Below are 72,089 nucleotides of genomic sequence, written 5' to 3' on the forward strand. Positions count from 1 at the left end.
CGTTCATCCTCCTCATGGTAAACTCTACCATCTTCATTATAATCAAACTCATATGCACTATGACAAAGTTCACCATCCTCACAGATTTCATCTTCGGAAGCGTGCTCTCTCTCTTCAACCTCGTCCTCGAATTCGCCTTCACAATAATCATGCTCAACATTTCTTACTAGCTCATTCTTGGATTGGTTCTCCTCTTCATCAATCTCCTCTTCTTCATGGTTGTATTCAAATTCATTTCCATCTTCATCCACGATCCGTCTTTTCCCATGACCTTTCATTTCCTCCCACTCCTCTCCATAACTCGAACCGACTAATTCACGTGCCAAGTCGTCCGACTCAAAAGACATGCTACAACCCCACAACATCTCTCCCATCACCATAGCCATCAATCTCTACACATAAACTAATTTCATCTTTCTCCTTAAAGAGATTAATAAGCCCACACTCCTTCTCCCCCTCTTGAATACAAATATCCTTAATGTCCTTAAGCATACATATGTGGCTATGCCTAAGGGGCATTTCATCAAACACTTGGGGAGTACCCTTCTCAACATGGGTTTCCTCAAAATTACCACACACAAATTCAACATTCCCCATGTTCTCATGTATAAGCATCCCTTCCTCCTCATCCACACATAGATTTAAATCCTCATCAACAATTTCATTAACAATAAATCCACAATGAGAACCTAAATCTACTTCAACATCACAAACAACCAAACCATCACTAATAGTAGCCATACCCACAACTTCCACATCAAGAATTGAAAGCTTTGGATTTACCTCCTCATTGTGCAATATGGGACAGATTTGGGATGAATCTTTAGGAGGTGAAATAGTGGTTTCCCAATCTCTTTACCATTGGGCTCGACGTTGTCGTCTCCGGCTATTTCGGGTTCCCCTTTGGAGCCTCTCCATCTCTTCTTTCTCCAAGTTCTATCTTGTCTTTCTTATCATCTCAACATACTAGAGCCTCATCTCCATTGTCTCGGCTTCAAGATGTTCTTTTAAGGTTTGTGAATAACTCGGTTGAATCATTGTCGAAAGAAGTCTCCGTTCAAGGAAAACGATCGGCTCTGATACCAACTGATACAGATTAATTTCGGAATGTGTTAGTTTTAATCGTAAACTAACAAAGATGTTCTTCTCTAGCTAAACTAGAAGGAGTGAATCCCAATTTCATGGACTAAATCCATAGGAATAATAAAATCCCCATTGTTGAAGGTAGAACCTTAACAAAGCTTCACAAAGAAGTTGATAATTTGATTGATAAAAGTTAAAGATTACAATAGAAAGAGATGTATTTATATCATCTCAAAAACCCTAATTGCCAAATTACATAAATGGCAAATTACATAACTAAGTAAAACATAAAGATAAGGGGTAAATGGGTTAATTATAAAGGGGTGGCATGGATGGTAAATAGGGAGTGGCATGGTTGTAATAAGGGTGTGGCAAAGGTGTAAATAAGGAGTGGCAGGATTGTAAATAAGGAGGAAGCTGGAGTAAGGAGCAAGTTCCTTAAGCTGAGGGCACGCGGGGCGTGCCTAATTCCACGCGGGGCGTGGGTTGGCTGTTGAGCTGTTCTCCGGATCAGTACCCCATCTACGCGGAGCGTGCCCAAATCTACGCGGAGCATGCCCAAATCTACGCGGAGCGTAGGCTTTTAAACTGAAGGCACGGGGGGCGTGCCTAATTCTATGCGGGGCGTGCCTTGGCTGCTGAACTCTTCTCTGGATCATTTCTTCTTACACGCGGAGCGTGTTTTAACTCTATGCGGAGCGTGCCCGATCCAAGCCCTGCGTAGATGACCTCCTGGACTTCTCTTTGGATCAAACCCTCAAGTACGCGGAGCGTGTAATAACCTACACGGAGCGTGCCCCACATGTTGTGTGGCACAGTTTGGCCTCCTTGCTCGCTTATTGCTCGTGCTAGATTCTTCCTCCGACTTCCCTCGTCCGGACCCGATCCTAGGGAAAGATGCCCCGCATCAGATAGTCAGATTAGTTCATACATATTCAAGTGAAAACAAAATCTCTAATGTTAATAATACTTGCAAATAAAAAGAGGAAGATCTACCTAACTCAGCAACACCCACACTAGATTCACGAAGTATATTCCCAGCTGCAAGAGAAGAAATAAAATCTTATAATTCAATTTAAAGGTAAGAGAAAGACCACATGTAACATTAATTTTGACTGCAAATTTAGTGTAGGCCTAACTGTTGGTCCCTAATAAGGCGGATTAGTTCTAAAGGGGTGTGAATAGAACTATTGAGTAATTTACACTTTTAAAAACTTTTTTTACTCGAGTGAATAAAACACAAAGGGTAATGTTCAGTATCAGAGGCAACTTCAGTCTATTGAGCTTTTCAGCACTTCAGTCTACTAAGATTGCTTTAGCTTCTGATAATTCTCACTCAGGGTAACTCTCTTATTTGAGGCTCTAAAGAGATTATGGAATATGATGTTTAAGTTCTTCACATAATATTCAAAGAGATAAGATGTGAGATAAATATCAGAGCATGCAATATTCAGTAGAAGTAAAAAGGAGAAGCAAGGAAAGAAATGACTCAGTAGATTTATGCTAGTTCGTCCTCGTGCCTACGTCTAGTCCTCAGAATACCTTCTTCTCATCTTTAATTTCCTTCTGAAATCTTTCAGATGTAGAGAACAAACCTTTTATAAGATATCCTAATTCTGAATGAAATACCTTCCTTCACCCAGTATTTAAGTAATATCACTTTTTATTGTGACTAATGAGTTGCAATAAAAGATATAATTCCTTCAGATAAGAAATATGTTTGAACTAATCTCTCTCTAATCAATTATATAGATATGAACTTTGAGTTGTGTATTGCACCTATTTCAAGCTTTTTGCACTTGTGAAATTTGCTACTTGTCTTTTTTCTTGAGCTTGGATTTTATAGGCAGAGATTCAAACTAGCTATTTGAACTGAGAAGATGGCCGTTGAAAAGAATTTTTTTGTCTCCTCTTGAGCTTCTGGTGATTCTGTCTATTTTGCTGAATGAGGAAACTAGTTGTTTCTGCCTTCAGAAGATCGTTGAGAGCCTCAACCAATGATTCCGCAGTCTGCAGGATGAGCATTTCTATTTTGATATTAATTGACAGAGATAGGTAAATGACAGAGTTGTCTGATCTATGCGTTTATCCAGAATGGGAAGCTGTTGGAGAAGACGATGTTATTTTTTTCTTTTGGCTTCTCGACTGGGCTTGCTTCTGCTTCTGGACTTGGGTTGCTTCTGACAAGGCCTTTAATTCGATAAGGGCCCTTTTTCTCTAGAAGTAGCCTAATATGCCTTTGTACAATTTTTAATACTCAAATAAAATTATTAGTATATAACGACATATATTAATTCTGAATTTTAATTAATTGAGGGGATCTAATTCCTTAATTGTAATTTTTTTCATAATTAAAAAATGGGTAAATTACACCCATGGCCACTGAACTTTATCTATTTTCACATTACGGCCACTTAATTTCATTTCTTCCTGGTATGTCCACTGAACTTTACACTTTTTAACACCGGTGACCACTCAATTTTAACTAACTTCTCAAAATGACCGTTAACAATCATTAACGACCTCAAAATGAAAATATTCAAGAATTAAAGTTGGTCAGAACGACATTTACCATGAAACCACATTTTTTGGAGCTTTCTGTCTCTAAAAATTCACTTTCTCTCTCCTAACCAAACAACACCTAAATAACCTCAAAACGAAAATTTTCAAGAATTAAAGTTCCTTAGAATATCATTAACGCTTTGGATTTTTTATTTTTAGCCGTCAATGGTCGTTTTGAGGCATTAAGTGGCCACCGATGTTAAAAAGTGTGAAGTTCAATGGCCATACCGGGAAGAAATGAAGTTCAGTGGCTATAACGTGAAAATGGATAAAGTTCAGTGGCCATGGGTGTAATTTACCCATAAAAAAAATTCATCAAAACTGGGTTTCAACACTAGTGAACTAAGAAAATAAAAATACCAAACATAAATAAATATGATAAAATATAAAAAAAACGCGACACATGATCAATATATCAAATAAATGTGAACCTCTTATTGGCACTATATACATCCTTCTTCTAGTAGCTCAACAACTTTAGCAAGAGTAAATTTGATGATTATTATAACACAGTTCAGGAAAAGCTCAATTAAAGAATAATAAAACCCTAGTGGATCGAGAAAGAGAATAAATAGAGCTTATAATTTCTATTTTTCGAATTTCATGTATAAGCTTCCATGCCTATAGAGCAAGGCATGAGAGGGATGTGAGAGTTAAAATGAGAGCTCTAGAAGGAGGAGGATTAGATATGGCATCTAAATGTTTGAGAGAAAACCTAATTTACTCTATAGAAAAAATTAGGTTTTTATTTTGGTATTTATATGGCGTTTGATCGCGTTATAAATTTGGGAAATTTTTGCTCCCCCGTGAAAAGTATAAAATTTTCTGCTTTTTTGTTTCCAATCAACAATGACAATGCTAATATAAATAGTGTGTCATCTGATAATGATGATTTTGGATTAAAATCAGGTTTTTATGGGATGGCAGACGTGTGTCATTGTAAATCTACATGCAACTTGAGGTTCTTTGCATTTAAGCTTTCAGAAAACAGAATTTAAAATACTGTCGCAAAAAACAATTAGATACAACAACAACAACAACAACAACAACAAAGCCTTAGTCCCGAAATGATTCGGGGTCGGCTAACATGAACCATCATATAAAACCGTGAAATCAAGTCGTGTCAGCGACACAAATTCGCTCCCTCCACTCCGTCCTATCCATTACCATATTTTCCTCAATTCCCAGTAAACTCATATCACTCTCGATCACCCTCCTCCAAGTTTGCTTAGGTCTTCCCCTACCCCTCACCACTACATCCCTTTGCCACTCTTCGGTTCTCCTAACCGGCGCATCAAGCGCTCTACGTCTCACATGGCCAAACCACCTTAGTCAGTTTTCTCTCATTTTATTCTCAATAGATGTGACCCCTAATTTTATCCTAATTATTTCATTACTCACCCTATCCTTTCTCGTATGACAACACATCCATCTCAATATACGCATCTCCACCACCGACATCTTATGGATGTGGCAGTGTTTCACTGCCTAACACTCCGTACCATATAACAATGCTGGTCTAATTACCGTCCGGTAGAATTTTTCCTTCAATCTATTAGGCATGCCGGGGTCACAAAGGAAACCCGTGGCACTCTTGCACTTCGACCAACCAGCTTTAATCCTATGAGCAACATCTCCATCTACTTCTCCATCCGTTTGGATAATAGATCCTAAATACCGGAAGCAATCTGAGGCCTGAACAACTCTCCCATCTAGGGTGATTGTCCCTGCCTCCCTACTCCTATGGCCACTAAACTTACACTCCAAATATTCTGTCTTACTTCGGCTCAACTTAAAGCCTCTAGATTCTAAAGTTTGTCTCCATAGTTCCAACGTCCTCTCCACTCCTTCTTTCGTCTCATCAACCAACACAATATCATCTGCAAACAGCATGCACCATGGTATACCATCTTGAAGTGAACTTGTTAGTTCATCCATAATGATGGCAAAAAGAAATGGGCTTAGTGTGGAACCTTGATGCACTCCAATCGTAATAGGGAACTCTTCAGTCTTCCCAACAGTAGTATGTACACTCGTGCATGCTCCCTCATACATGTCCTTTATGATGTCAATATATTTCCACGAAATGCCTTTCCTTATCAAGGCCCACCAAAGTACTTCCCTTGGTACCTTATCATATGCTTTCTCCAACTCAATGAAAACCATATGCAAGTCTTTCTTCTTATTGCAAAAAACAATTAGATGACAGGAAAAAAATGTTCGTGATATATCTTGTGTCATATGAAAGGGAAAATGATGTAGTGATTAAATGCAGTATAATATAATTCTTCATCAACTATATCCTTAAATAAATCGTAACTATAGAAACTATTGAGTTACATATGCAGAGACGTTTGGTTTACTTGTTCAGGTAGAATTAATTATGTATAGATAAGTTAAGTGAAATCTACATTTCATCTCCTAACCTTGTCACCTTTCAAGTATTTCAAGTTCAACCTCCACAAGAGGCAATGGATATATTTCTCATCTGTCGAGAGTGATGAATGCTCAATCTATCATTAATTACCCTACAATTACTTCATATGATATCCAATCTCTTCCCAAGGCACACCCGGTGTGTTGGATCATGCTAGATAATAGAGTCAAAACATCACACCCAATAATTCGGAATCATATTAATGATTGTTTGAGTATAACGATTAGTTATACATACTAATACCAATGCGATAAGACAAGTGACACTAGATAGATACATCCATCCTGTTATCTAAAGCTGAATCCCAATCCTAATGAACTCATTCATTGGATCCACGTAACTGCCTAGATATCCTTATATCTAAAGCTTGTGAAATCAGCTTTCTGTTCAGGAACAGAAGACATTGTTAGACTTGGTATTATGTCAATCTCATAACATAATATTTGAATTAGGTTCATTTAAGTTTATCACTTAATTAGAATCATAAAGTATAGCCTCATTTCATCTTGTATGAACATTTTATGATTACTGTTATAAACTAAGGATTATTTCTATCTAACAGTTTAGTTATGATAAAAAATAATATGTGATAACTTGTGGAAAAATCCTTGATCGGAGCACTTCCATGTGAGGCGCCGTTGGGATTGGCCGGGGACACTCCGATGCCAAAGTCAGTAATATTTCTGAGAATAAACTGTAAGCACAAAAGTAGAGAATCAGTAAGTGTACCTTTGATCCTAGGAAGCTGGGGTATTTATATATGTTTTTGTAACCTTCAGCATTAATGGGGAAGCAGGTGAAGAATCATGTCATTACTCATCTTTAATTGCTATCAATTCTCCATTAATCCCAGCATTTAGCATTGAAACCCTCAGAGTTGAGGTATTCGAACAGTCAAAGTCTTTATTCCCCTTTAATGGATATTAATTGCCATTTAATTGTATTTATTCCCATTCATGGATGGTAATAAAGGCGCATTTTGGTATTCATAGATCCGTCAAGGCGTATGTACACTCTCCTTGAGAGCTATGGCGGGTCTCCGCTACTCGTTCTCATCGGGCGTATCTCGTTATGGCGTATCTCGCCATGGTCCACGTGGTATGGCATAATGCTAGAAACTCCTTCCTTTTCTCCATTATTTGCATATTCACCCCTGCATTAATCCTGCATTAATTGTCATTAAATATCTCTTTTAGAAGGAATAATGGTTTTCCATTATTTCTATTAATTTTCCCTTATTCCTTATTCAAGAATAATTTGGGTTGTTATCAGAAGCCCCCCCTAAAGGTATAAAAAGCTCTTTAGGGCTGTCTAAATGGTGTTTTATTTTTCTATATTGGAGGAAAGTGGACCCGCCCTAGATGGGAGATCACTTTGTCCTATCTTTAAGGAAAGTGGACTCGCCCTAGATTGGATCATATATAGATATGATGCACTTTTAGGGATTTTTTCTTCTTCGTGGATAGGTGGCCAACCGTATCCATTGTTAGCCTCTAGGGGATTCTTGAGAGTTATATTTCCTTTAGAAAGGAATAACCTGCCCTTGATGGGACCATTTGTTCCTACCGCATAGGATTATGATTCGCCTTAGGGACTTCTTTTCTTCAGTTCTGCCATATTGAGGAGAATGACCCGCACTTAGGGATCAGTAAGAATGATCAGCCATTTAGGGACTTTTGTGCATTTTGTGGAGGCGAGACTTTGTTATTTCTATGATGAAGATGAGGATTCATTACTTTGATGAAAACGAGACTTCATTGTTTGGATAAAGATGAGACTTTATTAATTGGATGAAGACGAGGCTTTATTGATTGGATGAAGACGAGGCTTCATGAATTGGATGAAGACGAGGCTTTATTGATTGGATGAAGACGAGGCTTCATTGATTGGATGAAGACGAGGCTTCATTAATTGGATGAAGACGATGCTTCATGAATTGGATGAAGATGAGGCTTCATTAATTGGATGAAGACGAGGCTTCATGAATTGAAAGAAGACGAGGCTTCATTGTTTAGAGATGAAGACGAGGCTTCATTACTTGGATGAACCCTTTGCTTTCCAGAAATATTTTTACTAATGCATTATATCTTTTAGCAAGTAATTTTCTAGAATCTGGTTTAGGATTTCTCTGATTGTTTAGGGTAGGTGGCCAGCCGTACCCCAATGTGTGAACCTTTGTGAAGGTTTAGAAGCTTTTATTCTTGGTGAGGAAGTTAAGCTGCCTTAGGCGATCGATTTGCTTCCTATCTTTGAGGTGAATCGATCCGCCGCCAGGTCTTGAGACTCTTCTTTGGGAAGAGTATTTGAGAGTGTAAAGTTTTCACGTCTGAGAAATGTTTTAACTCTGTCTCTGACGATAATCAATTGTTTCCTATCTTTGAGGTAGATCGATCCACCGCTGAGATTATTGTCCGATTGTTTGTAAAACTTAAGTACAATTGTTTTAATCCTTATGGTCGCCATTTACTTTTACGTTTGCGTAAGTAAATATATAAGTTTGTAGGATTTAATATGGAGTAGGTGGCCAGCCATACTCCGTTGTGCGAACCTTTGTGAAGGTTTGAAGCTGTTCTATTCCTTTTAGAGGAAGTAAAGCTGCCTAGGGAATCAACTTGCTACCTATCTTTGAGGTGAAGCGATCCGCCCGTAGGACTTGTGAACCCTTCTTTGGGAAGGGAGTGAGAGAGTGTAAAGTCCTTGCGTCCAAGGAATGTTTTAACTCTTTCTCGAATGGTGATCATCTAAAGATGGATCCGCCCATGAGAGTGTTCTCCTATCTTTGAGGAGAAAGTTGAGGGTGTAATGATCTCATGTTTGAGACGATTTTATCCCGCTTTTGATGGTGGTCAATCCTTTTCCTGTCTGTGAGGAGAGAGTTGAGCTCATTTGAAAGCTCTTGAGGGTCTGTGCTTCTTATCTTTATGGAAAGGGGATCCGCCCGTGATGGGATCAATTGTCCTATCTTTGAGGTAATTGATCCACCTGTGGAACTTTTCATTCGCCAGCCACTGGGCGTATATCAGCACTAAAAGCTAGGCAAATGAATATAAGAAGTATGGCGAGAAAGAATAAATTATAAAATATAGGATACTATAACAGTTTAATGCATATATAAGAATACGTAAAAATACTGATTTTTAGGCCTATGGTTCCGTCTTTTCTGAGCAACTAGAACCGCATCCTCAATGATGTTTAACTTATGAGTAATCACATCTGGGCTTACTCCTGTGGGGATCTCATTCTCCTATGTAAATACGCTTTCAGACTCAATGAGAACTTTTTTAACATCCTCTTTGATCTCAAGTTTTAATCCTTTGGCGATCCGCACCCACTTTCCATCAGCAATAAGGAGCATTTCTATGTCGCCCAAAGCTGTAGTGACAAGTTAATATTTCTCACCTTCGTCCTCTTTGGATTGTGGGCGGATTGATAGTGACGCCGAGTATAAGTCTCTTTAGCCACCTTTTGGTTCCCGCTAATCATTACTCCTCCTTTGCTGGTGGGAATGTACATTGTCAGACGACGGATGGAAATTAGGGCTGCAACCTCTGGCCCTTGGTCACTCCAATGATGTCAACAATGGTTGTTTCTATTTGGATCGGATCAACCTTTAGTTTGGCGAATGCACCTTTGGTGATGACATTGCGAGAACTGCCCGTGTCTTTACTCGCTTTATTTTATCTCCCATCCTTGAATCTCCATTGTTACTACCAATGCATCTGCATGTGGAGAGATTACTGGACCTGTTTCTGCAAAAGGAGCAATGGAGGGATGTTTTATCCAGAGCGGATATTTTTGCTTTTTCCACGGGTGGCTGATACACTGGTCCATCTGCTATGACATTAATGACACTTTTGAATTTATTTTTGGGATCTGTCTTCTACTTGTCATCTTATTATTTGTTATTCTGGACAAAGCTATCTAGTTTGCCAGCTGCCAGCAAGCTTCAGTGTGGTGGCCAACCTGTAGTACGCTTTGGCGTTTCTTCCAACGGTTACATGCTCCCCTCCTTTGGGTTCGGGATATGTAATGTCCCGCTTATATTGATTCTTCTCTTTTATATTGTAGCAAGTTGGAAGCTTTAATCGTTTTTTCCGCCTCGTACCCCATGATCCGTGCTGTGAATGGCGAATTCCTATTAACTGGATGGCGTATCTTTCTGAATTATTCTCTTGTCTATCCAGAGCGGCATGTACTCGCCTTTCAATCTTATCATCCATGTGTTCAATGTTGAATCGTGATGGTGAAGCCGACTCTTGATCTTGATCTCGATCATGTTGAGGTTATGCTTGGAGCTATGGTTTAACGCGGATGGATGTTGTCACAACCGTGGGAGCCGTTTTATCTAGCTTCGAATATCTTGTCTCCGCATCCTTCAACATTTTGCTAACATAATAGATGGAGAACTGCTGACCTTTTTCTTCTTGAATAACCACGGTGCACATAGCTTTATCCATGACAGATTGATACAAATGCAGGTCTCCCCTTCAGATTGGTCTGCTCATCAAGGGTGGTTCTGCTAGGAATTGTTTTATACCTTGATATGCTTGTTGACAATCTTTCTAGTATGATGATCCGCCCGTTCAACCTCTGGATCTTTCTCACCCATAGTGGGGCTTTCATTTAAGCGCTCTTTTCACCTTTTTCCTCGCATGGCTTTTATTTAGGCGCTCTTTTCACCTTTTTTTGCTAATGACATAGTTAAGGAATTTTTCTGAAGTGACTCTGCATATACACTTCTTTGGATTAAGCTTTATTTTTCATATCAGTGTTTGCACTGGTTGTAGTATTAGCAACTCCCTTGTACCTGTGGGTTAGCACTGAAAGAACTCCAGAAGTGGGGCATACTTTGTCCATTATTAAAAGATTGTGGTAAGGCATAAAAGCTATATTCACTTACCTTGGGGATCAATGGCTTGATCCATGGAACATACTTCATAGCAAAAGAATGTTTGCATTGGCCTTATTGGAAAATATCATGTATGATGCAATGTCTCTTTATGGAATTTTTAATTCATCTTGGAATCAACTTAATAATTCCTTCACGTTGGTCACTGCCTCTAGAATGAACTTAGTCAAAGGATAAGACCGAGTAAATATTATATGTCAAACAAATTCATAATAGAATTTTAATCGTGCTTGTTTTAGTAATAATATCACGTATAACGGTCATAACCATAAAGATTGCTACTGCACATGAATATCATAATGAATTCTTAATAAATAACCATAATGAGAATGGTTTAAGAATAATGTCCTTTTGTATTTCAATGCGCATTAATATCCAAGATAGCATATTTATTTTAAACGTCATAAAAGTTATGACATTCTATATTGGGTAAGATATCTTACATAGTTGCTATTTACTTGCAATTAATATTGTGCATCCGTACATTAATGGCATTCAGAGATCATTAAAGCCTCATTTGAATGAGGTGTAATTAAAGAAATGTAAGTGATGATTTAATAATATAGGTATATATAAAATTACTCCTAAATCATTTCATTTGTACGAATAAAATAAAATACAAAGGGTAATTTTGGAAGAAAAATACATGTACCATGATTCTCCTCCAATTTGGGGTGTAAGGAAAATTGCTCAAAATTCATCATCACCTACCTTCATATACTATCATCCAAACAATCTCTAAGGAACTGTCATGTATATCCTAAGAATTTTGCATAAATTAATGTTCTGATCCGAAACTGACACTTGCACTATTTTGTAGTTAGCTCAGGGTATGAAAGTTTCGTTTATCCAATTTGGTAATTCATCAGTCCATAATGGCTTTAATAGTTAGGGACAATTACACGATAATCACAAATAGATTCAATATGTTCAATTCTCTTACGTTGGTAAAAGAAATTCTAACAATGTCAGATAAATAGTTTTTATTATGAATAAACACATCCTTGTAAAAAATGGGATGAAATAACTGTTTGACAAAACAATATTCAAAAATATGAATTTCTGATATTAAAAGTACTATATAGGAGAAAAGCCATATATAGATGGTGAATTGTACAAGGAAAAATCAAATATGATTTTTTTTTGTAATTTCTTCTAATAGTTATATGCATGTTCATCCAAAAGACCGACCATATCTAAATCATATGTAATTACATGAGCCATTTTATGATATTTTAATATTAAATGACAAAATCACATTGAATGGATGATTTTTTTTGTAAATCCCAAGATTACGGGTCTTATACATGCGTTTGTACTAATTCAATGATAATATCATATTACACTTATCATGCATAAAAATATGAGGGCATAGTAAGCATGTAAGATTTAATGAAAGATTTGTGTCTATGACTTCATCTTTTACAGTTTATTAGATTTATCATAATAATATGTAATGATATTCATAGCACTTTATAAGAGTGAGGGATCTCAATTTTCTTTAATTAAAAATGGAATAAGAAAGAGGAGGAAACTTATCTTTTTCATCATAAAATTCCAGATTTAATGTGGAAAACTCTTTCCCACCAATATATGGAGAACTGTATCTTTGGATAGATTTGTTGTACTGATTGAGCCAAAGTTTGAGATTGTGATTTCTATTCTATTGACTCCATTGTTTTGTTCTTTGTGAAACTCTATACAATCAAGATTTTGTGATCTTCTGTTTGTTAGAGATCCACGTTCACCGCACCAATTGATAACTTGTGGAAAAATCCTTGATCGGAGCACTTCCCTGTGAGGCGCCGTTGGGATCGGCCGGGGACACTCCGATGCCAAAGTCAGTAATATTTCTGAGAATAAACTGTAAACACAAAAGTAGAGAATCAGTAAGTGTACCTTTGATCCTAGGAAGCTGAGGTATTTATATAGGTTTTTGTAACCTTCAGCATTAATGGGGAAGCAGGTGAAGAGTCATGTCATTACTCATCTTTAATTGCTATCAATTCTCCATTAATCCCAGCATTTAGCATTGAAACCCTCAGAGTTGAGGTATTCGAACAGTCAAGTCTTTATTCCCCTTTAATGGATATTAATTGCCATTTAATTGTATTTATTCACATTCATGGATGGTAATAAAGGCGCCTTTTGGTATTCATAGATCCGTCAAGGCGTATGTACACTCTCCTTGAGAGCTATGGCGGGTCTCCGCTACTCGTTCTCATTGGGCGTATCTCGTTATGGCGTATCTCGCCATGGTCCACGTGGTATGGCATAATGCTAGAAACTCCTTCCTTTTCTCCATTATTTGCATATTCACCCCTGCATTAATCCTGCAATAATTGTCATTAAATATCTCTTTTAGAAGGAATAATGGTTTGCCATTATTTCTATTAATTTTCCCTTATTCCTTATTCAAGAATAATTTGGGTTGTTATCAATATGGTTATATATATATATATATATATATATATATATATATATATATATAGCAACTACTCTATCAAATAACTCAATAATGAACAATTCATTTATCAATAAATTATGTGCTAAAATAATTGTTTATATAACACTACACTAATTACAAGTTCATTCGCAGGGCGTCAAACGCCTTATGTGGTACTTGAAAAACATGAAGATCCATGGCCACACCGATGCTAATTGGGTCGGTGACAGCTATGGTCGCTAGTCCACTAATGCATATGCGATCTACCTTGGGCAGAATCTGAACTTTTGGAGTTTAAAGAATCAAAAGTCAATTGCAAATTACGGCGGTTGAAAATCGTGCATTAGCTAGTGATTGGATGACTTTACATTCTATTTCGAAAAATTAGTGTCCTTAACTTCACCTTTATTATTACTGTGTGACAATTTATTTGTCATCTATCTCACTGTTAATCCGATTTTTCATCAACAGATTAAACACATTGAAATTCATTTCTATTTTGGTCTTGATCAAGTGAGTAATAGTCTTTTGCATGTTCAATATGCACTTATTCTTAATGTTATTCATCATTATAGCCGAAGAGGGTGAAACATTAAACTGCAATAATGTCCTTTTTCATGAGAGGCAATTTAAAATTAGAAAGCAATATATAGAATATAAGTTAATTCATTACTTGTGCGTAAATTAAAAAGAGAATCTTTGATTAAAGAGCAGTTCTGTTCTGTTTGTTCTGGAACCACAACACAACACAAATCATCTACAAAAATCTTGAAGAAACGTATAAAGATAGAAGTGATTGATTATGACGCATGCAGAGTGAAGACAAAATCCAATATTTGAAAAGTAATTTTTTAAAATATCAAACTGATAAATATGTACGTATGCATGGAGAAGCATCATTTATTTTATTTTTCTATATACAAGCTTGATTTATGACCACACACACAGCTTTTATGGTAAAAAAAAAAAAAAAAATGGAGTTAATCTGATGAGCGTCTATCTCGGTGCACATGAGCTCAGATCCAATGGACAGCGAAGACTCTGCTCAATGTCACCAGGAATCCCATTTGTTTAATCTCTTCATTAATTTTAGAATCCAGGGCATTCTTAGAACCATATCAATGACTTAATTTTTAGACTCCAAGAAAGATATATAGTATATGTATATATTGATCTTCTTAATTAATTGGACCCTATATATATAATAATATTCTTTTTGCTATTTGTTTTCAAGAATATTAATATTTGACACAGTGCTCCCTCCCTCCCTCCCTCCCTGTTTAATGATATAACGTCTAAGATATTTAATAAAATGATACTCAGTAGTATTATATATTTGGTCGGTGAAGGACACAATTTATGGATACAATGCCTCTAACCGTCGTATTTTTTAAACTATGAATAAACACAGGAGAGGACCAACTTGTATACTACAGTATCATTTAACAAAAGTTAAATAACTAAACAAAGGTGCGTGCGTCTTAGTAATGGTATCCTAAGTTAACAGTTCAAATTCATTCACATGGAAGTAATAACTCCCACCAAATATTTTAATTACAATTGCAATCTCATTTCTATTGAGGGCGAGCCTTGGCGCAACGGTAAACGTTGTTGTCGTGTGACCAAAAGGTCACGGGTTCGAGTCTTAAGTATAATTAAAAACATATTCTAAACACACTAAGTTTAAATGCTTTGATTTATTCTACTAATGTGTTTGTTCAATGTTAAGTTAAATTGTTTATAAGACACAAAGATTAAAAGGCCCAAAGCCCAATACGGAAGTCAAAACCCAAGTCAAACAGTTTAAGGCAACTCGGCCCGCGTATGTCAAAACGCTGTCGTAATATACAAAACGCAGCTCAGCGGAAGAAGGATCTAGAAGACCTTCGTTGAGCAACTTCGGGACGAAGCTGCTGAGTTGATTCGACAAAGAGTACAAGACAGCAGCTGGCAAGGAACAACTTTCAGACAAAGTGTTTCCACTTTGGGTAAAGTTCAGACGACACAGTATGCTGTCTAGTTGACCTTACCATAAATGGAGAGACATTCTGCCGAGCTGACCAAAAGCTGACCGAGGACAGAAGATACTCAAATCTGATTGGCCGAGAGCTCTGAGCAAGTCAGGATGACAACGACAGGAAGCCGTTTCCCTCCAACGGTTATTTCGAAATTCGAAATGACCGATGCCTCAGACGTCTCTATAAATAGAGCCCTTCAGTTGCTTCATTCAACACAGAACTTGATCAAGCCATTACGCTGACCAAATTTCTACGCAAAGTTCTGCAAGAAAAAGCAAAGCAATCTTACACTAAATTTCATATCTTTTGTGGATAAGTCTAGAGTGATTATTCAATCATCTAAGATGTCTTAGCAATCATTGTTTAGGACAAACACTTATCATTTCTAGAGATTAGAAAGGAGAGGTTGAGTACTCGGTTATAGTACTCAGCGGGAGATTAGAATTGAGTAGAGGTATAGAGGAAGGTACTCTTGTTATACTCAGTTGCTAAGATTGTAAAAGGTTTGATGCTCTACCGTTAAAGAGCTCAGTAGAGAATTCGAAATCTCGGAACGTGTTCCGGGGACAGGACGTAGGCTTGGAGGCCGAACCTAGATAAATCTGCTGAGTAACATATTTCTAACCTTAAACTCCTTTATATATTTATTGCTTGCTTAAACAAAAACTGACCAAGTAAAGAGGTCAAGCTGAGTTGTGCGCATTGAATATCCGAGCTCAGGAATAGACTCTAAGTGCTATCTCCTGACTCAAGTAAATAAACTGACCTAGTCATCAGCTGACTAAGCCAGTATCTTACTATTCACTCAGCGCCGCTGTTAAAACCTTTTTCTCACGAAAAAGACGTCTGCCCTAACTTAAAATTTTTAAATAGTTCCTAACCCCCCCTTGGAACTATACTTGTAACGTTATAAGGGACCAACAAGTGGTATCAGAGCTTAAAAGCTCACTGTAAAAGGTTTAAAAACCTTGAGCTGATCCCCACTATGGGCGAAAACAGTACTCGGTTTCTCCCAGGAAACCAAACAACTCAGATCTTACCTGAGGGGCTGTCCATTACTCGGCCTCCCCTATTCTTCGGGTCTAACTATACCTTCTGGAAGAATAGGATGAAAAATTTCATTCAGGCTACAAATATGAGTGCCTGACTATCCATAGTCCAAGGTCCATTTGTACCTGTCGAAGTTGTGGCTGGCCAAACAGTTGTTAAAGCTAAGGCCAAATGGACAAAGGATGATCTCAAGAAGCTACAAAATCATGCTTCGGCTATAAATATGCTTCACTGTGCGCTCGATGCTGCAGAATATAATAAAATCTCAGGTTGTGAGTCGGCAAAAGAGATCTGGAAGAAGCTGGAGGTCACCTACGAAGGAACCAATAAAGTAAAGGAGTCCAAGGTGAACCAGCAGATGAGACTGTACGAGCTGTTCGAAATGAACAATGATGAGGGAATATCTGACATGAATGCAAGGTTTACCAACATCATCAATGAGCTCAAGAGACTTGGGAAGATCTTCACTGAGGAAGAACAAGTCAAAAAGATACTCAGGAGTCTTCCTAAAGACTGGCAAGCAAAGAAGACCGATGTTGAGGAAGCTCAGGACTTAACCACCTACAAATATGACGAACTCATCGAATCACTGCTGACCCATGAGATATCGATGAAAAACTTCGAGGTGAAGGAAAAGTCTGAAGACAAGAAGCAGAAGTCTCTTGTCATGAAAGCTGACTCCACTGATAGGAGCTCAACAGATGATGAAGAGATGGCTATGTTCACAAGAAAGATGAAAAGGCTATTTAGGAAGAATGACAAATATTCTAAGAAGCCTTACAGAAAGTTTGATAAGTATAAAGCTGAGTCCAGCGACAGCAAATACAAGAAAGACAACTCAAAGCCCATTACATGCTTTGAATGTCATCAAACTGGCCATATCAAGTCAAGCTGCCCCACGCTGAGGAAAGATAAGAAGAACGAAAAAAAGGCAATGGTGGCAACACGGAGCGACAGTGATGAGTCTTCATCAACAGAAGCTGAGGCCACCGAGTCAGCAAAGATATGCTTCATGGCTGACAAACTTGCTGAGCCGTGCGTCTCTGAGCATGATGACCCCTCCATTGCATCTGACGATGAGGAGCAATCAAATGAGGTAATATCACTTTCCCAGCTCAGAAACGAAATGGGTAATGCCCTGAGTGACCTCTATACACTTGTCAAAAAGTGTAATAAGAAAATTAGAGCACTCAGCAGGCGCTGTGACGAGGTTGAAGAGGTCAAGCTAAGTGACCTCAGATACCTTCTTCAGGAAAACTCAACTTTGCATGATAACATGGAGATCATACATAAGTCTGTCTCTGAAGTCCAATCAGATTCAAAGAAACTAAGAAAGGACGTCACAAATATCCAGAACCAACTAAAGGTTCAAAACAAAAGAAATATTCCTCTGAATGCTCAGTACCGAAGTACTAGCCAGCAGAGATGGAATCCCTAGCGGAATGTCCAGTGTGACTTCTGTGGGAAGAAAGGACACACCACAAAGGTGTGCTGGCACGCTCAGCACTGTGGTGCTAACCAGTCGGTGAAAAATCCTAAACGGAAGGTCAGCTGTGACTTCTGTGGAAAGAATGGCCATACAGTCCATGTATGCCGCCATAAAATAAAATATGATGCTTTACCTGTTGAACCTAACAAGCAAGGACCCAAAAAGAATTGGGTACCTAAAAGTAACTAGTTACAATGCAGGTAAGCCTGAGATGTGCTGAGAAGTCAAAGATATGGTATATTGACAGCGCATGCTCAAGGCACATGACTGGTGATGAAACTCAGTTCATCACGTTTGAGCGTAAACGAGGAGGAAGCGTAAGTTTTGGAGACAACAAAAAGGGTAAGATAGTAGGGTCAGGAACCATCGGAGGTAATCCTACTATTGAGTCAGTCTCCCTACTCAGCGGACTCAAATATAACTTACTCAGCGTAGCTCAGCTATGTGACAATGGGAGAAAAGTTATATTTGATGCTACTGGATGTAAAATATACGAGGGAAAAACAAATGAGTTAATTTTAACTTCCCCTCGGATTGATAATGTCTTTATGCTAGACTTAGAGAAAAAGTTTTCAAAAACTGTATGCTTAGTTTCAAAGGAAGAAAATTCCTGGCTATGGCACAGGAGACTTGGTCATGTAAGCATGGACCTCCTGGCCAAATTAGCAAGAAAGCAATTGGTTGAGGGACTGCCTGAACTTAGATTTGAAAAAGATCAATTATGCCACGCTTGCCAAGCTGGAAAACAAACCAAACAATCTTTTCATAGCAAAAACATTGTCTCAACTAAGCGTCCGTTAGAATTACTACACTTGGATCTCTTCGGTCCAGTCCAGCCGCTGAGTCTGGGTGGAAGAAGATTTTCCTTGGTCATTGTAGATGACTTCTCTCGGTACACTTGGGTCATCTTGCTGAGTAGCAAGGATGAGACCTTTGAGACATTTTCAAATTTGGTTAGAAAACTTGAAAATGACAAAGACCTAAAATTGGCTCACATCCGAAGTGATAATGGTGGAGAATTCAAAAACCAACAGTTTGTTGAATTCTGTGAAGCCATCGGCATTGACCATAACTTTTCTGCTCCTAGGACGCCTCAACAAAATGGGGTTGTTGAAAGGATGAATAGAACCTTGGTTGAAATAGCCAGGACAATGCTGAGTGAGCATAGGCTTCCAAAGTACTTTTGGAGAGAAGTTGTTAACACATCGTGCTATATTCTTAATAGGGCTCTCGTTAGACCTATACTAAAGAAAACCCCCTACGAACTTTGGAAAGGACGAAAGCCCAACATTGGATACTTTCGTGCCTTTGGCTGTAAATGTTTTATTTTAAACACCAAAGATAGCCTAGCTAAGTTTGACTCAAAAGCTGATGAAGCTATCTTTTTAGGCTACTCAACAAACAGCAAAGCATACAGAGTTTTCAATAAAAGAACTCAAGTTTTAGAAGAGTCAGTACATGTTGAGTTCGACGAAACTAACCCTGCAGGAAGATATCTGCCGCTGACCGAGGATGATCCACACTCAGTACCCGCTGATCAAGATACAGCCGCTGAGTCATTACCTCAAGGGCTGACCAAAGGTAAAAGTGATCCAAATATTGTTTTCACTGACCAGTCTTCACCTGCAGAGATTGTTGAAACACAGACAGCACAAGACATCAATCTACCCAAAGAGATAAGGATTCCAAGAGGGCACTCAGAGAGTGCAATCATTGATGCCGCTGAGAATACCCTGATGACAAGAAACCAACTCAGGAGGTACCTCAGCAATGTAGCCTTCGTCTCAGTTCAGGAACCTAAGAACTTCGCTGATGCTGAGGAAGATGAATTCTGGATTAGCGCAATGCAAGAGGAACTTGACCAATTCAGAAGAAACGATGTATGGGAGCTAGTGCCACATCCAAGGAGTCAGAAGACCATTGGAACAAGATGGGTCTTCCGCAACAAGCTGGATGAGCAAGGAAACGTAGTCAGGAACAAAGCAAGGCTTGTAGCTCAGGGCTACAGTCAGCAAGAAGGTATTGACTATGGTGAGACCTTTGCCCCAGTGGCAAGGCTAGAGGCTATTAGGATTTTATGTGCATATGCATCTTACATGAATTTTAAACTGTTTCAAATGGATGTTAAGAGTGCATTCCTTAATGGAGTTATAAACGAGGAAGTTTATGTTAATCAACCTCCAGGGTTTGAGGATCCTAAATTCCCAAACCACGTTTATAAACTCAAAAAGGCTCTGTACGGCCTCAATCAAGCACCACGTGCTTGGTATGAGAGGCTGACCAGTTTCCTACTGACTAGAAACTATGTCAGGGGCAAAGCTGATACAACCTTATTCATTAAGAGAAAGGGTAAAGATACACTGCTGGCTCAAATATATGTTGATGATATTATTTTCGGTGCTACTAATGAGTCAATGTGCAAGGAATTTAGCAAGCAAATGCAGACTGAGTTTGAAATGTCTATGATGGGAGAACTCAACTTCTTCCTTGGACTTCAAATCAAACAAGGAAAGAATGACATCTTCATCAGTCAAGCTAAATATGCCAATGAGATATTGAAGAAATATGATCTTGAAAATTGCAAGCCAATATCCACTCCTATGGGCACTGACACTGTCCTCTGCGCTGACGAGAATGGTAAGTCAGTAGACAGCAAATTGTATCGAGGTATGATAGGCTCTCTACTTTACCTAACAGCAAGTAGACCGGACATTCAGTTCTTAGTATGCTACTGTGCTAGATATCAATCTAACCCTAAGTAATCTCATTACATGGCTGTAAAAAGAATCCTTAGATATTTGCAAAGCTCAGTGAACGCAGGTTTATGGTATCCCAACACTCATGGCTTTACACTCGTTGGATACACTGACGCTGACTATGGTCGAGACAAGCTAGAACGGAAAAGCACCTCTAGAGGATGTCATTTCTTAGGAAGCTGTCTTGTATCCTGGTTCAGCAAGAAGCAGGCGTCAGTAGCCTTGTCTACCACTGAAGCTGAGTACATTGCTGTTGGTCACTGTGTTGCTCAAGTCCTATGGATTAAGCAACAGCTTGAAGACTATGGTGTTCAAACAAAGACAATTGAGGTCAAATGCGATAACAAAAGTGCAATTGATCTATCAAAGAACCCAATTCAACACAGAAGAATGAAGCATGTCAGCATAAGACATCACTTCATTAGAGACCATGTACTCAAGGGTGAGATAAAGCTGACCTACGTACCAACAGATGAGTAGCTTGCGGATATCTTCACAAAGCCACTGGCTCATGAACAGTTCATCATATTGAGAGAAGCCATTGGTATGTTTAATCCTCTTCAGTAAATTCCTGTTATAAAATGAAAATTTATGCTGAGTGAAGTACTATGCTGAATGACTTATGCAAATGCATGCTGAGTGATTTTTACGCTGAGTACTTAACGCAAAATACATATCGATACTGAGCAAATATGCACATCGAGTAGTAATCTCAAACTGAGAAATCATCCTTTTATATACTACTGACCACTCAGAATATAAAACGCTTAGTATTCTAAACGCTGAGTGTTAGATCCGTTGAATTAAATGCAAAAGCACGCGAATAGCCACCTAGGATGACGTATGCGCCGAATGTGTCATAAAAGCCAGGATCTTTGTCGGTTGACAATACCAAGGCAAAACTGACACATGGATTCGATAAGATCCACTCTTCACCGCTATAAATAATGGGTAAATCCCCATTTTTATTTTCTTTACACTTATCGAATTTTCTTTGGCAAAGCATTCTCTCTCTCAAAACTCTCAAAGCTTTCCAATCTGTTTCTAAAACTATAACTAGAGTTTCCGTTAACATCTCCGGTGCCGGTCACCCTAAGACCAGCACTGATGAACCCTCCAGGCAAATTACTGTGCCTGAAACCACCAAGGTCACTACGCCGAGCAAAGGCAAAACTGGGCAAGCTACCTCCTCCAAAGGAAAACCGACCAAAATCAGAACCTATTACAAGGTATTTGATAACATTAGCGAATGGAAAGTAGACTTCTCACGATGGGTTTCTGAGGCCTTCGTGACATCCGAACAACCCTTCTGCGAATGGATATCGAAGAATGGCTAGACAGAGCTGTTCTCCATTAGAGACCACACCTATCCTGACCTAGTAAGGGAGTTCTACCACAATCTCCTAGTCGCTGACGATAACCAGGACTACTTAACAACAGTGGTAAGGGAGAAAACGATTTTCATCAATCCCACCTATTTAGCGAATTTGCTAAAATTGAAAAATGAGGGAGAAAAACTGAGAAGAACTGGAGATCAGGATGACACTAACTACGAAGTCAACTTTTGCAAGCCCTCTGGTCATTCTGGAGAAATCTCAAGTTCATCCATCGGTCAGCACCAAAAGATGGCTCATTACTTGCTGACCTACTTTATTTACCCAAAGATAAACTACACCAGCTCAGCGACAAATTTCGAGCAATGCTTTATATGGCATATGCTGACATACACGCCTATCAACATGCCAGTATTCTTGATTGCTGGGTTTCTAAGAAGCACTGGAACTCTCAGGCTGGGCTCGCTCATCATCAGGATCCTCATTGATCATCAAATGGACCTAAATGATGAAGTTAAAGCTAGAGTATCTGAAATAACAGCTGCTTCGCTGAGGGCTTTGAAGTTCAATCAGCCACTAAAGAAAGGAAAAGTTGCTGCTGAACAACAAGCTGAGGAAACAGCTCCAAAGCAAAGCCAAAGGACAAAGGCTCCAGCTGCCCGCAAGAGGAAAGCTATTGGGACTCCTTCAAAGAAGGTTGAGCCTCAGGCCAAGAAGCCTAAGTCAGCTGCTGAACCAGGTCAGGAGAGACCTAAGTCAGCAGAGAAAAGGAGCATGCAAGATGAGCCTGAAATTGAGGAAAGAACAGATGCTGATGAGCAACCTCAAAAGAAGCAAAAGTCTTCTACACTGACTCCTATTGATGCTATCCCTACTGACGTCGTTGTGCCTGGTGATTCTCACTACACATAGTGTCTAGGAACTGTAGCTGAGCATCAAGAAGATGATGTGCATCTGGACGATCAGTTCATTGCACAAGTTGAGGAAGAGTTAGATGGCGATAGTGAAGAAGATGAAGAACAAGAAGAAGCAAGCGGTCAGGATGACGCTGAGGACACTGAGGAGACAGCTAGTGAGATTGGAGCTGTGCCAACCAATACTGTGTTGGCTGCTGGAGATGAACAAGAACCTGACCAACACAATGTTGATCAAGAACAAACTGACCAGCTTAATGCTGATCAAGAAGAAACTTCCCCATCTCACTCAGGAGAGTCTATTCAAGCTGACACTCCTCCTCGCAGAAGAAGATTAGTTAAGGCAAGTCAGAAGTCAGTCATTGACATTCCTGTTCAACAACCAACTGTCCCTGATTTTGTTATCCAGAAGTCGACCCAAGACCCTTCTAAACTCAAGCTGAAATTTTTCAGAAAACAACTAACTTCTACTCCATCGGCTTCTCTTGAAAAGCAAGCCTCTGTTTCTTCACCAAAGGAACACGCCGACTTGAATGCTTCTGCCAACTCAACAAGTCAAGTTGAGTCAATTCCTGTAAATGCTGTCAATCCAAGCATTGTGCTGACTCAAAACATTCCTGCCCCTATCAGCACAGACAGCATTAGAATTACCTCTTCTCCAATCAACACATCTGCCGATCAATCAGCTCTACCAGAACCTCAAGTGCAGATTGAAAGCACACTTCCAGTCACTGACCACGTTATTTCTCTGACTCCTCTTCCAACCGGTCATACTGAGGCAACAAGGCAAGTTAATGAAGGCCCTCTTAGCTACTTGCATGCCACCGAGTCTAGAAAAAGAATCATCGACTCGGTGCAAACACTAATCAAAGACCTTCATCAAACCACTCAACCTGCTGCTGGGTCTTCTACTGCTGAGACAACTCAGCTCTCCCATGTAACTCAGCTTCTCAATGAAGTTAAGGGATTCAAGGACTTGCTGAGTGTCATCGTTACCTTTCAAGCACAGCAAGCTAAGCAGGATTCCATCGCAAAGCTGGCTGAGATCCAGCTGACAATAGTTAAACATCTCAACGCTCTTCAAGAACAAGTTCAGACTTTGGCAGCTACGAACACGCGCTATGCAACTTCTGATGAAGTCAAAATGCTTTTTGCTCAGCTTCACACTGAGCAAATCAAAACCAACTAGCAAATGGTCTCCCATTCTCAGTGCTCAGTGGAGCAAATTAGTGAGGCCGTTCGATTGCTGAACTTGAACAAGCAAGAGATGGACACTGACACTATGAAGCAAAATGAAATGCTATCTATCACCAGACAAACGTTCAACCACATACGTCACAGCAATATTCAGCGTCAATACTACGATACATCATTACTGAAGACTTTTCATCAAGTCTTTGCTGGTCTGTCCGATGCACTTACCTGGATAGGTAAATCTCAAGCCTTCATAGTAAGCATGATCAGCGCTGCTGAACTCAATATACCCACCGAGGTATCAGATGATGGAGTTGCTATTTTTGATGGTGTCAATGAAAGCGCCGATAGACTTAAGGCGCTGTCCACGGAACTGACCAGAGCCGTCTTAACTGACGCCTTTAGGATTCCTCCTCCCGATGCTGACAAAACGGGGGAGAAAGAATGAGCTTAGTCAGTCTAAGCAAAAGAAAAATAAATAGATGTAGGCTAGCTCAGTATATGCTATGTGTAGTCTCTATGTTTTTTTTTCTTTTGTCTTTCATTGTATACGCTGACTACTTTTATCAATATCAATACTTGCATCTATTCATCCAAAACATGAGTTATTTTATACGATGCTAAGTATTAAGTTATTATGTATCTTCAATTACATCAACCATGTTTAATGCTTATAAAACTTGTTGATCGTACCCAATGCTGATAACATGTTTGACATTGACTTGTATGTTTATATAACATTGTCTTATAAAACTCATTCAACAACAAATTACTCAGCGCCCTCTGAATGTTAAAACTTTCGCTTAAACACTGAGTAAAATAGAATATGTTCCATGAGCTAACCTATATCTGAAAACTGACCTTAGACTTACTCGATTAAATCTTCAAATGTTTAGAGTAAAACTAAGTCAGTAGCTCAACCCTTATGGGGGAGTTTGCTAAGTTATATTAGGTCAACTATTATGGGGGAGCTCAATACTGAGTTCTTCGCTGAATAGTTTTGCCAACATCAAAATGGGGGAGTTTGTTGAAACACCTTTCAACATAATTTTGATTTGACAAAATTGTTTAAGTATAATTAAAAACATATTCTAAACACACTAAGTTTAAATGCTTTGATTTATTCTACTAATGTATTTGTTCAATGTTGAGTTAAATTGTTTATAAGACACAAAGATTAAAAGGCCCAAAGCCCAATACGGAAGTCAAAGCCCAAGTCAAACAGTTTAAGGCAACTCGGCCCGCGTATGTCAAAACGCTGTCGTAATATACAAAACGCAGCTCAGCGGAAGAAAGATCTAGAAGACCTTCGTTGAGAAACTTCGGGACGAAGCTGCTGAGTTGATTCGACAAAGAGTACAAGATAGCAGCTGGCAAGGAACAACTTTCAGACAAAGTGTTTCCACTTTGGGTAAAGTTCAGACGACACAGTATGCTGTCTAGTTGACCTTACCATAAATGGAGAGACATTCTGCCGAGCTGACCAAAAGCTGACCGAGGACAGAAGATACTCAAATCTGATTGGCCGAGAGCTCTGAGCAAGTCAGGATGACAACGACAGGAAGCCGTTTCCCTCAAACGGTTATTTCGAAATCCGAAATGACCGATGCCTCAAATGTCTCTATAAATAGAGCCCTTCAGTTGCTTCATTCAACACAGAACTTGATCAAGCCATTACGCTGACCAAATTTCTACGCAAAGTTCTGCAAGAAAAAGCAAAGCAATCTTACACTAAATTTCATATCTTTTGTGTAAAAATCTAGAGTGATTATTCAATCATCTAAGGTGTCTTAGCAATCATTGTTTAGGACAAACACTTATCATTTCTAGAGATTAGAAAGGAGAGGATGAGTACTCGGTTATAGTACTCAGCGGGAGATTAGAATTGAGTAGAGGTATAGAGGAAGGTACTCTTGTTATACTCAGTTGCTAAGATTGTAAAAGGTTTGATGCTCTACCGTTAAAGAGCTCAGTAGAGAATTCGAAATCTCGGAACGTGTTCTGGGGACAGGACGTGGGCTTGGAGGCCGAACCTGGATAAATCTACTGAGTAACATATTTCTAACTTTAAACTCCTTTATATATTTATTGCTTGCTTAAATAAAAACTGACCAAGTAAAGAGGTCAAGCTGAGTTGTGCGCATTGAATATCTGAGCTCAGGAATAGACTCTAAGTGCTATCTCCTGACTCAAGTAAAGAAACTGACCTAGTCATCAGCTGACTAAGCCAGTATCTTACTATTCACTCAGCACTGCTGTTAAAACCTTTTTCTCACAAAAAAGACGTATGCCCTAACTTAAATTTTTTAAATAGTTCCTAACCCCCCCTTGGAACTATACTTGTAACGTTATAAGGGACCAACACAAGGCTCCACTCTGCCATGCTTGACCAATTCCCCGCATGCCTTGTGTAAACATCTATCTTATGATAGACTCTCTCCGGCCAAGAGAATTTTCTCCATCAATCTCACCTGCCATCGGGAGCCTGCAACGTATCAAGGAGCAGAATTAGAGAAAGGTTGGGTGGAGGCAATGAATAAGGAATTAGCTGTGTTAGAAGCTAATCAAACCTGGAGCTTGGTTACCTTGCCAAATGGTAAAAGGCCCATAAGCTGCCGATGGGTCTTCAAGATCAAGCACAAATCCGATGGGAGCATTGCCAGATTTAAGGCCAGACTAGTGGCAAAGGGCTACACTCAACAGGAGGGAGTGGATTTCACTGCAACCTTCGCCCCTGTAGCCAAATTCACCACCATCAGAACTCTATTAACAATAGCAATTGCAAAAGGGTGGCACATACATCAACTTGATATTGATAACGCGTACTTACATGGGGAGCTAAGTGAAGATGTCTATATGACAATGCCATCAGGAATAATTCCGGAGAGCCCACGGCAAGTAGGCAAACTCAATAAGGCCCTCTAGGGGCTCAGGCAAGCAGACAGGCAGTGGAACGCCAAGTTGACCGGCACCATCACACAAATGGGTTTCTTTCAGTCAGTAGCTGATCCGTCCTTGTTCACAAAGGAATATGCGGGACAGGTAACCATGTTACTAGTATATATTGATGATGTGGTTCTCGCAGGAAACAACATGCAATCCATCAACCTGGCCAAGCAACACCTAAATGATGCTTTCAGCATCAAGGATCTTGGGGTCATACATTATTTTCTGGGCTTTGAGTTCTTTCGTAGCGGTCAGGGGCTCCACATGTCACAAAGGAAGTACACATTAGAATTGTTACAAGACCAGGGATTCATCGACTATAAACCAGCCTCGTCCCCCGGCTTTACCAAACTACAAACCAAGCCAGAATGACAAAACACTTCCAGAAAACACATCATATAGACAGTTGATAGGGAAACTGCTCTATCTCACATATACAAGGCCAGACATCACATATATTGTAAACCAACTATCCCAGCACCTCATGCAACTAACCACAGAAGATCAAAACAGAGCAGAAAGAGTTCTGCGTTACCTCAAGGGGACAATAGGTTTGGGGTTGTTTTTCCCCGCATGCAACGACTTGCAATTACATGCTTTCACCGAATCAGACTGGGCAACCTGTCAAGAAACTCGAAAATCGATCACCGGATACGCCGTCTTCCTCGGACCGGCCCTTATCTCCTGGAAATCGAAGAAACAGACCACTGTCTCTAGATCCTCCTCGGAATCGAAATATAGAGCCATGGCCTCAACGTCCTGTGAACTTCACTGGCTCACAAACCTTCTAACAGACATGAAAACGCCACCGTCGGTGGCTTCCCTCTTGTTCTGCGACAATATTTCGGCCATGCATATAGCTTAGAATCCGGTTTTTCACGAGCGGACGAAACACATAGACATCGACTGTCACGTGATCTGCAAACGCGTTCAAGCTAGTTTGATTCGTCTAATGCCGATCCCGTCGGCTTTGCAGGTGGCGGATCTTTTCACAAAGGCTCAACACTCTCCACAACTTAGGTTTTTTATTAGCAAACTAAGCTTGAGGAATTTGTGCCAAGCATAGTTTGAGGGAGGGTATTAAACTCACTAATACAAAGTTTCAATGAAAGAAGAAGAAGAAGAATTACAGGAACAATGGAAGTTTACGGTACAAGAGGAAGAGGGAGACCTTTGGGTTTCCAGAGAGAAGAAGAAGAGTTTGTCAGGGAAGTAAATGAGTTTGGATTACCCAAACTCTTATCTTCCATAAATAAAAAGCCAAATTGCTTAAGGGCAATTTGGTCCTTACAACAACAATAAAGGCGTCATGGTAATTTCCCATTGATAGCACATTCCAGAAGCATTCCACCTCCTTATGATGGACCACCCTTACTCAATCAAAGCCCAAGAAAATCATCACCATCCATTTTGATCAAGGTCATCATAGGGCTCTATTGTGGACACTTGTCTTGTCCTTTATTTTCTTAATTACCAAGTTTGCTTGGTGACCACACCTAGCAAATATATAAAACAATGATTGTAAATATTAATTCCTTAATGAGAATATGTTACACTTCATACCAACTCTCTGGTGTAAGGAAGGATCTACAAAAGCATCCACCTCTTCCAACTGCAACTTCTGGTTCGAATTTGTGGAGATGGACATAGGCCGAGAGTGCCATTTTCGCCTTTTGCTGAGATGGATGTTCATTACTTTATTTGATGCATAAAAAAAACCCATTATTGCGCCAATCAACTTCAATGCCTAAGAAAAAATGAACCCAGCCAAGATTTCAAATACCAAAATTATGCTTTAAAAATGAGACCAATTTGCACATTAGAGACAAACAATTCCTTGTAACTAGCCTATCATTAACATAAATGAGACATCAAACACACCTTTTCCTAGTTTTCAAGTAATAGATTGAACTGTTTATTTTAGAAACCTAGAAGCAAAATAAAATTAAGTTAGAAGTTAACTTTGCATGGCAGAATTAATAATAGAACGATTAGATGAAGATAAACCTCAATAACAGAAATCTACATGTTGCCACTTTTCATAATTGTGGTGGGGAAAGTTTCTCAACAATTTTATGAATCTCTCACAAGCCGTGTGAAGGCTCCCATAGTCATGCTACTGGGTGGATAATTGGTTATGATGTATGGTGTTATATTGTATAGTATTTATAATTTTCAGCAATAAGAATAGGATATGATACCAAAATTATTTTAAGGTTTTTAGGGATGGGCGGCCCGGTCGCACTGCGCGTCCCCGCTGAGCGAGGGTCCGGGGAGGGGTCCCACCACAAGGGTGTACTGGGGGCAAGCCTTCCCCTGCCAATTTATTTGGCAAGAGGCCGCTCCTAAGACTCGAACCCTCAATGAATTAGGGATGAATTAACAAAAATTGATATATAAGACGATTGTTTCGTTTTACCTCAATGAAATTATGAATTAGGGTAGAAGCATAGCATAGCATCAGGGTGTGAAGAACTTAACACTATTTCGTTTTCCCTTTCACATGACACAAGATACATGACAAACATTTGTTTTTGTGTCGTCTGAATATTTTTCGTGATAGTATTTTAACTGTATGTCATCTTAAGGCGAAATAAAAAATGCGCTCGATTCTCAGATGACATCACGATTATAGAATCCTGTCATCCAACGTTAAATTTGATGCGCTCAACAGATGACACTTCTAATAAATGAATGTCATTGTATGCCGAAAACAAAAAAGCGGCAAATGAAATTTCACTTACGCGGTCATACCAAATTTTAGGCGCTCTATATCATTTGACTGAAATTTCAGCTGATATATAAACCCTCTCTCAATCTCAAACCCTAGTTTAGGTTACGCAAGCTTCATCCCTCTCATCCCTCTCTATCTCCATGGTTGATTTGAACATACAATCATTGGGTGAGCTGGAAACACAGTACTGGTAAGCCATATTTTCTTCGTTCCTAGATGTATCATTGTTCCTTACTCTTATCTTTTCCTCATCCGATTTACTTTTGTGTATGTCGATTTCAGCAGCTGGTATAAGGATCTTGTGATTTTCAGACCTATCATTGAAAGGTTTAGATCTCTCGCTTAGCTACACTGATTTTATTGTATTTAGATTCACTGCTGTAAAGCTTGGGTCTTTATCTTTTTTAATCTAGGGCAAGACAGTGCCTGATGCAGTAGATGGTATGAACTCATCTGATTCCTTTTTATTTGAACACTATTTGCAGGGATAGTAAGAATGCTTCCGTACATGGGAAGGCTGATTGAAGAGATTGTCAATCGGTTCATGCCTTTAGCATATAGGGAGATTTTTTTAACTTACTGAATATATATTAATGTTATGTTGGTTTGAACTGATTGGTCATGCCTTTAGAAGTGATTGTGTATGTTTGATGTACTGTTTTGGAACCTAGAACTCATTGATTTAGGAAACTAGCCTGATTTAGTATATATATTGTTATGTGGGTTTGAACTGAATGATTACATATATGTATGATGTTTTGGGTGATGATGAAATGATTGGTATGAACTAATTGGTTAGATATAACTGTTTAGGAAGCTAGGATTCATAGAGTTTATGTATGAATGATCATTAAGCATGTGGCTGATTAGACATACTCTAAAGCTTTGGATGTTCATTGAGATTGGCACTACTCTTACACCTATGAGTTATACTACTAGAAGTGATTGAGTATCTGTATGTGTATGAAACATGTTTATGTATGATGTTATGTTGATGTTTATGTTTGAGGTTCTGTATGAGTATGTGTACGATTGTTCATTTGGGCATGTAGCTTATTAATCATGCATCAAGTATTAGAGAAACATTGTAAAAGGGTCATTAAGCATGTGGCTGATTAGGCATACTCTAAAGCTTTGAATGTTCATTGAGATTGGCACTACTCTTACACCTATGAGTTATACTACTAGAAGTGATTGAGTATATGTATGTGTATGAAACATGTTTATGTATGATGTTCTGTTGATGCTTATGTTTGAGGTTCTGTATGAGTATGTGTACGAGGAATATTGTAAAAGGGTCATTGAGCATGTATGAAGCATGTATTAAAAGGTAAATTTAGGCTAATTGCATGTACTGATATGGCTTGCAAATGATAAGATATATCCATACTCTTTTTGAAATTGAACATGACCTATGATGATAAGTAAGGAATAAGTTGTCTTGAATAAGTAAGGAATAGACATGCACGAATAAGTTGTCTACTTGTTATAGCATGTTCACTTGAATATACATGTCTACTTGAATAAGTTGTCTACTTGTTATAGCATGTTAGGCATACTCTTAAAGCTGAAAATGTTATGAACTCAACTGGCTCATTTTTATTTGAAATGATAAGTAAGGATTCTAAATGCAATTCATTTATGAAGCATGTATTAAAGGGTAAATTTAGGCTAATTGCATGTACTGATATGGCTTGCAAATGATAATATATATTTTGATTAGATAGAATATACATATACATACGAACTGAATAATAAGCTCTACATAAAGGGTTATGTATGTGCATTGGCCATACTCTTACTATGTTCCTTTCCACTCGGTTTGATATCATAACAACAACATTAAATATGGTGATAGGTTTATGATGCATTCAGCACAAACAGAGTCCCTTGTTTTGACAGCATCATAAACCTCATTACCAAGTTTAGAGTACCACAAGTACAACCCAAGTGGAAGGAGCATTGTAAAAGGGTCAGTTTAGTCTACTTGCACATACATACAAACTGAATAGCAAAGCTCTATGTTATATTACGAAAGGGGGGATGAGTGTTGCCTTTCGGTTGTAATTGACAGTCCAAAGTTCCTTAGCTGTTTTGACTAGTGAAAGGAAATTTGGAATTGGAATGAGAACCACATTTGGATATCACATTGCCTTTCAATTCTCCTTTCACTTAGCCAAGACAACTTAGGAGATTTGAACACCCTTCATATTCAGCAAAAACAGAGTCCTTTGTGGTGACATCATCATAACCCTCATCAGTTTAGGAGCACAAAGCTCTACGTTATATATTACAAAAGGGGGGGAATTAAAGGTCCAAAGCTCCTTAACTATTTTGACTAAAGAAAGGAAATTTGGAATTGGAATGAGAACCACATTTGGAGCTCACATTGCCTTCTGATTCTCCTTTCTCTTAGCCAAGATAGTTTAGGAGATTTGGACACCCTCATATACACTTTGCATACTCCTCAGTCCATATCCGGGCGATCCCTTCATACTCTTCCCTGTTGCTACGGTATTGCTCAGCAACTGCTTCTTGCCCAGGAAATGGCTCCTCACTGTGGGGCTGTAGAAGTAGATCATATATGTGCCACAGACACTACAAAATGCATAGAATAATTAGAACAAAAATATGATGTTGTATGTTTATCAAATGAAATAGATAAATGGTTGCATTATACCGTGGTAGTGGAAAAGCGATGGTTATTAAGGATACGGGGAAGATGAATCGACCCCTAAGGAGCCACGTTAGGATGATATATCCTATTCCGGAACCAAAACTGAGAAGAAGAGGAGAGATCTATTAGTGTATGTTTCATATAGGTGATTATATCTTACTGATCTGAGTTAATATTACTCTTGCAGGTCTGTTTGGGAAATCCGGATGGTAGCTGATTCTGATTTCAAATACACCCCTTTCATATGGGGTGTTTTGTGGGCCTTTCATTCTGATCGACCATTTGAAGAAGTTACCATCGAGAGGACCTATACGTTATCATCCAAGAAGAATCATTAGAAATACATAGAAGAAACCAGGAAGGGTTACAGAACAACTATGGATTGACATACGTACCATTGATGGCCAAAAGCCACTCTGGGTTCTCCATGTACAACTTACCCAAGTCAGCAATTATTTCTCCTAGAGTTTCAACAAGGGGATCCATTGTTGGTAAGTTTTCTGGCTGTTGAAGGTATGATTCTGAATTATGATGCATATATTTATAGTGATATGATTGTGGTAAGTGAAAGGCCGTGTTAGGGGAAGGGTCACGTAATTACTACTGAGTTTAGGGTTGTGTGTAATATTAATGACTTGCTTGCCTTTTGCAGATAGCAAGACCTTTGGGATTATAGGCCTAATTATTACTCCAAGATATGGATTAAATTATAGAAGATATGGATTGACGTTTGGCACAAATGTATTGGTTATTATTTTAGTGTTTTAATTCAGAAATGTATTGATATGGATTGACGTTAGGCACAAATGTAAACATATTATGAGTATTGGTCTCCAATAAAATTAAAACCATTGACATACAGAATTTAATCTTCATATTTTGGAATGTTTCTGTATTCAGGTATAAAAGCCAGAAATTCAAACGAAGAAGAATGCATAAAGTGACATTTTAATTTTTAAAAATGTCATCTAAACATCAATAAAAAGACATTAAAATTAATGTTTCTGGCACATGAAAAAAATCATTTGACATGATTGATTAAGACGTGCGCCATCTAAACAGGCTATAACGGCAGAAACTATTATACGAACTGTCATCTCAAATTGAATATGTCAATTTCCCACACGCTAACCTGACGGTTTTAATTGTAAAAATGTCATTTGATGACATTAAAGGTGACGGCAGTAATAATAAGCTGCATCCTAACAAGGGTAAAATGACAGTAAGAAAATAGGATAATGCTATGTGTGATGACGAAACATGACAGAACCTGACCGTCGTCTGAAAGTGCAATAGACGGCAGCGAGCCCCGTGACAGATTTATATCTCGCGGGACGACGGTTTTTAACCGTCGTCTGAAGAGGGTTTTGGCGTAGTGTAATAACACAACCATCTGTCGTGTCAATATCTGTTATGAGACTTTTAATTGCACCATTTAATAAATGTTCGAAGGTGAAGATATATACAAAAGTACCCAAATACAAACACAAAAATGTATGAGGATATATAAAAATATAGATGTGAGGAGGAATAAAAAAGACAAGTTTTCTTTTTCCTCAAAAATAAAAAGCGGTTAGAATTTTTTCAAAAAGAGAGATTGGGGAAGCAATTTTACACCTGCGTGCATAAAAATTATTGTCTAAATCGAATTCGCTCTTTTTTTTTGCGCATATATACATATTATCATTTGAGTGATCCATAACTAATTTTTTCGTACTACCAGAAAACTTTTCAAAATTAAACTACATTTGGACTAGAAAAATAAAAATTGAGTCTTTTTGAACATGCTTAGAGAAATTTATTCTCTATCATATATTTTTTTTTGAAATCAGGAAAGCTAAAACCATCCATGATATGGGTGGTTCTAGCGGCCGGATCCCTCAAGCCCCTGTCTCCACCCTTGGGTTCAATATTGTAGATTGATATTAAATTTTTTAATAAACTAATTGTTATATCAAGTTCGGTTCATCGAATATAATAGAATTAGAATAGCTATTTTTAGAAAATCTATATTCCACCATTTGGTTCATTTATTTTTCATGGAATTTATATTCCACAATTAGTGGAGTATGGATTCTTTAAGTTAACATAGGAATAGTTATTCCATAACCAATATTTTCTTCGATTCAAAAATTACCCATGTCATATTTATTGATCATTTGTTTCACATTTCACATGAAAAATACGAAAAACATGAAAAGAGGTAAAAATATGAAAACGGTAAAAACGTGAAAATATGGTAAAATGTGAAAACCATAAAAAATAGTAAAAACGAGAGACTTTAATTTTAAAGAATTTTTCATATTCGTTTTGCAAACCAAAACTCTTGGAAACTTGTATAAAACATTTCCGCTCACGTTTTCATAATTTTAAAAAAAATAGAAACTTGTTTCTAGTATGTGAACATAAATAATGACTTGCAAAGATGAGGACATAATATGTTTTGAAGTACGTATTCATGTAATAAAATTTATAAAGTTTGCTATTTGATTGTGGTTAAGGTTGTTTCAATTTTTATTTTTACTTGAATCAGTCAATGGTTTTGTATATTTTTACATGAGTTACTATTGTATTTTCATGTTTAATTTGTCCTGTCCCTGTCTAAATTTCTAGAATTTATATTTTGATATTAGTATTAAATCCCTTTATCAATGTATATGTGTAGCTATGTTAAGTAAAGTTGGTTTTTGTAGCTGATAGTTTTTTACTGAGATTTCTGTCTCACGTTTTTAAATATTTTAATGTTTTTAGGTGAGAAAGTACAGGATATAGAGAGGTTACCGACCGATTAGGTGAGCTTTGGAAGTTGGCTGCTTATTGTTAGAATTATGGTTAGAACTTTGGTATTGTGCTTGTAATATAATGATATTTGGATTAATTGGAGACTCCTAAGTATTGATTATGATCTTTCAATTTCACGCCCGATGCCGATTGAGGTCGTTTAGGGTCGGGTGTGACATAATTTGTATTTTCATGTTTAATTGGTTTTATTTTATTAGTGGTGTTCGATGTACATTTTGATTTGTGAATATGTTTGTTTTCAAATTCTTACTACAAATTGCATTAGTTTGAAATGTATTCTCTCATTCAAAACTCATAAAATGCAGTTCTCTCATTTCCATTTTGATCATTTTTTGTATTTTTTCATCAGTTTTACCTTTTCACTTTTTTTTTCGCTTTTCGTATTTTCACGTTTTTTCCATTTTTCGTCTTTTTACCTTTTTCACGTTTTTATTGTTTTTTCTTAAATAAGATACATTAAATATTTAAAAAATTGACGTTATCAATTAAAACTTTAAAATAAATAAAAAATACATTTTCAGATAAATTTATCTTTTGAACTACAAAACTAGTTATTCCATTTTATTGTATTTCACAAAATAAATATGGAAATAGTTTATTTCTAGAAGTATTCTATTTCATTTTATTTCTTAATAAAATCTGTTTTATTCCATACCATCAACCAAGCCCTATCTTGAGAATGACATCCAAATCCAAATAAGATAATCATAAAGCACTAGTCATCATCAAATCTAACTAAACAAGCTTTATGGTTTTTTTTTAAATAAGCTTTAGAATATGCTTCCTCGGATGTATCATAAGTCATATTTAAAATAATAGGCTTAATTTATATTTTGTCCATTAAACTTTAACTACCCAAACTTTTAAAAGTTTCAAATTATCGTTTATTTTTTATTCAATTATATTCAATAACATCATATTTTTGTCTAATTTCCTTCAATAATCTCATATTCTTGTCAAGTTAAATTGAATAACCCCAAAACTTTATCTGTCTCATAGACTTTCAAAAGTTTCTAGTTTTTTCTTTTTAATAATTTCTTTTTAAGATGTGGCGAACATTTTAACACATAGCCGAGTATGTTATTCATTTTCTACATAGGCAGCATTAGGCCTGAAATAGTACTCATGTAGTTTTGGTCGTTGAAGAAGAGTTGAAAATGAGCTTAAAGTCGGAACACCTGTAAGACATACATACAATTAAGTTGCATCTTCTCTTCCTTCCATGCATAGGGCAGAGATCAATATTAAGGGAACATTCGGTTCGTGCAGGAGTAACGGAATGGAATTCTAATAAGGAGAAAGGAATGGAATAGCCTGAATTCCCTTATCTGTTTTGTTCAAATAAGATAATAAATCAGAGTTGTGTTTTTAACAATAATTTCTATACATGCATGTGTCTCCATTAATAAAATATAAAAATTATAATCAAATGATTTAATCATTAAAGTCGAAAGATGATGAAACAAAGGAAACTGAAATAAAATTAATCAAATAAAATGCATAAACATTATATTTTTAAAAGAAAAAAATTAAAATTAAATAATATGATAAAAAATTTGGTCAAAATTATTTTTTAAGGTAAAAAATTAAAAACAAATAAGTATATGGATCAAAAGTGAAATTAATTTAAGGATAAAAAAAGTATGGATAAATAACTACAAGGATCAAAATAAAAATCAAAAAGTAAAATTTAATCAAAAATATTTTTTGAGGAGAAAATTTAAAATATATAAGTATAATGATAAAAAAAGTGAAATTAATCTAAGGATAAAAAAGTAAAAATAAAAAATATACAAATCAAAATAAAAATTAAAAAGCAAAATAAAGAGTAAAATAGAATTTTATAAGGAGGGTAGAAATTCAAGTTAATAAGAGAGTGGAAAGAGAATAGAAAACCTTGTGGAGAGTTGGAGAATGAGATTGGAGGAGTTAAGATAAACCCCCAAACTAAAAATGGGTAAATAGAGTGATTGAATTAATAAAACAAACACCAATAAAGAGAATGAACCTTCCATTTTAAAGTTTTAAGTACAATTTTTTTTTTTTTTTTGTGGATAAAGACCAAATTTTTTGATTAAAGATTGGTTAGCGAGGAATGGTAAGCGGCGGACATCCCAGCTATGCTGGCACCCCCACCACAGACCCAAAAAAAGCCCCGAACCAAATTTATTAAAAGAGTAAATAAATGTCATAATACAAAAAGAATAAAGAATAAAATGAAGCCAAAGAATTAGGAAAAGCGATAAACGCAACGTCCTACACGATCATGAAAAAAGACCGATCCACAAAAATCCGGGACAACATCCCACCAAGTCGAAGCTGTTGCCTTCCGTCCATAATTTGCAAGCGAATCCGCAATATGATTTCCTTCACGAAAAATATGAGACACCACAAAAGCCACAGAATCGATCTGATTTAAACAATTGAACCATCTGCACAACATACATTGAGTCACTTTCAAGCCAAATTTTTCGCCAACCTTTGCTGATAGCCATGTCAATGGCGTAAATAGCAGCAGATAGTTCAGCAAGATAAGCAAAGGAACTTTCAATCGGAAAGGCAAACGCACCAAGGCACATGCCAGTATGCGAGCGATAAATACCTCCGCAACCCGCAGGACCAGGAGCACCCGTGACAGACGCATCAGTATTGATCTTAATCCAATCCCTCAGAGATGGTTGCCAAAAAATCGGAGTAATGTGCGGAGCCTTAGCAAGACGCTTTTCAATCCCGAGCTCACCTAAGATTTGAAGTTCAACTAGCGAATTCCAAACGGAGCCTCGTCCAGTGTGATCAGATTCACGAACAGCTCCCCAAATCCGTCTCAGCGTGACGGAAGTATCAACCCTCTCATCCTCAAAAATGGACCTATTACGAGCAAGCCATATAGCCCAAATTGTATTAACAATTGATGCCGCCCACAAATCAGCGATTTGAGTACTGAAACGTTGAATAACAGCATGATCAACCAGATTCTTAAGAGTCGAGTCTGTGTTAATTCGTCTTCCAAACAATGAGCTAACACCATGCCAAATAAATTTGGAAAACCGACATAAGACAAAAAGGTGGTCCAACATTTCAGAATCTAACGAGCACAAACTGCAACGAGAAACAACTTGACAGCCGCGCAACTGAAGTTGATCATGTGTTGGTAAATACCCAAGATAAGCCCGCCATCCAATAAGCGAGTGTGCAGGAGGAACACTCTGACACCTTAAAAAACGACTCCAAGGCTGTTGAGTAGGAGGAGATCTAAGCCAAGCGTATAGGAGCTTAACAGTTAAAACCCCACTCGTAGCAGGCTTCCAAACACAAATATCAACATCGTCCCTACCCCGCCTAATATTCCGCAATCTATTCTCCACATCCACAGGTAACACGGGCAGATTATGCCAATTATTACCATCCAAATAATCCTCCACCAAATCAAAAGAACGACGCTGTTGACTAGCAGATAGGCCAACCTGTGCAGCCAGTGAAGGACACATCCAGGCCCCATTCCAAAAATTAAGTTCAGAGTGCTGACCAATCCACCAAAAACAGTGATGCTCAACTTCAGAATAAATGGATTTTATCGAGCCCCAAATAGAAGAATTCATGATATAATGTTGTGACTATCCCGCTTTATTGAGAAAACGAGTTCTAAGTAAGTTAAAGCAGAGAGACTTTTCTTGAAGAAGACCCCAAGCCATCTTTCCATTCAATGCCTTGTTTAGAATAGACAGATTCTTGATTCCAAGACCTAAGTTTTGACAACAAATTTTCCAAGGGACAGTGACAAGCTTATTGTAATTAATGGACCCAGACCAAATAAAATTACTCATATGCCTAGTCATACGTGTAAGCAGCGCAGAGGGCCACTTATAAATGCTAAAAGAGTGAATGAAGCTACCAGTAATTACAGAATTTACCAGAGCCACTCTCCCAGCCATAGACAAACAATGCCCTTTCCATTTAGCAAAGTGAGCAAGCACCCTATCCATCAAACTAGTCAGATGTCGTGTCTTTGGTAAACCAAAAAACAAAGGGACTCTAAGATAGCAAAATGGAACAGACCCTTGACGAATACCAATAATATCAGCAAGACGATTGCCACGTCCAGAAGAAACAAAGGAGCCTAGAAATAATTCAGATTTGTTCCAACTAACACACTGACCCGAGATAGATCCATACAACTCAAATACACCCTTAATAACAGCTAGATTACCTGAAGAGGCCCTGCAGAAGAGAAGAATGTCATCAACATAAAATAACTAAGTCGGAAACACCTTTGCAGAAGTATATTGCATTGGAGCAAGTCGCCCAGTATCCACGAGGTGAAGCAACCAACGGCTAAGAAAGTCCTCGGCAATACCAAACAAAATAGGAGACAGCGGATCGCCTTGTCGAACCCCTCTTGAACATCTGAAATATCCACTAATGGCTCCATTGTTCAAAATTGAAATCCGAGATGCAAATAAAACATTCAGAATCCAGTCTCTGAATTGAATAGAGAAACCAAAAGCGTCCATCACGGCAAGTAAAAAATTCCAATTTAAAGTGTCAAAAGCTTTCTTGGTGTCAACCTTAAAGGCTAAGTTCCCTCCAAAACACTTTTTACGAAGCATATTAGTGCCTTCAGAAGCAAGTGAAATGCATTGGTGAATACTTCGTCCAGGAATAAATCCAAATTGATTCTGAGAAACAATGCGAGATGCAATAGAAGCGAGTCTATCAGCCAAAATTTTTGCAATGATTTTATAACTAAAGTTGCTCATTGCAATAGGCCTATACTGATCAAGAGATATCGCACCCTCCACCTTCGGGATAAGGACCATAATACTGGAGCACAGGCCAGGATGTATCATGCCACTCATAAAGAAGCTTTTGACAACAGCAAACACATCAGCACCAACAATATCCCAGAAAGACTGAAAAAAGACCCCAGAAAACCCATCAGGTCCAGGAGAACTACTGCTATCCATTGCAAAGACTTCCATACGAACTTCATTCATATCCGGGCAACGAGTAAGCAAATCATTATCCAAGTCAGAGACAAGATGTGGAACAACCTCATAAACCAGATCATAATTCTGCGGCAAGACCTCATCATTTTTAAAAAGACTTGAATAAAATTCAGCAATATGTGTCCCAATTTGATTCGGATTAAAGACCATCTTATCCTCAATTTGAAGCACCAAAATCCCAGAGGCAGCAGCTCGAATAGATGCCATACGATGGAAGAAGCTGGTATTTCGATCTCCCTCCTTAAGCCATCTAACTCTGCTCTTGTCATGCAAAAAGACCTCCTTTCTATGCAAAATATTATGCAAATGTGCATGAGCATTCATCTCCTCATGATGTAGTTCAGGAGTAAACCCATTCTCAGAGATTTCTACCTGCACACGGGCCAGATCCGTCTTAGCATCAGTGAGACACATATCAATGTTACCAAAAACCACATAATTCCAGTGACGGAGCACCGGCCGAAGTCGCCTGAGTTTATCGCATAAAGCTTGCATAGGAGGTAAGCTAGGATGCATTCCATTCCAAAAATCAGCAATCACCTCCCTAATCCTCAGATGCAGAATCCACATAGACTGAAATCTGAATCTAGAGATAGGGAGATTCCCCTTGAAGCAGCTAAACATCAAAGGACAATGGTCAGAGTGATGTCGCGGCAAAGCCAAACTACAAATCGATTCCTAGAAGTATGAGAATAAAGCAGATAATAAAACTCTATCCAGCCGACATTCAACCCGCGCAGAGCCAGACCTGCCATTAGACTAAGTAAAGAAGGCCCTATGAGTAGGACCATCAACAAAAGAACCAGAATCAATAAAATCACGAAACTCCCTACAAGGACGCAAAGCAGGAGCCCGTCCCGATTTCTCATGAGATCCAAGGACAGAATTAAAATCTCCAAAAAGCACCCAATGCCCATTTAACCTATTTTGATGAGCCAAAATATCTTCAAACATAGTGACACGTCTATTTGCCCAAACGCTCCCGTAAACAAAGCAGACAAAAATATTTAAATTAGACAAACTCAGAATAACAAACTGTTCATGTCTGAAACAAATATTGGTATAACCATGGAAGAATTAATCTTTGCAAAAACCCATAGAGTTGGAAGCTCCTTATTGTTCATAGCAATTAAAGACAAACCAAGCCTTCTCTAGAAGGCCTCATTAACAGAACTGAACTCCACCATAGGCTCAGCTAAACAAAGAAAATCCGGTTTATGAAGAGAACACAAACGATGCAAGTAACCCTGAGTATCCCTATTAAGAATACCCCTACAATTCCAGTAAAGAAAGATCATTTAAAACGGACCGGAGGTTTACTGGCTCGTTTGTTTCGAGCTGGCAAATTCTCCGTTGTTGTCAGAATTTTTTCCCTCCGCCTTACTTTCTTAGTGCTAACTGTGTTCCAACTATTGTCATCCTCCTCGGCCATATCAGCCCAGGATTTAGTATGGGATGATGATTCAGATGCTGAATCAGCTCCCTCATATCTAGTGAGAATATTGTCCATTCCAGGTGAATCCAGCCTATCAGTTTTATCACAACTGTATTCATCCTCCTTCCTAAGTTGCGGGCTTCCAGGTAGAACAACCTCCACCACACAACCAGTATCAGTAGGAGGCCTAAGATCAGAAACAATCCGTGAAGTGGCATGTTGAACAGGCACCTCGGTCTGAATTGCATTAGGCTTTTTCACAAACTTCCTCTCCTGTGAAACCATTGTACGTTTTCTTTCAATAACCAGAGCCTCTAGAACCTTTTCCAATGGTTTTTTATTTTTCCTGCAGTTATAAGCCATGTGGACAATGTTTGAACAAACTTTACAGAAGCTTGGTAATCTCTCATACACCACATCTATCCAAATTTGTTTTCCTTCTCTCTCAATACCCATTTTAACAGGAAGCTCATTCATCAAATCCACATCAATTAACATTCTAGCATAATGACCAAACTCACCTTCAAGAGTGGTATTATCAAATCGTATAAGCCCTCCAATACCCTTTGAAATATCTGAAAGATTTTGAGGATCCCAATACTCCCATGGAAGAGAATATAATCTAACCCAAACCTGAGCATTTGTAGACTTCTCAGCATAGGGGTCAAAGTCTGGAACCCATGGTTGCAAACGGAAAGTACCTGGCTTAGTATTGATAATGCCCCGTGCTAGCAACTGATTCTTGATCTTCTGGGATCCCAAAACCACATGAAAAAAGCCTCTCCCGATAGATATCAGTCGCCAAGAATCCTTCAAACCCCAAACCTTTGTTAAAGTTTCCTTAAGACAAATAACCTTCCACGGGGCATCTCCTTTGTTTAAGATTAACCTGCCAATCAGAGATGAGGAGCAAAGGGCCGCAAGCCTATCATTGGCAGATTGAGAAATTCTAACCGATCGAAGACCGCCAATATCAGAAATCACAGCAGACGAGCAAGGAGTCGGATCCAGATTTCCAGCAAGGACCTTCGCAAATGACCTGCCCTGCACCTCCAAATTAGGCTTTCTCAAAGGATCCTATGAAATCGAAGCAATCTGTGGTTGCGGGATACGCGATTACGAATTATGAAAAGGGGCCTTTGGATTAAAGAGAACCTCTATACCGAGGTAGTTATCTAGATAATCCATGGTGGATCGATAAAGACCAAATTTAACCCTAACGTTTTAAGCGAAGTGCAGATGTATCCTTAACATATGAAATAGTGCAAATTTAACTCTAACATTTTCAAGCAAAGTCAATTTTACCCTTACGTTATAGGTTATAGGAAATTAGAAAAAACTAGTTTGACTGGTATTTAACTGTAACTTTAGACATTCCAAATATTAATTATATCTAAGATATTTAGTGTATTACTAACAAAATTACAAGAATTCTGTTAAAATACTAAATACTAAATCTGCTGCATATAAATTAATCATAAATTTTTTTTATCAAATTGTCTAAAATATTTACTGTGCAATTAATATAGTTACAAAAAACCAACAAAAATTGTACGAAACTACTTCAATTTATCGATAAACTTGTTTGGAAGGTCTGATGTGACAGTTAAACCAGTCTTTTCAAATTTCTATGTGCATGGCTAAAATTGATTTTTCTTGGAAATGTTATAGTTAAATTTTCATTATTTCATATGTTAGGGCTAAATATGCACTTCGCTTGAAACGCTAGATGTTAATTAGGACCTATCCTATTTTGTTTTATTATAAAATGTCAGAATCTGGCCATACTCCTCACCTTGCTTAAAATATGATCATAGCTCCTCAAGTTGCTTAAAATGTAATCAATTTATCACTCAGTTGTAAAGAAGTAAGTTGCATGTGGCGCCTTGAAAAAGTACAACGATTAAGGTCAGGTATGGATTTCTAATATTGGAGAGGGCATATTTTCCAGTTGAGCAAGTAAGAACTTCATTTTTAATATGTTTTAATCTATTCTATTAATTATGTAATTAAATTCCAAGACATGTTCAATACACCTTCCACATACAGCTTATTTTTTTTCAACTGAATGATTAATATTAATTAACTACATTTTAAGCAAATTGAAATGGATATCAAGATATTTTAAACAAGCTGAGTGGGCTATCATGACACTTTCAAAGTTCACAGGGCAAATGATGTATTAAGTTTTAATCTTTAAGGATTTATTCAATTCTTGCAGCCCAAAAAACTTTAACCGGTCTCTCCCTTTGGAGTGTATTTCGTCTTCTCCTTTGAGATGTGTAACCTAGCCTACCAAAACCAATCGTAACCCTAAACTCCACACCTCCGTCACCAATATCGCAACCCTAAATACTACCTCACCATCACCGTTTTCCACCGCAGCCCTCACTGTAAGCAGCTTCCGCAACCCGCCACCGAATATCCACCCCTTTCAAGTAATCGCCCAGGAAGACCTATACGACTCGCCATGGAGAAAAATAAAGGACTTGCAGATGAATACGCGCAGCTATGCCTAAATAGTGAAGACGACGGCCTCAAACTCATAGACAAGATTCTGTAATTGAATAATGAAGACAACAGACTCTTTATCGTCGGACAATTTCTTGCGATAAAAGCAATCCACTTCGAGTCCATGAAATCAACCCTAGCGACTATATGGCAACCGGTTAAAGGTGTAACGATCACGGAAACTGACATGGAGGGAAGGTATTTGTTTCAATTCTATCACAAACTTGACCTACAACGAGTACTCAATGACGGGCCCTAGACCTTCAATCAAAACTTACTTATAGTGAAGCAACTGGAAATCTCTGAACAAGCACTACACCCCAACCTTACTGACCTTATTATATGGATACAACTATCTGATCTCCCTATGGGTTTCCAAACAGAAGAAGTATGCAAAGCTATAGGAAACCAAGTTGGCAAATACGTCGAATCTGATCCAAAGAACTTTACTGGATTGCGTCGGAGCTATCTCAAGATCAAAGTCACCATCGATGTTCGCAAGTCTCTGAAAACGGATCAGAAGATAAAGAGAAGCGGGCGAGACTAATTATGGGTGAATATCAGATACGAACGGCTACCTCAGTTTTGTTTCTTCTGCAGAATCATTGGTCACGCCGATAAGTTTTGCCCAACTCTTTTTGACTGTATTGAAATTCCAACTGAATGCAAATTTAGAAGCTGGCTAAGAGCAACGATCCGTAAAACCGGTATTCAGAGGGGAAGAGACTGGTTGTGTGATCCCTCAATGGAGGCTGATAATTCAAAATTTGAAGCAATGATCCCGTACACCATTATGAAGGAAACACCAACTCGCAGCAAAGAATGTGGATGTAGTGGTGGTTCAGGCAGTCTCGGAGGAGGTCGACCGAAATTAAAAGAAAATATTCCTGACCTGCAACTGAGGAATGGCGAGGATGAAGACGGAATCAATATATATGTGAAGCGGAAATGTACCGAATCTGTAAACATGGAGGTGGAATCAGGTTGTCCCGATCAACAAAAAAACGGGGAGGAGGCGAGACTTAGAGGATAGGTCCGCCAGGGGCCATGAGTTTACTAAGCTAGAACTATCGAGGGTTGGGAAACTCTTGCACAGTGAACGTCCTAAGGGAATTGGTCCGTGCCCACAGGCCTCTGATTATTTTTCTCATGGAAACAATGATTAAGGAGGCGAAAGAGTTAACCCTACGTTCTTCCAAAGATTCTGGCACATCATAGGCATGGATGTAACGACAACCTGCCTTCAGATCTTAGGTAACTCGCAATTACCTACGCACTTCAATGACACATTAATCGTTCTCATCCCAAAGAAGGAAAATGTTGAAAAGGTTACTGACCTCCGACCAATTGCTCTTTGCAATGTAATGTTTAAAATAATTTCGAAGATGCTTGCAGCAAGGTTGAAAGAAGTTCTCCCCTCAGTCATATCACGCAACCAAAGCGCCTTCCTACGAGAGAGACTAATATATGATAATGTCATTGCAGCCTTTGAGGTAATTCACCATCTGAAAAATAAATGGCAAGGGAAACATGGTATTTCTGTGCTCAAGCTCGACATCAGCAAGGCGTATGATCGAGTCGAGTGGCAATTCTTATAGGCTATGCTTGTCAAAATGGGATCCAACAATCAATGGATTGGATGGATGAAACTATGTGGCGAATCGGTTAACTATAAAATTATCCATGGAGGAATAGAAGTGGGCCCGATCATCCCAACCCGCGGAATACGACAAGGTGATCTGCTTAGCCCTTTTCTCTTTCTGATCTGTACAGAGGGGTTATATGCTCTTCTACAGGAAAAAGAACGCACGGGTCTTTTACACGGCTGTCAGATTGCACGATCAGTCCCAAAAATCTCCCATCTTTTCTTCACCGACGACATCTACCTTTTCTTCCGTGCATCAAACGTAGAAGCTAAGCTAATTAATCGGTGTCTTCAGGAATATGGATAAGCCTCCGTTCAATGTATTAATTTTGAGAAATCGGCCCTATTCTTCAGTGTTAACACAAATGCATCTGACAGGAATGTGGTCAGTTTGGAACTTGGTATTCAAGAAGTCCATGAACTTGGGTTCTATCTAGGCGCACCTACAATAGTAGGCCGAAGCAAAACACAGACATTCGGTTTCCTCAAAGATCATATATGGGTAAGAATTCACAGTTGGAAAGAGAAATTCCTTTCGAGAGCAGGCAAGGAGGTATTAATAAAGTCGGTACTTTAGGCTATTCCCAATTATATTATAAGTTTGTTTCTATTACCGATTCAATTTTGTGAGGAAGTGGAACAGTTAATAAATCGGTTTTGGTGGTGAAGCGAGAATGGGATGGGATCAGGCATTCACTGGATGAGTTACGAGCACCTATGTGCACCTAAAGCGCTCAGTGGGATTTGTTTTAGACGAATAAGAGAGTTCAATATGGCACTAATAGCAAAACAGGCTTGGCGTGTCACGCAGCAGCCTAATTCGTTGGTAGCTCGCTTAATGCTACTATTGGCCACAACCCATCGTATATATGGCGAAGCATCTTCTCTAGCCCACCAATGATGCTTGAAGGATTGAGACGGAAGATTGGAAACGGTGTACAGACCAGAATTTGGGAGGATCCTTGGTTAATGGAACTGACAAATCCAAGAGTTACGAGCTTAATACCTTTTGATACTGAAACTAGAAATGTCTGTGCTCTAATGCGAACTGACGGCACTTGGAATCGAGAGTTAATAAGGGAGAAGTTCAATGTCAGGGACCAACGCCTAATTCTATCCATCCCGAGGCTGAGTAATCCCTCCAACGATCACTGGTTTTGGGGATTGGATAAATCAGGGAGCTATACGGTAAGATCGGGATATCGAAGTCAGATTAATTCACTGAACCCTAGGGAAGAGACTGATAATCAAGCTTGGAAAAACATCTGGGCAATAAAAACGGCACCAAAACTAAAAAACATGATATGGAGATTAATGGCCAGATGCATCCCTGTTCTTCAGAACCTCCAAACCCGATATAGTAGTTTATCCCCCTTATGTCCAATGTGCAATAACGTGCTTGAGGATGAGCACCACGCTTTCCTTCAATGCACATACGCACAACAGGTCTGGTTTATTTACTTTAACGATAACTGTATGACTTTGATTCTATATTTTTTGGCATGGTTTAAAGACGAGCTGATCAATCGAGTGAACAATGTGGAAGGCTTAACTGTCTGGATAATCTGGTGGTTGTGGAAGAATTGAAATGACCAAGTTTGGAACCAAAAAAGACTATCAGCAGCTGACCTGGTGACCATGGCAACCCGCGAATCAGTTGAATGGCGTATCGCCTGGGATCTTCGTCACTTGGTACGCCAACAAAATAACCAAGCCGCAGTCAGATGGAATCACCCGAGGGAAGGATTGACGGCCTGCAATGTAGACGCAGGAGTGTTTCACAATGATGGGTACTGCTCATACGGTTTCTTACTCCGAGATCATACAGTGACATGTAGCTTTGCACGACATGGAGCACTTCCGGGTTTCTTTAAGCCAGTAATTACGGAAGCTATGGCGGTGAAAGAGGCGTTATCATGGCTAAAACAACACAATCACAAGGACATCGAGCTACAATCTGACTGCTTGTCAGTTGTACAGGCCATTAACGGCAGAAATCATTCTTTATCTTATTTGTCTGACATTATATTTTCTTGCAATTCCTTATTAAACGAGTTAGATAATGTATCTATCTCATTTGTCAAACTTTCAGCGAATTGTGCACCTCACAGCTTAGCTAGAGCAGTTGATTCTGAGTCTGTTCATAGGGAGTGGTCATGTACTCCCCCTCTTCTTACTGTTATTGTTGCTACTGATTTAATTCAATAAATTCATTCTTTATTCAAAAAAAAAAAGTTTTAATCTTTAACGTCTAAAATGATATTTTTAAAATTTGCAAGTTTGGCCAATTTTACCCTGAGGTGTTCAAAAGAACTAAACAATTCAGTGATTCAATCCAATCCAACCCAAAAATAACTAATTTACTAATTTACTTATTCTATTTGATTAGTTGTAACCAAACCAATAAATGATTTTATATAGATTGATTAATTTAACCGGTTATTAACCGATTATTAACCAATCCAAATCAAACTCGTAGAAAATAAAAGGATGGGATTTGGATGTGTTGAAAAATGACTCGATAAATAATTATTGAAAAACGGGAAAACATGAACAATGAGAAAAGGGAAAAAATGTAAAAAATAATTTAAACGCGAAAAACAGGAAAGTGTGAAAAACGAGAAAACTTAAAAAAATGGCAAATGGTAAAAGAAACTCGAAAACATTAAAAACAGAAAACATTTATCAATATTTTTTTTTTGCAAGACATATTATTTTGATGTTTTATTAAAATATATAATTTGTTATACCATTTTACTTTGGAGTAGAAAAACTAACCTTTTAAAGGTAACAACCCACAGTATATGCATAAATAATAATCCAAATTGGTTTGATTCATTTTGGGGATTTGAAAGTTTACAAAATCGTATCTAATGAAAGGTAATATTGCAATTCGGGAAATGTTGCAATTCGGTTTGATTTTAATTAAAAATCAACTGTATAAGTTGATTCAGCTACAAGTTAGTTTAGATCTAATTAATCTATAAATTGAAATCTTTATAATTATATTAATGAAAGTTAATGACACAATTTTTTGAACAATTTTCTTTTACTTGAGTATTTAATTTAAAACTTTTAGTCAGATTTTTTTTTTGTGGAGGGAAAAGAATGTTTTATTGGCTGATATAAGCTAAAATGAGGGACATAGGGCTATTCTCCACGAACAAACATAGAACTAACCGCTCTAATTAAGTTATAAGCCATACAGTTCGCTGAACGTTTGATAAAAGAGATAGACACATTGTCTAGCTCTTGAATTAAATCAATACAATCAATAATTAAATCAAAAAGATATGAAAGGGACTGATATCGACAATTAATTGTCTGGATTACTGATAGACAGTCCGAACGAAGCTCCACATTTTTGTAACCACTATCTTTAAGACATGAGAAGGCTTCCTTGACTATCATTGTCTCTGCGAGATTAGGTTCAGAACAGCCTACAAGCACACCTTGTTCGGCAAATAAGCATAGGCCATCGTGATCACGCAATATGAATCCAAATGAGCACTATCCCTGATTGTGAAAGAGGTCTGCATCAACGTCACATGGTAATTTCCCCTACACCGGACGAGCCCAATTACTCCTTGCCCGTGCTTCAGTCAAGGTATCAGTACTTCTCAATTCTCGTGTTGTCTGCCATTCTGCTAAATCTTTAGTCGTTGTACCAACAAGCTCCTACGAACGTAAACGGGATTGATTCCAGACTTGACTGTTTCTGTTCTTCCATAGCCACCACACAACTGATAAGACTCTGATGTTGAGCCCCTTATCAAGTCACGTGGTTATTTTTTCTAGCCATTCGACAAATCCCTGAACAGAGTTCATTCGATTATCTGAGAAAAAATTTGTCCATACCTCTTGAAAGTGTGAGCAGCGTAGGAAGGTGTGATCCTCATCTTCGGCATCCATATTACACAACGGGCAGATAGGCAACATATTACTATACTGACCCTGACGGTTGCAAATAACTGGTAAACATCCCGACTTCAGTCTCCATATGAATTTTTTATTTTCGATGTCACCTATAGCTTCCAAATTGAGTTTCAGCTTCCATTACCAAGAACCTGTCGTGGATAATCTTCAACAATAAGAGCACGATAACCTGACTTCACTGAGTATAGACCTGTCTTGTCAAACCCCCAAAACTAGTTGTCATTTTCATTAGTTGCTCTTCGCGGGATAGCGAATATTAGTCTCTGATCCCTGGCATTAAAAAAAACTCGTGAAGCAGGTCCCAATTCCAGTGGCCATTCTGTAGCAGTAAATCATGAACTCTACCTGTAGGAAGGCTTGTGGTTTGTGTGCTCATTATACATGGATTTTGCTAATCTAATAACTAGGCGTCACCCTAAATATGAGTCATGAGACCGTTGCCAATCTTTCGGCGAAGGCCCTTCAGAATCAGTGACTGATGGACGAAATGTGTATCGTGCAAAACTAAGGGCAAGTGCACCCTATCGTTATCAAGTAATAAATAGTAAGTAGAGTATCGTTCCCTCGAGGATTGTGTTTATATCTATTGATTTCTGTGAATTTCTATTATCTAAGCAATCAAAACTTGAATTGGTTGTGATATTAAACTAATAAATTTAAAACAATTAAATGAAGTAAGCAAGGAAATAAATTGAGTTTAAATATGATGTAAATTACTAGAGCAAGGCTTCACCTAACCTAATGTATATAATCCACACTCAATCTTATCCAAGTTCTTAAGTTTTAATCTAGAAACGGTGATTATTTCCTAAAGTAATTAACCAAGCTTTGGTCCAGTCAAGATTAATCCTATTTCACATACAATTATCCTAGCTTTGGCCCAGTCAAGAATAAAGGTATAATGAAAGCATTAAGCTCTCTGAAATAACCCCAAAGTTAAGTCGTGCAACTAAACCCTGAAAAACCGCACTGCATAGACACAGGTCTAAACTATGTAATTCCATTAATTATCTTAGTGTCGGTCAACCAAAATAATTAATTGTAATTTAGCTAAATATTGGCCAAATATCTAACTAGGAAATTAAGCTTCATAGTTTAATTCTCTAATTAATAAATTATAAACTTGAAATCAGATTGCAAGTAAATCATATACTTCGATTAGGATCCACCATAGCTCTAGCTATGGAAGAGTTAGTTCATGGTAGATGGAAAGAAAACAAGAAATTTAATAGAAAACATAATTAAAGGTAAGAAAAGATGAAGTGAAAATAAACTTTGAAATAAAAACTAGAATCGGTTACAAAGGAAGAAAGGAAAAGAACAAAAAGAAACTATAAAAAATCTAAAAGAGAGAGCTAAGAGAGTGTGGTGAGGCCTGTTCCATTGTTCCAGGTCTGTTTTCATGCTTTCAAATGTAGGTATTTATAGTTGTACATGCCTCCATGCATTCCTTGTAACTTCCAACTTTAATGCCATTAAAGAGAAGATTAATGGAGGATTGAATTCTTTGCTCTAACTTCCTAACTTTGATGTAGTTAAAAAGAAGATTAATGGAGAGTTGAATTCTTCTTTCTAACTTTTTAACTTTCATAGAATTAAAGAGAGCATTAAGTAGTGTAACTCCTTCTTGAGCATTCAAAAGACTCTTTAAATAGTATTAAAATAGTCATAACATTCCTTGGATAGTTTTTGAGGAATTTATGACAATAAAGATTTATTTAAAGAGTCATGATTCTTCATTCTTCAACTGCTACAAGGTCACCAACTAGAGGGAGTTCTAACTTTGCAACTTTATTTACTTGAGTAATGATTCCATAATTGCTTTTTTGCCCCAAATAATACCTAAAAACATATGAAACAAGCATTATTTCTCAAAACACAAAACTAAACATAAAACAATTATAAAATATTAAAAACTATATTAAAATGTATGATTAATATAATTAAAATATATTAAAAACTATATAAAAATGCAAGATAACAGTGACCGGCTAGATAAGATACTGCGCCAAACATAGGAAGGATAATGACCCATCGTAGATTGCAAGAAATGCGTTGTGGGAAAGTATTGTGACTTTAGAACTCTCGCAACCAGAGATTGCGGATGTTGGATTATCCACCAAGTGTGCTTCGCCAATAAGGATTCGTTAAACTCCCGGAGTCGCCAAAAACACATACCTCACATGAACTTCGGCTCACAAAGGCGTTCATAACTCATCCAGTGAATTCCATCTCCAGTACTACTATGGCCTTTCCAACTAACAATCATAATATTATTAAACACAAATAGTACTAAAATCATAATATTAGTTATAACTAACAATCATAATATTAGTAAACACAAATAGTACTAAAATCAAAATATTAGTAATAACTAACAATCATAATATTAATAAACACAAATAGGGATGGCAACAGGTAGGGTACCCGCTGGTAGTGTCAATCTCAAACCCTTACCCGTTTATTTTTTAATTATCTGTACTTGTCTCATTACCCTAACGTGTATATGTTTTGCATCCCATATCTGTGTCATTTAATTCACGAGTACCCATGAGTAACCCTACCCATTAAGAATCAATAAATAAAACAAAAAATATTACAAATTTAACAAAGTATAAATTTAATTAAGAAAGATTTTTAAGTGACATTATCAAATGAAGAAAAAAGTAAAGCAAAATAAAGAATGAGCTTATCTTCCCGGTAAAAGCCGGAAGAAAACCCCAAAATCTAGATGAAGTATTTGAGAGGTTTCTTGACAGCTACAGTTTTTACAATTTTACAACTCATCTATTAACTGATACATCTTTTTAGTCACGAGTAATGCTATATTCACTATACATATATGAGTCATATTATCACTTAATAAAAGATTAAAAAAAAAATCTTTTATATAAAAGAAAATTCTAATATTTCATGAAGTTTGAAGCATTTAATCTCCAACTCAATTCTAAAATAGTAAAATAAATTTTTTCTGAATCAACTGATATACAACTAGCGTATAATAATAACATTTGTGCTTTTTATAAAATATGAGATTTGTTTAGCTCACTAATATTAAACCCTCGATTATACAATTTATACAATTTATTGGTGATTTATAGAAAATATTTCCAAAATCCAACTCACATTTTCTAAAATAAAAAATTATACAAAGGAAGGATATATGAAAAAGGATGGGCTATCTTAAAAAAAAAAAAAATGGAAAGGCCGCTACTCCAATTCAAGCTGTCTTTATTTATGGCCATAATCTCAAACGACTGCTTCTTCCATAAGCCCAAATTCCAGTTGAACAATTTTATACAAGTTTGGATTAATTCAAAAGAGAATATCATAAATCAATTTTATTTAGAGTCAAATACATGAATATCATATTTAAGTATAAAATTACAACTAAGTCATATTACCAAATTTTAATTCTTAATATGTCATTATTTTCTATATATTATGATTTTACACTATAATTTAAAAAATCTAAACTCAAATTCATAAATAATAGACCCTACAAAATATATTCTAGACTTCTAATTTATAAATTCTAATCCTTAAAATATATTAAAATTTTTTATTTTACTAGTTTGACATAATCCAAAATTATAACTTGACAGAGTTGTAAATAGTTTTTAAAATATGAATTTCTATGTAATTTTTCCTTTTATTTACATATATCAAACTCTGGGTTATATTACGCAATTCAAATTAAGAAAATTATATCAAAAATGAATTTTAAATTTTATTTACATGTACCAAACTTTTATTAATTTTATCATCCTTTGTTTTTTTAAACACATTTAGTAATTTTATTTCTATTTTGTTATTTTTTTATTTTTTTTATTAATTTTTCATAAAAATAAGTTACATCCATGCGGATTTTACGGCCTGAATGTCTGCAAAAATTAAAAACTAGAAATGCAAAGTTAGTTGCAGATATATGTTACGTTACTGAACATGAACTGATTTAAAGAAAACGGATATAACTTTCCATGATAAAGTTAGTTTAAATTTATAAAAATTTGTCATTTAAGAATCTTTTTTAAAGTATGTAAACTTGTAAATTTTTAAAAATTTTGTAACTACACTTACCCATTAAAACATACCATAATTTGCATCAAAAAAACAAGTGAGCGACTATATACCGCCCCCTAATTCCGGTTCACCGCACCCTGTTGACCATATTGCCCTTCTCATTATTTCAAACAAGAAATTTGAAAATTCCAAATCCTCTCTACTTTCTTTCCATTTTCAAAAAACCGAGCTAAAACGACATGGCACCAAAAGTAGGCAAGGGCAAAGGATACATGGGTATTACGGTAAGTTTTTCCGTTCAAATAATTAACGAAATCATGATTTTTGCCTCCGAAATCGGAGACAAAATTTCCAGAAATCGCACCAAACGGGTGCGATTTACTTGTTCCACCTACGGTGGAACGCACGAACTGTGCGTTCCACAGTAAGTGGAACAAGTATGCGTCGTGCGATCCACCATATGGTGGATCGCGCGGCGCACGCGATCCACCATAAGGTGGATCGCACGGCGCACGCGTTCCACATACGGTGGAACAAGTATGCGTCGCGCGTTCCACCTTAGGGTGGAACGCACGCCGCGCCCGTTTGGCCCGTCGGCCAGGTGGTGTAAGCCACCCGTCCAGGCCAAAAACGGGCCAAATTTTGATTTTTTTTAAAAAAAAATTGTACGGACCGGGCGTAGGCAGACCCGAACACATAAAAAATAAAAAAAATGGTAAATTGAATATAATAAATAAATAATATTACAGGATGAGGCGGGATCTGACCGCAGACACACGTCTTCACGTCCTGGAGCACTGTAGAGGTGATCGGATTCCTGAGACACAGGCTATCGCTTGGACGTGGCTGATGCTCGGTTCCACCTTGTTCGTAGACAAGAGTGGTGACCGCATCCGACCTTCTTGCCTGCTAGAGGTGCAGGACTCGGCAGCTGGAGCCGCTGGACTTTCTTGGGGATCGGCTGCACTAGCATATCTATACCGTCATCTTGGTATTGCTAGCAGAGGAGATTGCGGGCAGATGACGGGTTTCATTGTATTCCCAAGAACTCGGCATACATTTTGTGGATTTGCTCACCTTAGGTCGCCCTCGCACGTGAATTTTGACTCGGGTTCTGTGTACTGAGCTTGATCAGGGTGTAGTTGATCATGGATAAGCATTGAAATATTACGCATTAAGGATGGGTCGCCTTTAGAGACCTGGTCCACTAAGGACTGAAAATATCGCTGATCCTCGTTCAGATCATTACGCCCTGCATTTTCATCAGTGTGACCATGATTGATTAAAAGTGTTCTCCAAAACACGTGAACACTCTCAGTACTGATCATTTCGTCCAGATCACAAGCTCGTTTCAGCTCGCATGCACATGGTATCTGATGCGAGGTTCTCAATACACAATCGCAACGCACGTCCACTTCATGGCTCAACCCTCTCATGCGCTCTAACTCTTCATTGAGCAACTCCAGACAGTAGTGAGAGACTTTGAATACAAGTTGGTTTAATGGGCGGCCGGCGAAAGTGACTGCTTGACGAAGCCGGGACTGCTCAAGCATGTACCTGATACGAAGACAAAATTACTATTAGTTAGTGAAATGATACAGCCATAAATGCAAATTCCTAAATTGCAGTAGAAGAAATTGCAAATACCTTATATTAGTTGCTTGTGATTCAATCTGCTTGTGAACCTTCTGCCATACCGTGTCAAGGGAGCCAGTTGCCGTATTGAGCCATTGCTTTAGACTAGCATGTTCGCTCTCCACTCGACAAGAAGTTGTTTTGCCAAAATGTAGGAACTCCTTTGTCCAAGCAACAATAAACTTCTCCTTATGTACCAACCACGTATCCTCAACATACGAGATAAGATTTTTGTACCTGCTCATCTTATCTTTCATCATGCTAAGATTGGTCTCGTACTCCTCAATGGTTAATGATTGTAATATTGTTCTCCATCTGCCATTCTTGAATTTAGAGGCAAGGCCTTTATCTCCCAAAATTCTATACACCCGATCTTCCACATCCTTATTTATATGCCAAGTGCATAGCAAGTGCGCTGCTTGTGGAAAAACTTCTTGGATCGGCTTTAATAACCCAAGCTCCCTGTCACTAACAACAACGGTCGGGTTAAGATCAAACCCAATCAAAATCTTCAGCCTTTGCAAAATCCAACGATAGCTCCCTTCGGTCTCGTCTTTAACAATAGCATACGCTATCTTGAAGTTGTTATTGCATGGCGTCATCCCCACAATCTCAACAAACGGCATTTTGTACTTGTTTGTTTTGCACGTTGAATCAATGTCGATGTACCAGTAGTAAGTCCTGAACATATCAACTGACTCTGGATGTGCCATAAACACATGCGTTATCACACCTAAATCAGCATGTGTGTAATTGACATATTTGTTTTCCACAGCAATATGGTAGAATTGACTAGCCAGGTCTCTACCTTCAAACCCGTCCCTCCTCATTTTGTCCCTGTAATTATATATGTGTTTAATTACTGAGTTGTCCTCTGGGTGTTTTTCTTTAACTGCTGCTAAAATAGCACAGGGCTTTGCTTGAGCTGAAGTCATATCACGCACAATTTGTTTAGATGCGATACTGAGTCCGCTCATTTGCCGACTTCCCTCTGGATACATACGCATTGTATGGTTATGCATTCCAGTTAACCCAGCCTTAGCCTGTATCCCCCATCCAGAAAGGTCTGCATGTTGATAGGCTTTAATCTGAAATTTACAGCGGCACGCTTTAGTTTTACTTTTTCTAATTGCAGGATTTTCATCAATTTTCACAACACCTCTATATCGTTCACCCCGTGAACATCTCAACAGCTTCTGTTTTCCCCCATGTTTGTGCGAAGATATTACAATCTCAAATCCATTCTGAATAGCTATCTTTTTTGCCCAATCAATAGCATCCTGACACGAAGGGAAAACAGTGTCCGTTATGAAACGCGAACTATAATCAATGTTATCGGGTTTTCAATCTTCTATCGGTACCTGAATATATAAAAAATGCATAATATATTAGCATAATTGACATTAAAATTAAAAAAAAATACTTCGGGGCAATTTCTCCCCTGCAAAAATAGTTCGGGGCAATTTCTGCCCAATTTTGCCTGAACGGGCAGGATGCCCATTTCACCATAGGCGGAAACGGGCATCGCGTACTGCCCGTTCCGTGGGTGAACGGGCAGCGCGTACCACCGGTCCATAGGTGGAACGGGTGGCGCATACCACCCGTTCCATGGGTGGATCGGGTGGCGCATACTGCCCGTTCCTTAGGCCGAACGGGTAGTTCATCCGGTCGGCCTAAGGAACGGGCAGTATGCGCCACCCGTTCAGGTAAAAACCAACGAAAAAAAAATTCAAAATTAACAAATTACGTTTTTAATAATCGTAATATTAACTCGTGTTCGAAATCATTATCTTCGGGAATGCTTGGATCCATTTTTGGAAAATCCGGGATTTGTGCTCGGGAGAGAAAGGGAGAGAGAGTTTTTAAGGTTTTGGAAGAAAAAAAAATGGCAAGGGCAATATGGTCAAAAGGGTGCGGTGAACCGGAATTAGAGGGTGGTATATAGCAATACCCAAAAACAAACATACCATACTTTGAAGACGAATTCACCTTTGGTATTAAATATCACTTTTTGTTCTTCTATCATTCTCATCTTACTATTTACTTGTCTCTTAATTAGTTAACCTCCAATTTCTTCTCGTTATCATTATATTCATTATAATTATCGTCATCTTTCTGATTTTCATCTTCATCATCATATGTAATTTTTTCCTTATTTAAAATAATTAAAATTAAGAAATTTATCAACATTTTTATTATTTTTTAAATGTTCTTATTATATATACACTTTGTATGAATTACGAGTAGATTTCTATATTAAAACCACAATAATGAAGATGTTAAGCACAAAAATAATATTTTTTATATGGGGATAAGGTGTAAATATACTTTTAATATTGACCGTCAGTAGCAATTTTATGCGTAACGTCTAAAATTATGCAATTTTACCTCCAATGTTGGCAGCAAAAAGCAATTTAACCCATAATATTGACAAGTTGGGTCAATTTGAAAAACCAATTCATAAAACTGTGTTCTCAGTCATTAATCATATCATCTACACTTCATATGTGCGTTATTTTATCATTAATTAGTAAGATATCACAACCATATGAATAGACGTGAAATTTAAAAATAAAAATTAAAAAATTATACTATATTTTGTACTAGACAACATAAATTCAAATATTTTATCGAATTTAAAATATTAATCTTCAATTCTATTATCAAACAAAAAAAATGAAATCTTTTTTAGAACTAACCGATAGGCAAATAATATAGAATAAGGAACAAAATATTTGTGTTTTATAATGACGTCTGAAATTGATTTAACTTGTCAGCGTTATGGGTAAAATTACACTTGGCGGCCAACATCAGGAGTAAAATTGCACCATTTGAGATGTTACGGGTAAAATTGCACCATTTGAGATATTACGGGTAAAATTGCTCATGTCTGTCAATGTTAGAGAATTTTTTCACTTTATCCCTTATATATATATATATATATATATATATATATATATATATATTAAATAAGAATATCAATAAGGAATGAATGAACAACAATTATATATATAGGGGTGAGATCTAGTGTGACAAGGGGTTAGGGTGTGACAAGGAGCTTATTGTGTGACATAACAAAACTACGTAGTTTTGATGATAATTAAAAAGGGGAAGGTGGCAAATTTGTAAATAAAATGAAAGAGATGATAGAGAAAATTGTTTTATTTCTTTTCTTTAAAATACATTTTCCCGACATCTCTAACATCATTTTTCGAAAAATTTTATACCATTAGACTCATCTAAATTAGACGTCATTTTAAGATCCCTGAAGCTCAAGTAAAAAAATTTCCGGTGAACGGAATCCGGGTGGACGTTTTCCGACGAGAAACAAAGTGCCCAGAAAATTCTCAAAAAATCCAAAAAATGTAAATTATTATTTTAAGAAACTTTAATTCTTGGATCGAAGCGGAATTTCTCACGGTTTAGTCTCAATAAAACTTTTTCCTTAATTTTATCCATTTTACATGCTTCAACAATTTGATGGGTCAAAACTGTAAGGAATCTCGCTTTGAGCCAAGAATTAAAGTTTCTTAAAATTATGTTTTAAATGTTTTGAAATTTTTTGATAATTTTCTGGGCACGTTTTTTTTCCTACTTACATTGTTCCAAATCAGTGTACCATTTGTTCCAACATAATACTTATATTGTTCCAAAAGAAAATTGTTTTATTTCTTTTCTTTAAAATACATTTTTCCGACATTTCTAACCTCGTTTTTTGAAATTTTTTATACTATTAGACTCGTCTAAAATAGACGGTCATTTTAAAATCCCTGAAGTAAAGTAAAAAAAATTCCGGTGAACGGAATCCGGGTGTGCGTTTTCTGGCTAGAAAAAAAGTGCCCAAAAAATGTAAAACATTATTCTAAAAAATTTTAATTCTTGGGTCGAAGCGGGATTTCTTACGGTTTAATCCCAATAAAACTTGTTCCTTAATTTTATCTATTTTACATGCTTCAACAATTTATTGGGTCAAAACTATAAAGAATCTCGCTTTGAGCCAAGAATTAAGATTTCTTAAAATGATGTTTTACATGTTTTGAAATTTTTTGATAATTTTCTGGACACGTTTTTTTGTCCTACTTACATTGTTCCAAATCAGTGTACCATTTGTTCCAAATCAATGTACCATTTGTTCCAACATAATACTTATATTGTTCCAACAGAAAAATGTTTTATTTCTTTTCTTTAAAATACATTTTCCCGACATTTCTAACCTCGTTTTTCGAAAAAAAATTTATACTATTAGACTCGTCTAAATTAGACGGTCATTTTAAGATCCTTGAAGTTCAAGTAAAAAAAATTCCGGTGAACGGAATCCGGGTGGGAGTTTTCTGGTGAGAAAAAAGATGTCCAGAAAATTCTCAAATAATTCTAGAAAATGTAAAACATTATTTTAAGAAACTTTAATTCTTGGGCCGAAGTGGGATTTCTTATGGTTTTGACCCAATAAATTGTTGAATGATGTAAAATGGATAAAATTAAGGAAACATTTTTATTGAGACTAAACCGTAAGAAATCCTACTTCGACTCAAGAATTAAAGTTTCTCCAAATAATGTTTTACATTTTCTGGATTTGTTTGAGAATTTTAGGGGCATTTCAGGTTTTTTTATCGGAAAATGCCTATCTAACCGCCGGATTCCATTGATTTGGGACTAAACCGTATGGAATCTCATTTTGAGTCAAGAATTAAAGTTTTTTAGAATAATATTTTACATTTTTTGGAAATTTTTAAGAATTTTCTGAATATTTGTTTCTCACAGAAAAACAGATCGCCGGATTCCATTCACCGGAAATTTTTTTACCCGAGCTTCTGGGATCTTAAAATGACCGTCTAATTAAGACGAGTCCAAAGGTATAAAAATTTTTGAAAAACAAGGTTGGAAAAGTTGGAAAAGTTGGAAAAATGCATTTTAAAGAAAAAAAATAAAACAATTTTCTGTTTCCTTTTATTTACAAATTTGCCACCTCTTTTTGGTTAATTACAAAATTGATCCTTGTCACACAATAAGGCTTGTCACACCATAAAAAAATGTGTCATACCTGATCTCTCATATATATATATATATATATATATATATATGATTTTAGAGAAAAAAATATTATGTTTACATATGCTTATTGCATAAAGGCCAATAGTACAAAGTTATGCGAAGCATTTTTAACACGGTCCGAAAAGAATATCAAATTGCGGTAAAGCTAGCGACACGCCCCAAGCAAGCACATAGAGTGCTTATCTTCACCGACGACGAATCAGCTTTTCAGCCTAAGAAGAAGACAAACAAGATTAAGGGACAATGGAGACCATGGCTGCTCCAATCTCTTACACCTCTTATTTACCATTATGCCATTTTTACTTTATTGATTGTCCTATAGTTTTAATTACTTAATTGCCATTATGGCATGTCATTCATATCTTACCCATTATCGCTCTTAAATATTTATAACCCTAGCTAGGACATTTATGTCTTTTACCTTTATCTAAAGAGTGTTATACAATGCCTCTTAATTGTAAGAATCATTAACTTTTATCAATACAATTTCTAATCTTCTTCTTTGTGAAGTTTGTTAAGGTTTTCTAACCTACAACAAATGGGGATTTCATTATTCCTACTGTTTTATTTCGTAAAACCCGGGATTCACTACTTCAAGTTTAGCTTGAGAAGAACCTCTTTTTTTAGTTTAAGATTAAAACTAACACGTCTCGATATCGATCCGTATCAGTTGGTATCAGAGCCGATTGTTTTCCTAATAACGGAGACTTCTTCGACAATGATTCAACCAAGTTTTCTATAAGCCATACAAGAGTATGCCACCAAGAGCCTTGAAGTCCTCCAAGTCGAAGCAAGGGAGATGGAATTTAAGCTTGCTGAAATGAAGAGAAGGACCCTAGAGAACTTGGAGCAAGAAAGGCTAGAGAGATTACAAAGGGAAACTCGAAATAGCCGGAGACGACAACATCAAGCCCAACAAAAAAAGATGGAGAAACTACTATCTCACCTCCTAAAGATTCATCCCAAGTCTGTCCTCCATTGCATAAGGAAGAGGTAAATCCAAAACTTTCAATTCTTGATGTGGAAGTTGTGGGTATGCCTATTATTAGTGAGGATTTGGTTGTTTGTGATGTTGTTAACAATTTAAGCTCTCATTGTAGAGTTATTGATAATGAATTTATGAATGGGGATTTAAATGTATTTGTGAATGAGGAGGAAGAAGGGTTAGCATGTGGGAACTTTGAAGAAGTTCAAGTAGAAAAGGGTGCACACTATATGTTTGATGAAATTCCCCTTAGACAAACTTTCACTTGTATGCTTAAGGAAGATGAAAGTCTTAGCAAGGAGGAAGTAGAAAGTGATTTTGGGCTTGATAGTCTCTTTGAGGAGCTTCATGAAATTAATTTATGTGTGGAGATTGATGGCTATGGAGATGGGAGAGATGTTGGTGGTTCGGCCATGTTGGGTGGTTGCATGTCTTTTGAGTCGGGCGGCTTCGCACGTGAATTAGTCGGCTTGAACTATAGGGAGAAGTAGGAAAAGACGAGAGGTCATGGGAAAAGATGGATCGCGGACGAAGAGGGAAATGAATTTGAATGTGATCATGAAGAAGAGGAGTTAGAAGAGGAGATTTATGAAGAGGAGAACCAATCCGAGAATGAGCTAGAAAGAAATGTTGAACGTGACTATTATGAAAGTGAATTCGAGGATGGGGTTGAAGAGAGAGCGAGAGAGTGCTTCCGAAGATGAAATATGTGAGGATGGTGAACTTTGTCATAGTGCAAATGAGTTTGATTATGATGAAGATGATAGAGTTTACCATGATGAGGATAAACGCCGAAAATTTAAGTGGAACCGATATGGGGCCGCTTATGAAGTAGACGAAGGTGGAGTCTACTATAATAAGGATGATCTTCGACATGTTGAGTGGGATCAACATGGGGCTTCTTATGAAGATAATGAAGGTAGATTCCATTGTGATGATGAACTGGAGGATGTTGCAGAGAACCAAAATGAAGATATTTATGGGTATGATGGAGGTAGGTTCCATCATGAAGATGAGTCGAGAAGTGTTGAGTGGAGCCAAAACAAAGATACCTATGAAGGTGATAATGATGGCAATGCGCATAATGTGTATTTGGTGATGAAGGTGTTAATATCTAGCGAAGAAGAACATAGCCCATAACATCAATTATTTTGAACTTAATACTTAGTTCTTGGAAAGAAGTGTGAGGTGGTAATCGAGAGGAAGCCAAGTGAATATCATTAGTCGGTCCGCCTTGAGTAAAATTGGCTTGGTTCCCAAGCCATACCCTATGCCTTACTGACGGGTTTGTCGAAGCCCGACAAAAGAGATTTATAGTTTTTTTTACCGATTTCTCTATTGGACTACTATTTGATTTGTAGTAATAGTAAGACCAGGTCGAATCCCAAGAGAACAATTAACCTCTTAATTCAAATGAGCAAATAAAATAAAAAGGGGGGTTTTGATTTTGATGGATGATTAAATCAAATTAAACAAGTAAAGTAAATTGGAATTCAATAATGAGAAAAACCTGATTCAAGAGATTGGGTTCATTGGGTGTTCGTTGATCATTGGTTTAAATGATAAACAAATTAAAATTCAAATCTTTGATTAAAGAGTATAAGGATTACCTATTTCACTATTTCACTTTCCCTTAATTTATTAAATTAAATGAAGCATCTAAATCAACCTAGTTATTAAGAAAAGGGAATGAAGCATATCCAATTTCTCAATAATCTCATTAGGATTCGGAAAATAGTATAAACGATAGAATAGTAGAAAGCAGATACAATTCAGACGGATAAAGAGATCTGATGAAATATATGAACACAGACTAAAAAGAGCAATGTTGAAAGTGAGGAAGTTGAGCCAATGTCCAAAGGTAACAAGTACGTGTCTTTCAACGAGCAACCTAAAGGGCTTCCACCTTTGATAAAGTTACCACGTGACATAGCATGGGATCCGGGAGATAGTGCACCTAGTCTTACACATGGTGAGTTGATCTCTAAGGAGGGGAATGAAGGTTACTCTATGGTGCCTTTTGATAGAATTGAGATGCCTAACATATGCCATATGCAAAGGAATCAAGTCACTCACTTGATAAAATCTGAACTTATTCTTTTGTGCTTTGTTGAAATATATGTGTTGGGATCTTTATTGTGTATGTGGAAAGAGAACCTATCCTATGAGGAGTCCATGTGGGGTGATCTTATAGTGAAGAATGTGAACTTTATGAAGTATGTATTGAAGGGGAATGGCTTCCCGGGGGATATGGAGAAGATGGAAGAGATTCAAGACTTGTGGAATACTGGCCAAGTTAGTAAAGGGGCGAGTGTTGAGGTCCCGAAATTGTTAACCCAAGGCGAGGAGGGAGCTAATACAAGTGTTCTTGAGTTCACTATAAAGTGGGTTGACAAGTGTCATTGGGATATTCCATTTGATGTTGGCTACGAGCGAGTTGAGGTTGAGCCTATCATCCGGGTTGATGGTGTAAGGTACAAAGAAATTCGGGAATATTCAACTCAAAGTCATGATGGGTTTATAAATAGTGCTCAAGGGATCGCTCCAAATTAGGTTGACATGTTTTATCGAGACGTTGCATTCGAAGTAGGCTATAAACGGAAGAAGGGTGTGATGACTCTTCAAGTTAGTGATGGGGAGATCAAGGGGATCCGGGGGTGGTCCGTTCGACAAAATGTAAGGATTTGGAAGACCATCCAAGCAAGTATTGGGAAGTGGTTCAACTTGAGAGCTCTCAATGCTAACACATTTCATCCATACGTAGTGAGCAACTTGGGGTCAAGCTCTTTTCAAGAAAGAGTGAATGGTGCGGAGCATTTCCAACACCGGCCGAAGAGAATAGCCTATTGCGGTAAAGCTAGCGACACACCCCAAGCAAGCACATTGAGTGCTTATTTTCAGCCTGGCACGTCATGTCACATGGTGACACGCCGTGTCATGCTCCCCAAACTCTATGTCTATAATTTGAACATTTAACACGTCGTGTCAAAAGTGACACGTCGTGTCATGACACGCGTGTCACATTACTTCAGCGACGACGAACTTCCTTTCAGCGACAGAATGTTGATCTTCAATGACGACGAATCAGCTTTTCAGCCCAAAAAGAAGACAAACAATATTAAGGGACAAGGGGGACCATGACTATCCCAATCTCTTACACCTCTTATTTACCATTATGCCACTTTTATTTTATTGATTGTCCTATAGTTTTAATTGCCTAAGTGCCATTATGGCATGTCATTCCTATCTCATCCCTTATCGCTCTTAAATATTTGTAACCCTAGCTAGGACATTTATGTCTTTTACCTTTCTCTAAATAGTGCTATATAATGCCTCTTAATTGTAAGAATCATTAACTTTTATCAATACAATTTTTAATCTTCTTCTTTGTGAAGTTTGTTAAGGTTTTCTAACCTACAACAAATGGGGATTTCATTATTCCTACGGTTTTAGTCCGTAAATCCCGGGATTCACTCCTTCAAGTTTAGCTTGAGAAGAATCTCTTTGTTAGTTTAAGATTAAAACTAACATGTTCCGAGATCGATGTGTATCACAAAAAAAAAAAATCGTATTGTATCGAAATTTTGATCTGCATTTTGACTATCAATCACTTATACTTCTTATAGAATTTAGTCAAATATCAAAAATATAAAAAATAATCACTGGAGTTAAAAAGATTAGTTAATAATATTTAATTTAATTTAATTTTAAGTTAAATATTTTGATTTCTTAGAATATGTGATTTTTTTACTTAAGAGAGATTTTTAAGTGGAATTATTAAATAAGTTAAAAATTAATAAACAATTAAGTGCTAAAATAGGTTATTGAACAAGTTCTAAGTAACCAATTAAAGTTGACTTGAGTGGTTAAGGGTGTCAAGTCGCTTAAGTTAGATTTCGAGTTCAAGTCTTAGCATATGTAAAAAATTTAATTGGGAGATGATCCACCTAAAGAGTGTCTGAAGAGTTTCGAACTGAAAAATTGGACAATTAAAAAGGACAAACCTCTAAATAACTAAAAATTAAGTACTGAAAAAATAATTATTGAATTTTAAGTGTTTAATATCTATATATATATATATATATACTAAAGCTGTAGAAAATATTGTTGATGTGTCATTAAATTAGAGTATCAAAGCTGACATGTATTTTTCACAGATTTCAAGAAATTAATTATTTCCTTCCACACGTATTGTATTACCCTCAACTATTCTTCTCCCCACTTCCTCAACTGCTTCTCATGTACGCAGTTCTAAAACTGCTTCCCCTCTTCCAATATCAACTGCTTCCATCTCCTCTCCTAAAAATTATGATTGTACTTCTTTTGGGTCATAATTTGATTGTTGGTGAGTTTGAATCTCTCCTGCATCTCCAGTATCCACCGTAATTGCTGTTGAAATTTGCCATTTGAGATTGAATTCAATGCCTTGAAATTTAGAGTTTTCAGTTCATTTACTTTTGTCAAATCTCTCATCCCCAACAATGAAAGAAAATTGGGTTTATTTCATTCTACTTCTTTCTTAATGTTTTTGGGAGATTCTTGATCGATTCAGATTGGGAAATCAATAATGGGAATTGGCTATGCTATCATGTTCATCATTCTTTTATGAGGTATCAAATCGAGCATTTACATGTTCAAGTTCTTGCGCTGAACTCTTAGGCCCTCAAAGCATGAGAATTAGTTTGATTACTAAATATTTAATAATTCGAATAAGTTTGCATTTTCTTATCTGATTTCTTAGAATTATCGAATTTTTATTTTGTTATCATTATAACGGAATGGATAATTAAGAATGGATTTTTGCAGATAATGTTCAAAAGACCACCTGTCAATTGTGGGTATATAAGACTGATCTTAAAATCGTGGTTGAAAGTTCAGTCTGTTTTCGTCATATATTATATGTCTTTAATTTTATCTTTAGTTCATGAATTTAATTTTGTCTCTATTGTTGGAGGACCATGTCATTTGGTATGTTATTTTGAGTATTCAGCATAATTTGGGAGTACTTGGCATATTAGTTCATTGATTTGTTGTTGTTTTTACCAACTGTTATTTCTTGCATATCAGTTCATTCACATTCCTTTTAATTGATGATGTGTTTAATTTTGTTTTACATTATATTTCCTTTTACGTCAATGAAGATATAGCAACTGTTAAAAACTATGTATTAAGAACAAACCTGAGGTGAGTAATTACCTGTTGATGTTTTAGATTCTTTATCCATAAAGTTGATTATGTGTCCATAAAGTTCATTCACCAAATGGAGTTGATGATTATCTTGATAACTCTTATCAAGCCATTGCAAGCAAACCATGTTTGTCTTTGAAGTAATGCAATATACAATGTTTGTCTTTAAGCTTGAGGCTTCGCTCATTGAACTTATTATGCACTTCGTTATTTCCTGATGGAAAAGATAAGAAAGTTTGACTAAATCGAATGATTTTGTGCCAAAATCTGTAGCTAAATGTGTTGAGATCTTTTCATTGATGATTAACTTGATTAATCTTAAAACTTGACCAGCCTTTTATTTGATGCAGGGATATTTTCTAGCTTTGTTCTAAATTCTGAAGCCTCAAGCTTAAAGAACATCGGCATGTACTGTAGCAGTTAAAATATACGATTCTGAAATGGATCTCTCAAAGTGGAGATAAAGATGCAGTCTAATTTCTGAAGAGCAAGCCAATAAGCGGTTTAGAAGTTACAAAATCAGAAAATGCTCCTATTGCAAATTCAGAAAATTCAGGTTTAACTTCTACAAGTCATAAAATGATGCTATTGCAAATTCAGAAAAATGTACCCAAGGTTTTTGTTGTGCCAACTTTAGTTAGTGCGACACCATCCCAACTTTATGTATTTCGCAATGATCAGGTCATATTCTGAGACTTCCTCATGGCTTACAATTAAATTTTTACCTTACATTTAACATTTTTTTTAAAATTCTGCTCACAGACTTAGCATTGTTATATTAGTTGTTGATGGACTTTACTTAACTATTTCTTTGTATCATTACCCAGTACCTAGATGGAACACTTGATTTACCTATTCCAAATTCAGAAAATTCAGGTGTTAGGATCCAACAACATTTGTGTTTCAGGCATTGCTTATCTGCCTATTCGAGCATGTTGAAAACATCAGGCAATACTTCTCTTATATATACCGATATGCAGTTTCATCACTCAGGTATATTGATCTTCCATTGTTATGATTGAATTTTAACTAACTGATATTTAAGTTTTGCAAACATTGTTATTATAAGGATCTTCAACAAGTTTCATGTGGATCAGTCCATATTTCTAGCAACAAGTTACTATGTGATTGTATTTTGCTATTATCCATATTACTTATTATGAGTTACTTGAATTCTAAGATCACAATAGCTTGCAACAATTATATTTTTTAATTGGGTAATTAATTTATTAGTCCCTATATTTTGATAAAACACACTGTTTAGTCCCTGTATTTTCAAAAACACATGGTAAGGTCCCTAACATTTTTCTCAGTGAACTGTTTAGTCCTTCCGTCTGTTTGTTAGATTTTTTACCGTTTATGACTTCGGAAATGACTAAATTATCCTTTACTATTTACCTTTAAACTTTAGAAGAGGAAATTCAATTTAAAAGAAGAAGTTATTTGTGTGGAGAACAAGAAAAAGAACAGACCCAATGCTTACAAATTTAAACGATTAAGAAGAAAATCAAGAAGAAGAACACTCAAAGTTCATTTCAGATGCATTAGAGTTTAAAGGAAAAGAAAATAAAGGAAAAGGAGAACGCAAATCCAAATTGACTAACAAAATCTTCATGAGAGTCTAGCGGCAAGGACTAAATAGTTCACTAAGAAAAACGTTAGGGAATAAATAGTTCATCGAGAAAAAGGTTATGGACTTTATCATGTGTTTTTGAAAATACAGGGACTAAACAGTGTGTTTTGTCAAAATATAGGGACTAATAAATTAATTACCCTTTTTAATTTTCAATGTAATCAATTTAAAAGTTCAATTATTTTTACCAATTTTAGTCCAGCTAGCAAAGTTTTAATATTTAATTTTCAATCTAATAGATTTTGTTAATTGATATTCAATTAACTCTTAACGTGTATATACATTTCAATACATAATGGTTAGTCATTCATCACAGTATTTAATTTGTTTTGTGAAAAATTTGAAATCATGAAAACGAAGTTTCAATAAATATAATTGTAACTGATTTTGCTGCAAAAAAATGTCAAAATTTTTTAATACTTTAATGCGCCATAAATTAAAAAAATTATTACACTAAATTTTAATATTTATATATCCATTAAAGTTTTAATCAGTAAATTTGTAAACATTTATACAGTGATAACGAACCAAGTCATAAAACCGTGCAACACACGGGTCTAAAACTAGTTATAAATACTAAAACTATTAAATATGATATAGCAATCCATAAAATACAATTTCTTTTTATTTCAAATAAAATATACAGAAAAAAATTAGTATAAAGTTAAAAAAAATCAGATGAGATGATAAAATAAAAAGAATTAAATTAGAAAAAGGAGGAGATAAAAGTAAAAGAATAAAAAAAATTCTAGTTATTCCTATTTTTCTCAGTAATACCAACTCCATTTTGGCTAATTTTCGGGCTACAAAATGACGGGTTTTTGGCTAAACGACCTGGTTTTCTAAAACTAGACATCTCAACGAATCCAGAGATTATTTTTGGAGCTAAATGAAGTCGTTTTGAGAGAGTTTCAAATTTTTAAACTTAGCATAAATTTTCAACATACGCAGTTTTTTAGTTATTCCTATTTTTCAGCACCACCAACTCCACTCTGGTTAATTTTTTGGGATACGAAATTATGGGGTTTTTTTGCTGAAAAATATGAGTTTCTGAAACTAGACATCTCAATGAATCCATGCGGTTATTTTTGGAGCCAAAACCAAATCATTTCTAGGAAGTTTTAAAAGTTTGAAGTTAACACATGTTTTCAACATTTGTAGATTTTGTTCATGGTTCCTATTTTTTAGCTTCAATAGTTCATTTACCCCTATTTTTGGAAATAAAATCTGAAGCTGAAAGAGTGGGGATGTGTGTGAGTGAAATTAGAAAGTTAATGGGTGGTAGTTATAACTTTTACTTCTCAAAAACTTAGTGACTAAGTTCTTCATTTCAAAGCCTCAACCATCTAAGTGGTTGGTTATACTTATTCTCCTTTAACGAGAGTAGAAATTCCCTCACTTTACTCAGTCCTCAACATGATTCAAAGCATAATGCTTGGCACCCTTTTACAGGACCGTTAGGTTTACGTCAAAGTATATTATGTCTCATCTAGGAGCCATAGCAATTTAGCTCTAAGGATTCATATATAAGTATTACATGAAATACACTTATAACCTATGACCATGTAGTGTTTCCATTAGTGGATTGATCCAGTACTTCATAACCTTTATAAGTACTTATGCCCCCTTGATTAAAATCTTATGTCCATGATCAATAGAACACCATCATCTCCTAAGGCACATATGATCTTTAGTTTATCATCGTTCCCACGATGACCACAGACTAAGGATATTCATAATAGTATTTTTATATGGTCAAGCTTTTACTGCTTAGATCATGCATCCGACAAACATGAGCAAACACCTATTATTGGAAACTTTATTAAGTTGATTTGCATAAGTAAACAACATAATATATTATTGCCTCTTATTTTTTATAAAATTTCAGAAACAACATGTCAAGACCAGGGCATACACTAACACATACCTAGTATAGTAATCAACAAAAGTGATGAAAAAGCGTAAGGGCACCTGCCTTGCCCTTATATTTATCAAAACACATAGGTCATGATGGATTAACTTGCAAATGATGTTAAGCTCTAGTTGACTTTTCAAATAGTTTTCTAAACAATTTTCCCTTAAGGCATGAGGCAATCCAACTTATTTAAACTACTTAGTAAACCCTCTTCGGCCAACAGGTTTATTCAATCTAAGCCTACATGGTCTAATTTAGCATGCCATTACATCATTTTCTTCATCACACATAGGAGAAGAAGCATTGTGGGGGAAAACATTGTTATAGAAATTATTGATGTCAACGTCTAAACAGCTTAACCATTCAAATTATAAATATAACCACAAATGTACTCTTCCAAAAACACAATCTAAAAAATGTTATCATTAAGATAATATTGAACCATAAGTTCAATATAGTTATGATAGATTACATATTCCTTCGAATCTTAGAAACCAATATGATATAATATAGGAGGGGGTCCAGCCACCATGTAAAACTAATCCACAGGTTCTGACACCTCATATTTCAACTCTTGAGTTGTTGTCTATATATATCTTTCTTGATCTGGCTAGGATTAGTCAGAACTCAGTGAAATAATCTTGATCCTTTATCATGAGGTCCATGATACCTAAATCAACAATCCATAGATGATTGGATTCAATTAATATAATATCATACATATACATTTTACTCACATGTGAGTTAACTGAATGTATCTAAGCAACAGACTTGTGATTTATTGCTTGACACCCCTTAAAGGCATTTCAATCATTTCACTTAAGAAATGTTATATTTTTTGTTCTTGGACCTCTGTTCCTTACCATTATTGTTGAAGTGCTTATGCTTTTTGCCTTGATTGTTTAAATTAATTCCAATTAGACCTGGCCATGAGCCGGGATGGACCGGGCTCGGGCCGGGCTGATGTGAGCGGATCCAGTAGTGCGGTAAAGTATTGTGTGTGTGTTACTATTAAGATCGCTCTATGTGCTTTAACTCTACTAGACGCTACGTAGTGGAAAGTGTACCTCGTCGTATCAAGTAATAATCCGGTTAAGACCGGGTATCGAATCCGCGGGATTTATAACCATAAGTATTAAACTACTCGATTCTATTCGTTATCTAAGAGATGATACTTTAGTTTGGTTTGGGTGACAACTACAAACTACTCCTAAACTATGGTGAAACAGATTTATATAACTCAATCTCTAAAGAAGTGATACGGGTGAAGATAAGTTATAATATATAAGAAACAATAATTTCGAACATATACGAATGATAATTTACTCTTGCAAAGATGACTATGTGTAGACCAACCGACCCGTGAAGTGCTTAGATTACGTGGCTCCTCCTAAAGGCGTATCTAATGTGAGGGATCAAAAATTAGGGACCGTAAGTTCCGTGGCTTGTCAATCCCTACGGTTTTCAAGTTGTCAATTCCGGTAAGGCAACTCCTATATGGCTGCCAAAAGGTTTCGGTATTCGCATCCCCCTACACAATAATCAATTACGAATATCAAAACAAGCACGTATAGAGAAACGGAAATTGCAAATCATATATTATAAATGTGGAGCGCGTAAATGCAGAATACAGCCAAGCCTAGTACATAGGAAGAGTGCAAGCTAATTAGCAAGTAGGAAGGGAAGAAGAATCGGCCCTCGGAACTAGCTAACCGGACTCAAAGCCATCTCGTAGGACTTGGAGGTGGAACTCTTGATCTTGGTGGAAGAGGATG

This window comes from Euphorbia lathyris, chromosome 1, assembly GCF_963576675.1.
Source record: "Euphorbia lathyris chromosome 1, ddEupLath1.1, whole genome shotgun sequence".
Lineage (NCBI taxonomy): Eukaryota > Viridiplantae > Streptophyta > Magnoliopsida > Malpighiales > Euphorbiaceae > Euphorbia > Euphorbia lathyris.